General features: G+C 41.1%; 3 protein-coding genes and 1 long non-coding RNA gene across 4 annotated transcripts in view; all 4 read right to left on the reverse strand.

The window, feature by feature from the left end:
- The window catches only part of cryba2b (crystallin, beta A2b), a 2278-nt gene extending 767 nt beyond the window's left edge, over positions 1-1511 (reverse strand). Inside the window, exons 1-3 of the mRNA XM_041057206.1 lie at positions 1339-1511; positions 437-578; positions 1-120 (exon numbers count right to left, since the gene is read on the reverse strand). The exon at positions 1-120 is cut by the window's left edge and continues 23 nt beyond it. Of these exons, the coding sequence (XP_040913140.1) occupies positions 1-120; positions 437-578; positions 1339-1496 (420 nt within the window). The 5' untranslated portion in view covers positions 1497-1511. The remainder of the gene's footprint in view (positions 121-436; positions 579-1338) is intronic.
- Positions 1512-5743: 4232 nt separating this feature from the next.
- LOC121194357 lies at positions 5744-9775 on the reverse strand. Its single transcript, XR_005895373.1, has 3 exons — positions 9708-9775; positions 9428-9594; positions 5744-6061 (listed from the first exon to the last, which is right to left on the reverse strand). It is a non-coding gene; the product is annotated as an uncharacterized LOC121194357 (long non-coding RNA).
- A 1790-nt stretch (positions 9776-11565) lies between these two features.
- Positions 11566-16661, reverse strand: umps (uridine monophosphate synthetase). The gene is made up of 10 exons (XM_041056396.1): positions 16436-16661; positions 15736-15889; positions 15119-15243; positions 14824-15011; positions 14591-14688; positions 14319-14479; positions 14118-14235; positions 13801-13976; positions 13584-13698; positions 11566-13073 (listed from the first exon to the last, which is right to left on the reverse strand). The coding sequence occupies exons 1-10, from the start codon at positions 16583-16585 to the stop codon at positions 12895-12897; spliced, it is 1464 nt and encodes a 487-aa protein (XP_040912330.1). The 5' UTR covers positions 16586-16661; the 3' UTR covers positions 11566-12894.
- Positions 16662-17337: 676 nt separating this feature from the next.
- LOC121193960 (fibronectin-like) lies at positions 17338-48304 on the reverse strand. The gene is made up of 49 exons (XM_041056395.1): positions 48016-48304; positions 46811-46936; positions 46564-46701; positions 46121-46252; positions 45828-45965; positions 44918-45076; positions 44031-44228; positions 43703-43885; positions 43297-43473; positions 39509-39664; positions 39046-39174; positions 38586-38729; positions 35106-35227; positions 34787-34955; positions 34204-34389; positions 33881-34009; positions 33603-33692; positions 33288-33482; positions 31632-31910; positions 31138-31401; positions 30940-31034; positions 30390-30558; positions 30167-30253; positions 29824-30015; positions 28876-29148; positions 28024-28138; positions 27794-27870; positions 27615-27704; positions 27233-27499; positions 27006-27122; positions 26701-26865; positions 26416-26571; positions 26129-26242; positions 25724-25993; positions 25291-25502; positions 24708-24795; positions 24256-24441; positions 24034-24123; positions 23729-23920; positions 23526-23615; positions 22501-22609; positions 22090-22309; positions 21631-21801; positions 21406-21544; positions 20972-21139; positions 19699-19824; positions 19335-19441; positions 18995-19114; positions 17338-18629 (listed from the first exon to the last, which is right to left on the reverse strand). Exons 1-49 carry the CDS (start codon positions 48143-48145, stop codon positions 18561-18563), a joined length of 7518 nt encoding a protein of 2505 aa, XP_040912329.1. The 5' UTR covers positions 48146-48304; the 3' UTR covers positions 17338-18560.
- Positions 48305-52442: the final 4138 nt, after the last annotated feature.

Below are 52442 nucleotides of genomic sequence, written 5' to 3' on the forward strand. Positions count from 1 at the left end.
GGGCACCTCCTTGCTGCACCAGCCCATGGCCTGTAGGGAGGGGTAGTCATCGCACATCTCAAACTTACGGCCCTGGAAGTCCTCACACTCGTACAGGGTCACCTTGCTGTCACTGTGGTTCTGCAGAGAAAGAGGCAGAGACATAGCAAAGGTGTGATGGTGTGGCTACAGTCAGACAAGGTGCTGGTGTTTTAACCGAAATCAATATTTAGATTTAATTAAATAGAGATTTTGGATGACGAGGGACTTGTACTTTAAATGTCAATATACCTTAATATGCCTTTATACTGAAGACACATTAATGTTTTGGTTCAGATAGTGTGGCTGGTTTCATGTGAAGGAGGGTGGGGCAGGGAAGTAAGCCCTTACTTTGCGGCAGTTGACAGAGACTGACTGGTCAAAAGCAAAGGATTAACAGGAGGATGAGGGAACTTACAGCGCACTTGATGGGTCTGAAGGAAAGCATGTGCTCGGTTCTGTAGCTGCTGTTTCCACTCCAGGCCTCGTAGCGAGGGTAGTCTCCCTTCTCCAGGATAAACTGCTGTCCCTGGAACTCTGGGTACTCATAACCCACCCAACTGGAGGATAGAGACGAGGATAGAAATGTTGAGGTTAAGTGTGCCAAGATTAAGTAAAATAATTAAGAAAAGAAAGAAATTTAAACCAAAGCAAGAGAAACTCTGAAGATACAGACACATATACTCATAATGAACCATTATATGAAAACTAGTTTTAGTTGGAAACTGTCATTTTCATTAAACAATAGAGCCCAACGCCCACAGAATGGCCTCAAGTGAAAACAGCATGCAGCTTCTTTTGTCACTGGGAGCACAAAGCAAACATTAGATACTGCTGCTCCTGCTTCCACTGCTGCTGCTGCTGCTGTTGCTGCTGCACCCACGGCTTTTTATCTGATCGCCAGTCAGTCAGACACTGGCTCACAGCCAGCAGCTGCTCACAGCCAGCTCGTATCACAACAGGGTCACACATGGATGCATGCACATACACATGCCAACGATACATGCCAACCAGCAATGTAATAATACTGCATGCTGCAAATTTACTGTTTGTGCTGTTTTGTTTTTTCTACTTCCTTTTACTCAAGCAGATAAATTAAGGATTGAAAAATATGTAAATGATGTGATTTTATTAGATGTTGCTGCATGGCTCTTAGTTATCCACTGATCATCATCCACAGAGAGGACAAAAAAAAAAAAAAAAAAAATCCTGAAGAGCTCAAGGTCAAGAGAGAGAAAAATGCAGCCCTAGATAGAGAGAGACAAGGCCAGAAAAAAAAGCAGCAGGAGATCCAGAAGAACACCACCAATGTCAACTTACGGTCCATTCTCAACCTTGATGGAGCGGATCTTGTTGAAGCCCCTCTCCATGATGTTCTGGCACTCCAGCATGAACTCACAGCGCTTTCCCTGGAAGTTCTCCTCCTCCCAGACTGTGATCTTGAACTGGCCCATCTGCTCCATCTGTTGAGTGTTCATGGCTGCTGCTTCTCCCTTGGGGGTTACTCTCTGAAGAATGTTAAATGGATGGAAAATCAGAATAACAATAAGTCCTGCATGTCTGGAGATACAAACATCCTGAGTGCTGTCATTTGTAGAGTCATTTTGTGTTTTAGCTTCGCTTGAAGAAAAAGTAGTTGTTAATAGGATAAAAGAAAATGTGCTGCGTTAATGCATTTCTGTTACGTGTATATTATTGTGCCTTTGCTCTGGAAAGAAATTTCCGTTGGGGTCTCTCTCTGAAGGTGTCACTGGAAGTGAAAAATTCCACTCATTCATCATTTTTCCATTCCTCCACAGTGCAGATTTGTCTCTGTTTCAGGCGAGGAGATTCTATCAAGAACAACCTGCCCATAAATTGTACCCTGAAACTGAACTGAAGCAAACATCACAACAGCAAGCCACATATCTGTAGGTGGTAGCTTAAAAGCATAATGCTTTCTCCAGTAAATTCTGCAGTCACTTACTGCGAGAATTAAAAAAAAACGTTTGTTTGATGTTTACAGGCCAAACACAAGCCGACCAATGAGGCATCATCTTGCCAGCTTTCCCTGTAAAAGTGGCTGCTGAGGTACAAACAAAAGTATGAAGCCAAAGTATGAAGTAGCTTCTATGTTTTTTTACTCTTAGCAAATCAAGCTTCATTTGAAGTGCATCCATAGCTGCCTATCTATCAAATACACAGTTTTGAGTAGCATCTTGGTGGCTGTCGGGCTCCACCCCAGTACACTGAGCTGTCCCCTGATTGCAGTTTCTGTCTGAGGCAGTGTGTTGATATACTTACAGACGGTACTGAGGTGGGACAGATCCAGTATAATCAATGTCGGGGAAGAGACCCTCGCCTGCGTTTTTATAGGGCCAGGCCCCCTGGACCTACGCCACTCCATTTGCCCATCAGCCTTGCACACTCAGCAGCTGAACGGGCCTGCTGAAAGGGGAGCATTAGCCTCGCGCTTTGTGGAGGCTCCAGAGCACCATTGTCCTCAGAGCCCCAAACTGACTTAGTCATCAATATGGCAGCCATGCTCGGTGGCAACCTGACCCAGGACTATACAATAGTAACGCACTGACACAACAGTTTGATTGGTGTGGCAGGATAATAGACACATTCTGGGAGCTGATCCCCTCTCTCTCCCTCTCTCTCTCTCTGCTGTAGGTAAACTGGATCCTAAACTGGAGGTGGGAAAAGGGCCCAAGGCATCCCACACAGTGAGTATTAGGACATGTGGCCATTTCATCTAGAGGGCATCCTTATATCCTTCTTTTCCAATGGTTGATCTGGAAAGAGTCAGGAGGATGAAGCGTTATAGTAAAAAGATACAGTGATAGTAGTGCTTTCTGAGTGGGAACAATTGGGAAACCTGGCTCCTACTCCTTTGTGTCTCCACATCTCTGGCTTTCACACACATGGTTATAGAAAGGAGGAGCATCATCCCACAAATAAATGTTTTGTACACAATGTCGTAGGACTCATTTAGGTGGGAGTATTTTACAGTACATGCTCCAGAGAAAGGCACTGATGTGCTCTGTAGTTTTGTAATAAAGTCAAATATTTCCTTGTAAGAAAGAGGAAATAATAGGCTCTCAATAATTATAATCATGATATTTAAATATGAGGACCGAGTGGAAGAAAACATGTAGTCTCTTGGAGTAGTTTCCTCAGCTTCTTCAGCTTAATACTAATTTTTTAATGTCTAGTGCGATTTTCTTAACATTTAAATCATAGGTCCACTATTTCTAAATTAATGTATTTACAAATACATCAGTTCTACATTTGATTATTGACTTGCTTTTCTTGGGGTTTTTTTGTTTTTGTTTTTTTTAGCAAACAATGCCTGAGCAAGAGCAAACTGACATGATTTATATCATGAATGAAACTCCTCTCACAGACATTTATGATGTTTGTTTTTGTGTGCTTATTCACTTCCTTTTATTAATGTTTTGTTTGTTTTCTTTGTATGAAGACAAACACCTGCTAATACAAATGCTGATGCATGTTTTATTTTCTAAAATAAAAATATATGTAGTTCCATTCAGGAGACAGAAAAATATACTCATACATATGTTGTTAAGTGAGCACTGATAAAATACTGTATCTCCACAGCTAACTGAACTGACCTGTCTGGTCTTTCTCTTATTTTGTCTCACACATTTTGTGATTCTTCAATTTCCTTCATCATTGGTGACATCTAGTGGTGAACATATTTATTACACTGGCAGAGGCTTGCAAAAAGGGTCTGCTCTATTTATCATGTTAACATATAAGTGATTTGACATTAAGTCATCAACCTGTTACTTTGACTTGCAGCACAGCAAAGATGAAGATAACATTTGGATGGAAGTGTCTAATGGCAGAAATATCCATGACTGTGATAAACGTTAGAGAGAAATTATATTTAGGTAATGTAGGCTTATTTGGTTCTGACTGTATGTATGTATGTGGTGTGAGAGTGTGTGTATGTGTGTGCATGTTGGTGGGTTCCACCTGCGGGCATGTGTGGAGCTGTTTACTTGTATGAACAGCTTTCTCATTGTCTTTTGTTAACCCATTCATTGTCCTTCTCTTTACATATGTGTGTGTGTTACCCTGCTGGCCCCCTGAGCAGGTGATGGGCAGGTGAAACAAGAGGCTTATATAGACACAGATGTTGTGGGTGTGTGTATTTGTGTGTGTACATGCTTCACGCATGTATACATACAATATGTACAAAGGTGTGTGTGTATGTGTGTGTCTTTGTGGGTGGTTGTTCATTTTTATTCAGCATGTCTGATAATAAGCTGTAGATCTTTACCCTCATGTACACACACACACACACACACCTACACACACACACACACACACATTCTGCACAACTTATTTCCCTGTTAAATACAGCCAGGGGGGATTTGCATGTGTCAGGGATAGTGTAGTCCAGTACAAAGCTGGTCCAGTTCTACTTTGAATCCTTATCTGGCTTTATAAAAAAAATCCATTCATTTCTTCTCGCTGGTCACCTGACACCTCTGCTTGTTTTCTGTCTTCAAATACAGTACATATGGCCATCAAGTCCTGCTCTTAACATTAAGCACTAGAGGCAACAGCAATGTAACCTTCTTCTTCGTCTCTAATATTAGTCAGTCAGTAGTCATTAGTTTGTCACAGTTAGAAACCAACTGTTGCTGTGATACCTGTGACTGATAATTCAATAATGGTGGACTATAATTACTATCACTTTACTGTCTTCACATGGGCAACTTGATACACCACCTGGGTGTATCAAGGAAAGTGTAAAACTCAGATGCTGGTGAAAGATAGACGTGTAAATATCGTAAAATAACTGTCTGTGTGTGTGTGTGTGTGGAGTATCAGCTAACATGAGGATAGAGTTTGTAAAACACACTAAACAAAGCTAGTACATGATCAGGAGTTAGAGGAAAGGAAAGTTTTGTCTTCATCTTTTATTGTTGACTTTCAAGTCATGATCCACCTTTTTTACCTTTTCCTGCTCCCAGATTAGTTTATGTTTATGTTCAGGTCAGTAGTTTGCAGTTTTAAGTTATTATTATCGTTATCATTATAATTTCCATCTCTCAAGCTTTTCCATTTTGTTCCAACATTCAATAATTTTTGTTAGTTGAGGCTCACACACTTTCCACTTTTTTATTGTTTACTCCTATTAAAGTCTAATATATAATAATTTAATATAATCATAATGAGATGCAGTGTGCCTGTTCCTTCATACACTAACATCCATATTTTTAAAAACCTATGTACTGGCACACACACAGTCACATATGAAGTCTTTAATTTTTCAGATGTGTTGTGCTGGGATATTACTGAGAGCATTAATTATACACTGCTGCCCATAAAGTTGGAATAAAATATATTTTACCTCTTCTCATGAAATGATTGTGACAATGTGATTTTTTTCTTGATAGATAAAGTGCATATTTTCTCAAAACTTTATTGATCAATCTCTTACAATGTGATTACTATGTGTATCAATAGGAATAAAAAGAGCAATGTGTCAGAAAACAAAATTATTCCAACATTATGGGCAACAGTGTATAAAGGAGTTTATTTAAAATGCAGAAAAAAGACAAAAATAACCCTTATTATTTATTATGCAACTAAAGGATGAAGAAAGATAAACGATGTGAGGAAGTTATATATTAATAGTTTATACTTGAATGTAAAGTTTATACTTGTATAATAGTTTATACATGAATTGGCTGCAGTGCAGGAAGTGTGTTAACACTCCTGAGAGAGATCTTGTTTTCTGGGTCAGTGTGAGTCTGAACTATTTGAATAGTCAGTGAATGCACCTACACACACACACATTTGCAAGCAAGCAAGCAAGCACACACACACACACCACTGACTGTTTGTGTATGTGCATGCTAACATACATACACATACACTGACGCACAGATTGTACTGAATAAATGCCCTCCTTCAGGTGGAAGGTTTCCACGGTGACTAATCCAGGTAAGGATGATGCGAGCGGGACATCTGCTCTTCCACCTCCATTTGCCCCCACTGACACACAAGCAGCTGGATTTACCTTCAGAAAACAAAGAGAGAGAGAAAAAAATGTAGATTATGATATTTTCTGTTCTAATACACTGCATTGTGATGACAGACAAACACGCACACACTGCAGTTGGCAGGGAATCTTCTAAATAGCAAGGTATTAACCAAAAGGCAGAGATCTTATATGTTATCATCACCTTCATCCAGTAACATTCACTCCACCATCAGACAGTCAGAGAGCGGAGGGAAAGAGTGGCTAACCAGGGGTGGGAGCAGGCCTCGGGCATTTGCATGACTCTTCATTATCAGTAACTGTCAGAGGAAACAGCACACAGCCTTCAGGCAGCATAGACACAGACACACACACCCTCTGGGAAACACTTGCTCCACCATTTACCAGCAAACAGCCTGACAGGCACCACAAATGTAATCATATCTCTGCTGTACAGATACAAACAGTGGTCATAATGATGCTGATGTCGTGTGGCCCTGGGTCATGGGTCACAGTACTCTTGAAACAGGTGAAGGCAATCGTTGGGATTTCCTGGTGGTCAAGTCAACTTGATTTTATTTATATAGCACACAATCATTGATTTGTATTAGAAGGCTTTTTGTTTAATACATTGGTGTCTTGGACACACAACATCACCTGTCTAGCAACAGAGGAAGGATATAGCAGTAGAATTCTATGGTGAAACAGAATGACCATATTGAGTAAATACAATATATATACATAAAGAGTTTCAGTGTGCTGGTGCATGTTATGTGCTAAAAATGTTATGTTATGTGCTTGCTCTGTTCATATCAAGCTGATCAGTACTTCAAACAGGCAAAAAATGCCTTGTGTTTGCAATGGGGAGTCAGTTTCCAGGCAAGTTAATATAAAACTCGTTTAAACAAATGAGGTATATTTTAGATACTGTTATGTGTGTTTAGTTTGCAAGTTTCATGGATTCAGCCTGTTTTTGTCCCATCCAGTTGTCTGCCCTTTAGTTTGTTATTAGATAATGAGAGTAACAACGCATTAAAATGCTTAGTTTCTGCAGTGAACGACTAAACCTGTCATTTAAATGAAAAGGACTGAATGAGGTGGTTGAGCCTCCACACCGAATCCTAAACAAATTACTTGTGAGCTAATCCTGCTCCTGGAGCTCGTAGGAAGGGTGTAGCTGCAGCAGGACCAGTTGGGACAGTCAGTTTAAATCGGCAAGGTAACCAGGATACTGAGGAGTGTGAGTTTCCCTTCGTATGGCTTTAAACAAATATTGACTAGAGCTTCGAGCAGAGGCAAATAGGCTCTCAGGTAGAAAAAAAAGGCATGTAGGACTGGCTTTGTCAATAAGTCTCTTGTAAGGTGATGATACCTACATAAGATGTTTTTTGGGGGGGTTTTTTGACATCATGACAGGTAGTGTGAAGAGAATAATCTGCACACAGGGTCATAAGTAAAGAAAGATATGCACAGCTTGAGCATCAGTCATCTCACTGTACTAAGGTAGACTGTGTGGACCACATATTCATTACTGAAGTTTTCATCAGGGTGACAAAGCGATCCAAATGCCACAGAGCCACTCAAAATTACTTCTAATTGTAAAACATAATGAGTTTGACTTTCAGTCAAAATCAACGTAAAATCAGTCGTTTTCAACCACAGAATATTGAGCACTGTCATGTCACCCATCATGTCACTGTCATGTTTTATTCTTGTGTCACTGCTGGTTTATACGTAGATCAAATATGAGGCAACATTTCAACTTTCAAGGACTTTAAAGGGAGGGAGTTTGAACCTATGGTGAAGATTTCTTTCTTTTTCATTGAAATTGATTGAACAGAGAAAGTAATACTGTTAAAATGTGTGATGAATTTACCTTGTTTTGGCACTTTGATTGTTAGGGTGGAGCGTGCCATGTTTCCACCATTTTACGGGTATAGCTTCAACTTTTTGGTTAAAGTAAAATGATTTAGTTGAAAATTAGAAATTCAGACAGGTATTTTTTTTTAGTAAGGTGGAATAGTATTCTTGCACTGTGATGATCAATTTATTGTTAAAACATTCAAACACACTTACTTTTCAAAGAGCTGAAAAAAAAACACTGAACAATTAAACTCTAAAACGCTATGTAATCTTTAACATAAGAAGATAAAAATAATGAATGGTAAAAGTGCGATGGCTGAATACTACATGATAGCACCCAAATGACAGATGGCCCATATCAGATGTCTGCTGTGTGTGTGTGTGGTTAATGTTTAGTTAATGATTAACATAACCTCCCATTAAGCCCATCTCTCTGCTCCCTGCAGCTTCAGTCCATGACGTAGGAGATGGGCAGTAATGAATAGGCCCCCAGTGGAAAATACATGCTGTCATCATGAATGTGCCAACGGCAAAATGATTATCAAAAAAAGCTCCACGGGGAGATACAGAGATTATCATCCCCGCCATTGTAAATGTCAGCCTTTTCAGTACATACGAAGTGATATCATCCAGGGGCAATTCAAATAGGCGCATAAAGATGATTACAACCACTGACTAAAAACTAGGCAGTGACAGACCATCACTTGGACACTTTCCAATGTCAGTTACAGGTTTATCAGTAGTGATAGTATCACTACTGACCTGAACGGACATTTGTGTATGTTTAAACCCAACAAGTTTTACATGGACATTTGTATGGATGTGAGTCTGGTATTCATAGTTTTATATTTACATATTTTACCTTTTCAGTAAAAACAATATATTTCAGGTTGGATTTAAGCTGGAACTTCCTGCCCTTGATAACATCACTGATTCAGTTGAATTAACCTTCTGTAACTCTCTCTGCTTGACTTACTTTGATCAACACACACATTTAACAAGAGTCTGCTCTAATGTGTCAAGAAATTACTTCTCCATGAAGTTTTGAATTTTTCAGTTTACCTTTGGCTAAATGACTGAGACTCCACAAGTCAGGCAACATGTTGGTCCAAGGCTGCCATTGCTTTCTATAGAGCCTTGTCTGTTGCCACCTGTATGCAAATAAGGTAACCTATTCAGTGAAATATTTTCATGCACCTGGTGCTTCAGTTGCTGAATCTATGTTGCTGGATGGAGTCCTCTTAGATAGAGCAATGGTCCTGACTTCACTGCTCATTTCAGGAGATTTTGGTTAATCTTTGATTTTTTTTTTTAATTACAGGAATTTGTCTCACGTGCTGATGGCATCAACATCTGGCCTTACCTATCTGGTGCACTTGATTAAAAGACACTGAAAACTAGAGGGCAAAAAGCCCTTCAAAACAAATTTCCATCATTTGTTTGAATTAAGGATTGGCAGTGCTAACAAGAGTGATCTTCTTCCGTACCAAAAAAACAAACAAACAAACAAACTTTGTGTCTTTTCCAGTTGCCAACCCGTACCTGCATAACGCGAGCCGAACGAACAAAACTTCATCTTCAGGTATTGTACGTGAGGCTCAACGTGAAGCAAATACGGACATGAAAAAGTCACAAAAACGGTGGCCATCGTCACTCCAGAGAAAGACGCGCTGAGCGCGGAACAGCTGGCTTCTCCGCTGTCAGGCGACCTTTTGAGGGAAGATTTGGAAAAGTTAGAACACCAAGCAAAAGTAAAACCTTGTAAGAACGGGTACTCTAAATGAAATTTAAAAGAAAAATCGGTGAAAAGCCTTTAGCCTACCTTCAGAAGAAGCAAAGAAATAAAGGTCAACATGCGCAACCTTCACCAGGTTTGGCTCACCTTTTGCGCGCACTGAATGTGTGCTGTTTGTGACAGGTATACACCTTTTATACCCATTACCTCTCTCTCTCTCTCTCTCTCTCTCTCTCTCTCTCTCTCTCTCTCTCTCTCTCTCCACCCCTCCTAGATGAAAACGGGAGAGAGGATCCTCAGGGTGCGCACAGACACCTGTCGCACGGTGAGTTGCTCTGATCCAATATTGACTTAAAGGGGGAAGGGTACGTGTGTGTTGGGAAGGCGGTCTGTCTCCCTCCCTCCCTCTCTCTCTCTCTCTCTCTCTCTCTCACACACACACACACACAGTTTGAATTATTCTTACAAACCCCTTACCTCCATCCAAAGCGTCCTCCCTCCCTCCCACCCCGTCTGTGCCAGGCAACGTAAATGACCTTTGTGCCTGTAAAAAGGCTCATTGTAACGTAGCTACCAGTCGATTTGCTCACTTTGTCCTATTCAGCGCCTGCTCATGCATCATTTCCATATCATATACCTTGCAAATGACTTTCTGCTGCTGCTGGGTGGCTCCCCTGCCCAGGCAACTTTGGGGGGAAAAAAACTAGATGTGGAATCTCCCTCGATGTTTTGGATGGAAAATGTTTGGGGTTCAAATTGGATCTGTTGCTGAAGGGAAAATCCACACTGAGACACGCGAAGAAACATTGATATAGTGTATTTAGGCCTAAATGCGGACATGTTTCCCCAAACAGGAAATCAGAGGATAAAGACTTGAATTAATGACGTTATCAGGTGACAGGTTTTGCAGTTTCTGGTGTTGGGCCAAGAACATTAGCACTTTTTTGTTTGTTTGTTTATTTGTTTGTTTATTGTGGCTATTAGATTATTATCTATTATCTGATGTTGTTGTGGCAAATCTAGATATGCTTTAAATGTTTAAATAATCTGTCAAGTCATGCATGGATTTAAATTTACAGAAAACACTTGTTGAAAATAAATGAGGTCTACTTACCCATCTGACAACAGAGGCTGATCTATACAACATCCACAGTAACAGTAGGCCAGGCAGAGATCTTGTTACTGCTCTGTGGGTGGGACCTCATTGTCTGCAAACTTACCACGTCTTTAAATTAAAGGGTCAGTTTAGCAGTCATGGTTAATCCTACTCAGCTTGTGAAAACAGTTGTGCAGTGACTTTTGTGACTATGGAGGAACTTTGTCAAGTCTGGAAACATGACTCTGATGATGCTATTTTAAATGAGACTGACAGATGCAGTATGGGAAGTGTAGTTTTGTTTACATTTCATTGCATTGAACATCATGACAAACTACAAAAATGTATGGCTCTGTGAGCCTCAAGCCTCTAGCTGACAGGATTTGGACACTTATTCAATATTTTAAGTGACTGCTTCCAACTGGAATTTTGTTCTGGCCAAGTCTCTTTCAAGTAGAAATCATAAATAGATTTTTTATAGTCATAATTCACAGCTCAGTTGACTTGTCTCTAATATTCCCTCAGTATGATCTCTTATCAACTTACATGACGTTATATAAGTCAATAATCAGTACTCTCAACTTACACTTAGGATTATTATTTCACGATGCCTCGAGAAAGTGGTTCATTATTTACAGACTTACTGGTATAAATATCTGATGATAAAAATTGTTTTAATGTATAAATTTAAATATACACTGTATCTAGACTACAACACTTACGAGTTTATTTTTAGCATTTAAATATCACTATCAAATCTGAGTGTTTAAAACAATAAATAATTTATAGTAGAACTACATTAACACAGAAGAGAAATATTCAGAATTGAACATGAAATAATGTCTTTTCAACATATAAGATTTATTGAAGTATTACTTTACAAAAAATACACTGCATTTCTTCTTTTCGTTATAAAAGGAAACTACAGTGCAGGGAAAACCCAAGCAAAAAAACCCAAGAAACTTCACATTTATCCATGAGAGCATGGAGGAGGATACCACAAAGCCTTTTCACTGCATGTGGGTTTAGTAGTAACTGCATAACTGTTACAGCTCCAGGACGCTGTTTACAAAATTCCATCTGTCTATTTTGACAGGTGTCAGACTGAAGGCAGTTCTCTCCTGTTAAACAAAAGTTGTTTATCAGCTCTCTTTTTGGATTGAGGGAGTAGATAAGCAATGGGTAACAACATCTAGACTTGTTCTGTGAGCTCACTGATCAATATCACAATATCAGTTAATTTATATCTCTTTGCAAGCATTATTACCTTCGACTCATTTTTTGTTAAGCAATAAGGATGGCACTGGACTTAATCATGACAGGATGATTTTGTAATTCACAGTAATCAGAAGAGCTACAATGATCACACAGCTGATGATTACAGTTGTCAAAAAAGGTTGAAATCGTGTCAGTGAGGCTGTTTTGTAATCAATCCATCATATATCCTATAAATCCCTAACACGTGTTACCCTTTTCAATAAAAACAGTCAAGGTCACAGTTTTGTAGCTGCACCCACTCTTATATGTTCTAGAAATCTTGGTCAAGTATTTAAGCAATTATAGAAAAGCCTACACAGGAATGGTGGGTTTGTGACACAGAAAAGCTTCACCTTGACTTGAAGTCTTTATTGAGGGAATGACACCTTGTTTGGTATTCGATCGATGTTTTAATAGATACTTTAGCAGACCTGGGCAAAATGCATGATTAAAAACTAATTTAAAAAAAAAAAAAAAAAACCTATTCTAGGTGACCCACAGTTTACCCTCAAATTGAAATATTTTCCCAAATCTGGTTTAAACCTGGTCAGAGGTATCCCAGCAGATCATATGTAAGGACTATTTGTGCAGCTTAGCAATAGGAGGGAATCAGAGGAATGCATTTAAAGGACTGAATCAAAATAACACATACAGTGTCTGATTCACAGCTGCCAAGTATGCCTTGCAAATGTTAATACATTTTGTGCTTATGTAGGAACAGGTGTGCCTACACTGCCTAATATGGCAGTGTAGGAACACAGATGTACATTTATATATGTTTCTATGTATACAGTTATGTGCACACTGCTGTTCCTGGACAATGTAAAAAAAATACTTCCAGGTCATCTGCAGAGGTCATTATTTGAGTCGTGGTTGAAATTTGAATTTAGACGTTACAATGCAGATGCTGCTGCTGAGCTCTTATTGGCCACTGCAGCCCAGTCTCTTTTTGTAAGCATCCCAGCCCGACTTTCTGTATGACTCAGCAGCTTTCAGCCTATCAGGGGCCTCCAAAACACCCCGTCCCACAATGATGACATCAGAGCCTTTGTTGTGGATAACTTCCTCCGGCATGGTGTACTGCTGGCCCAACATGTCACCTGTAAAGGGAGAGAGACGCACAGAGCGGAGGATGTTGGGGACTGTCAGCCTAACTGAGAGTAGAGACAGATGTTGTTTCTTGTACCACAGCACCACCCTGTGTTAAAGATGAGTCACAACACCAAAGGAAAGCAAGGAGTGTTTTGGAAGCACTCAGAGCCCGAGACCCTATCACTGCAGTTAAACAAGGAAAATGAAGGAAAACAGAATAGGAGCATAAATATGAAGTGGATTTCACTGCATGTGGTTCAGCTTTGTTGTACTGTAGTATTTCTTCTAGTTGGACACAGTAGGTACACCAATAAGAAGTATAAGTACAAAGTCAAGAGACTCCTGAACATCTACAAATAATAATATAAACGGTTGAGCACGTATGTGTATAAATGTGTTATGGTGTAATGTTCCTGTAAAAATACATTATTTCATTGCTTCCTTTCTAATACTTAGAAGGAAATTTACATGAAATTAAACCAACGTTTGAAAGCTTGATCAAAAAGGATGCTGTTTACCTCCAGCCTGCATTTGCACCCCAGGAGTCATGTGAATGAACTCTGGCCTCTTGCTAATCTTAGAGCCACAGATAAAGCCGATCACAAAGTCTGACTGCTCCTCTGCCATCTTCAGCTTTAAGGACAGATAACAGAGAAAAACAGCTGTGAAGCAATATATGATGGAAAATGCATTTAAGCAAACTTAGAAAAAAGGCCTAAGGAAGGACATGCGTACCACAGCCTTTGTGTATTCACCAGTGGCCAGTGACCCCTGGGAGCTCATCTGTGCAATGAGCAAACAGCCTCGGCCCAGAGGTTTTCCTACAGAGCTCAGACCCTTGACCACCCCGGGCCCCGGCACAGCATGAGCATTCACTATGTGGGACCAAGATGAGATCTGGTACAAACCGCCTGGAGAACAGATACATGAGCACACTGTTAGGTTTTTCAAAAGTCATTTTGAGCACAGATGTAGTTTATATACACGCTGTGTAGAAAATTTGGAATAAACATGTAAAAGAAAAACAACTATAATGAATTAAATCTTCTCACCTTCGTACTGATGTTTGACTGTGTTCCCAATGTCAGCAAACTTGCGATCTTCAAAGATGAGGAAGTTGTGTTTCTCAGCCAAAGCCTGTAGTTTCTGGCTGAAGGCCACTGTGTATTCCTGTTAGCAGACAGGACAATGACTTCAGTTTATTTGTTTTGACAGATTTCTCCTTGTAACAAATGGACTGGTTCCACTGCTACCTTGAGGATGTCTACATGTGTCTTCAGCATGCAGATCTTGGGACCTAGGGAGTCCGCCAGCTGGAGGAGCTCCTCGGTGCTGGTCACATCAGCGGACACACACAGGTTAGACTGCTTCTCCTCCATGATGTTCAGCAGCTTTGATGACAGAGGGTGAACATCTGCAGACAGTAAAATTTTCAATTTGGACATAGCCTTGCAAAGATATATTGTCAATGTTCTTTAGCTTGCCATACAAGTAGGGCATTTGACAAAGTTGCAAGACTACATACTTGGAAGTTTGGCTCTGTCGGCATAGCTCAGCTCCAGGTTCTGCTCCAGACATGGCTTCTTGGTGGCAGGAACTTTATCGCCATTCTCCTCTTTGGGGCTGAAAGAGGCAATTTGCACGTGTTACTATGAAGCTGGCACATGGAAAGTACTCATTAAAAACACACACACACTAACACTCTAATTCCACTTGCCTTCATATTCACTAGAAAGGGGAAAAGCTACACTACTGCACCTGAAAGTGTTATTATCCAGGATGAATTTGCGGACGCTCTGGGCAGTTTGGGCGTCAATGCGTTCAGCTGCCAGCAACACATTGAGCAGCTTGAACATGGAGATGATGGGGTGAAGCCTGATTCCCTGAGAAGCCAACATCTCCATGCCGCCTTGCTCTCTGTCCATTAGTACAATGGCATCTGTCACCTTTACAAAATAAGCAAATATTTCATGAGTTAATTCCACCTATGCTGCTAATCCTGGTAACATCATCACTGTAACATTATCATAACCACTGTAATTTGACACTGAACCTTCAGTCCCTCTTTGTAGAGGACTTCAGCAGTCTCCAGGATACTGCTGCCACTGGTCACTGTGTCCTCAATGATCAGACATGTGTCCCCCTCGTGAAACGACCCCTCCACCAGACGCTTGGTTCCTAGCAGGGTTACATGAGGAAGCTTATCAGTCCCCATTCTAAACAAACTTAGAGTGACTTTGTCTCTTATTGATGGCTTTGGCAAACTATTTTTCTTTTAGTTTCAATCATATGTGTTTAGCCAGATTGTCTTAGTGGAGAGTAAGAACCTCCACATTTATGATTTGAGCAAATTTATAAAACTGTCAACCTTGTAGGGACCTAGGAATGTTTGTGGTTCACAAAGAGCTTTACCTTAAAATAACTGTTTTTAAAGGAACATTGACCTTAGTCACAACCATTAAAGACTTTTTTTTAAAAGTTAAATCAGCTGTTCCTACCCTGACTTTTAATATTTCAACTTTCAAATCCTGCTGCCCCTCCTCTATCAGAGATATCAAAACAGATGTTTGTCTTTGACAGATGAGATAGAGGTGTGGCCATCACTGTGCCATTAGTGAACATCCAGACTGGACAAAATGTGCCTGATTACTCTTCCCTCTCAGCACCCACCATAGTCCTTGGCTTCCTTTCGCCTGATGAGCATGGGCAGTTCATGTCTAGAGCAGATAATTGTGGCCAAAGGCAGGGCTGTGTATGGAACCCCACACACTGAGTCAAACTGAAGCCCCTCTTCTTGCACTCGCTGGTAGATGAGACTTGACACCTGAAAATAAAACAAGAAAAAAAAAAGTTTGAGGTTGCAAACGGGTCAAAGATTTTTATAGCAGGAGACGTGAACATCCAACGTATCTACACATGTAGTGCAAGAATCTTATGAGGGCCAACATACCTCACAGGGGTAAAAACAGTGTAATACCTATATTTTTACATTCAGAATCTGATTTAACTATCTCATTCATTTCAGGGCACCAGCCTTGTAATACGTTCTTTATTCATAAAGATGATAATGCTCAGTGGTGTTTACACTGTGTCATAGAGATGTTGATTCAACAATAGCATCATTGTTGAGGCCCTGAACAGGTTCACTGAAAATCCATCAGTGTGACTGTTGTACTTTAAATACTGATATACACCCACGTGTTAATATCACTATCCAGTACGGAAGAACTGACATTTTAATACGAATATAAGAATATTTCGCTTTCGGACAGTGTAGCTACAGGACGCTTCATAGTCTATCCCACATTAAGTAAAGTTATTCTGAAGTCAGTCACGGTGTGAGGAGGACAAGACAGCAGCACGTGTTTACCTGGTTCATGAGCGCAGGGTAGGACACGAGAACTCTGAGGTCGATATAAATGGGTGTCAGCATGCCGCTCTTCAGCTTGTATTCTCCAAACTTCACCGCGTTCACATCGTGGAGCTTCAGGATTAAGCTGTCAATGCAAACGTTTTCCATCTTCTCGTATATGCGATAGATTTAAACGCAGTTCTCTCTAACTTGTGTCCCACTTTGTGATCCCTTAGCGGCAGCGATATCAACTACACTTCCGCTGCGATTTCTTCAGAATAAAAGCGCTGTGATTTTGAGAGCATGTCGACATACTCTCTGTTTTGTGCAGGGCCTGATCACCAGTGGGGCAACCCCCACAGAGCCCTGGGTTTTCTATGTATCATTCAGGTCCACATAATTTGATTTGATAATCTCCGAGAGGGAAACGGAGTTACAGCACCACATGAAGAAAACCACAGAGGTAAACAGGGACATATTTATACATCTGACGCTAAGCTTAATCTAAGCCTTACTGCACGGTTAAATACCAAATGTGTTCGTCAACGACGATTTTCCGTAATTTTATTCTGGAAAAGGAAAGAAGCTGTAAGCACAGTAAGAAGGGAAGAAACCTCCACCGGAAATCCTACCAGCAGACCCAATGGCAATTTACATTCCACGTCTCCGCACGGGAGAATGACTTCCGGTATAGAATTTATTTCGTCTTTTCAGAATAAAACTGGACCTCCAACATTCCTACAGTATGTCGTATACACGAAATATATATCTGGTTTATTGGTTATTTGAGATTATATAATAAGCAGGCTACAAGTTATTACATTTTCTTCTGTCAAAGAAAACCTTAAGCTGCAGTCCTCTGGCTCCTTGAGTCATGGTACAAAATTTAGAAAAAAGAAAAAGAAAGGAACTCAGTTGACTGGGATTTTTTTCAGTTTATTAAAAAGATTCAGTCCACAGTAGTTCAGTTTGGCACCAACAATATAAAAAATCAAAAATAAAGTGTACACCCCAAAATAGCATTGAACAAATGCCTGAATAAAAAGGGATAAATAAAAGAAAAGAACTTAAAAAAAAACATTTATGTAATTAAAATGCATTTCACTTGGAAACAATGGTGAATTTCCCCAATTCATTTAAGAAATAAAGGTTTAACTTTTGGTCAGTCAGCTTTGGCTTTATAGACTTTAGAGGTGCTGTACCTTATGTACCTCTAAAACACCAACATTACAGATCACAGAATCACATCTACATGATGACTTCAACGGCCTATACTGTAATAATAGCAAGGCAGTTAATACAAACTTAAAAGTAACAGTGCTTATCTTTTAAGGAAAGTTTGTAGTTTAGAATTTCTTGCAATTCAAAGAGAAATCTTAGTGATCAGTTGTTCTGTTCATCAAAATCGAAGGACACTGACAGGACACTATTTGAACTGTATTTACCACTGTAATCCTCTTCATTAAAAAGAATGCTGAGTCAGGTAAAAAAAAAACTGTCTAATCAATTTGATTTAAAATCTGACTGACTGCCATGTCTGTCTAAGTCAGTTGTTTTAGGAAACAAGGCAATTGTAAGAAATGTATGGCTTTGGAATTACTTCGCAAAACAGCTCCCCCTCTCTCTCTCCTAATTTGGAAATGTCTAAAGACCCACAGAATGCATTGTATCATTACCTCAACGTCTTCTGAATAGATATTAGCCACAGTGAGCAATTTTAACTTGTTTAATGGAAGAGAATTGTAATGGAATGTTCTGAAATCAGAAAAATTGAAAAAAAAAGGTCCCAACGCAAAAGTAAAAGTACACAACAATACTGCATCTGGTTGGTGTGTGTGTATGTTTGGGGTAGGCAGGTTTGAGGTGATAAAGCAGCAGAATTCATTTAGTGATTAAGAAATCCTTGTTTCTGTTGAAGAAGAGAGGATCACAACCAACGTGGCAACAACCAAGTTGGACAGATCTTTGAATAGGCACAGAGGTTGGTGTAGAAAAGTCTTTCTTAAGGCACTAAAATTTGGTGTGGTGAAAACCTTTAAGGCACAAATCTAAAGGAAAGTTCTTCTTTTCATGAAAGCAGGAGTAGGCCTCCTTCTTGTAAGGGGTCTCACTTCTTCCTTCTTTACTCACATACCCCTCTTCTCTACTCTGAGGGGCTGTGAGCATCTGCAAGCAGCTCCGGCCTCAAACATTCAATCGGACACTGGATGTTCTGGACAGTAGGAAGAGCAGGGCAAGAAGAGAGGGGAAGATAGAATTAGTTTTGATTTGATTTATAGCAACAATTACAATTGAATTGAATATCCTGCATATTTAAATCCATATTACAACATTTCCTACAATTCAAAAATTATGTTTAATCCAACAAACTAAATGGAATTCAATTAATATCCCTGTTAATGGTCATTTGGGTGTATCCTTATGTAGTGTATAGATTGTGCTGTAATCTCACTAAATAGCAATATAATTTATTGTTTCTTTTTTCTTAATTTGCCATTTTTGTAGGTGATTAAAATGCAATGAAATGGAAAGAGCAGAGTGGAATATAAGCGGTAAAACTTATAGTAAGACACTGACCAGTTTGCGTAAAGCGTTTTCTCTGTACCGGTCGAAGACATCTGAGCTAACAGGTCGCAGGAGGTCAGCGTCCACATCGGTCTGTCCTCCCGGCTTTCTGCAGTTCTCACAACGCCAGCCCTAAAGAAGGAGAGGGAAAGATAAATTGTACAGACAGAAACATTCGGTCCACAAGATTTCTATTATGCAGTTGACACATGAAAGCACATAAACAGACGTACAAAACAGAGACACACACACAGAGAGCTTCTGCTTGTACTTTCAACATTATGCCTAAAGCCACAGGGAACAGGTTTGTGCACTCAGAAAAACAAACACATATACACAGACTGATACTCACCTGTTGTCCTCCATAGCAGGTACAGGTACAGATGGCACCCAGATATTCTTTCTGCCACTGGTTTCCCACCTGGTACATTTTCCCATCGTCGTAACATGTCGACTCATCTGGAGGATCACAGTTACACACTGAAGATCAACAGTCCTTGAGTATAATGATTAACTTAATCATGTTTAAAACCCCTGTTGAAGATCTAATGCTCTATGTGATGTTGAAAATGAAGTCTAAGAGTAAAGCAAGTTAATGTAAACCATAGTGTATGTTCAGACCATGTGTGAACGAGGAATAAGTCAATGTGCAAGGAAATATTTTTAGAAAATATTTGTATACATCGTTCATGTTTGTGTGCCATGTATGCACTTACGGGGTTCACATTTGAATTCTCCTTTGCCATTTCCCAGGCAGGTGCAGCTCATCATGTGACCATTTTCAGCATGGCGATCCCACTTTTCACCGATGCGATAGTTGTTGCCATTGTCGTGACACCACTCTGGAGGAGGAGAAGCAGACAGAGGGAAAGAAAGAGGTGGGATGAAGGGAGGGAGAAGCAAGAGAATGACAACAGAAATTCATGAGGGAGAGATGTAGAAAAGAGGAGATAGGTTGCATTGAAACAGAGATGAAGAAGACAGCAAAAGGTGAACAGAATGAAGGTTGAATTGTGATTCACAGCATTCACATAAACTGATTTCCACACAGTATAAATTCAAGTGTCTATAAAACACATAGGCATTCATCTTCACTTCACTGTGCAAAATACATTTGCAGTTCAAAAAAACATATAATGACAACCTTAAAAACAGTTGAATATACACATCGTTCCTGTCAGGAGACAAACAGAGATGTACAGACAGTGTGATGACCTAAACTCTGTGCTGATGGATGATGATCTCAGTTTCTGGTATTGTCATATTAGCTATATAGACAATACAAAACAACTGAGAGTGACGCTGAGTTGTTAGCTTAGCATAGCTTTCTGCCCTCTTATTGTAAAGTTTTCACAGTTTACAGAGACAGAGCAGAGAGGTCAGCATGGGCAACCTACAGGCAGAACTGACTCAGTAAACATGAAGGAATTGAACTCTTTGTAACATGTAATGCATTGTACAGAATGAATTATCTTCACAATCTATGTATGTAGAAAATAGTTAACAGTAAGTTTTGAAAAGGCTGCCCATGCTGGGATCTTATTACTGATTTATGCGGCACATAGAACATGAACTGTAAAATTCTATGGCTTTTGAACAGCAGTAGCTATGGAATTTATAAAATGTATAGGCTAATGTACAATGTATTAAATAAAATGCCCTAGTTTAAAATAGCTTACATAAAGCTATTCTGATATGAAGCCAATTTGGCTGTTCAGGTCCATCTTATAACATTATGCACATGCTGTGCCTCTGACATATCAAAAGCAGGAGGCAGATACTGAAATGTTTAGGTGTCACTGTTTTTTGTTGTGTTCCACACAACTCCACCAACTCTGTTGAGTTTGCAATGTGATATGTTCACTTTATAAATTCTCCCCTTATAAATTCCTGTTGAGTAAATCACATAGAATTATTTGATGTCTAATTCCATGGCGTGTTGTTGGGATTTTGCAAAGCATGCTGGGATGGGGTTATTAAGGCACTCACTGGATGAATCACACCTAAAATGGCCACTGCCTAGGCCAAGGCAGCGGCACCACAGCTTGAAGCCCGTTTCAGACATACGCTCCCACTCAGCGCCCACCTCATGATAGGTGTGTGTGAATGTGTCATAACACACATCCCGGTTGGTGGTAATGGGGATGTCACCTGGAACTAAGGGATGGAAGAAACAATAAGTTTAGAATAGGACCAGAAGACTTTATCATTTAACTGAGATGTTATATCTAATTATTGACAGTAAAACATTGTTAATAACATTTATTATTCAAGGTGTGTGTATGTGATTCCTATTCATGGCAAGATTCTTATACAATTAACTTATCTTGTGTATTTATGCATATATGTGCTACATATCAATATATATTAAACTCAAGCTCATTGTAATGTATGAAAAATGCTCCTAGAGCGGAATCCTGTACCAGCATTGCCAACAGTTACGACATCCTCCAGAACTTTCTCTTTAGCCCCGTCCTTCATGGCCTCCACTACAACATTATAGGACGCTCCAGATGTCAGTCCAATCAGTGTGGCACTGTTTGACGTGCCAGGAAGACGCATCTATATGTAGGAACATAAAGTTATTAAGAGATCTTTACATCTGTAGCAGTAAATAGGTATGTGAGTGATTGTGTGTGTGTGTATACCTGGAAGCCCCTTTCCTCCAGGTGTGTAATTGGATTACAGGACACCTCATACTCTGTGGTCTGAGGAATGGGTGTCCAGGAGATGGTTGTGATTGTCTGTGCTTCTTGGGGCAGCTCTGTCTCATTGTCAGGGAAACCAAATGCGAGACCTGGCAGAGGCCCATCGCTCACCTACAAGATTAAACACACAGTGTGCAAACAGAGTGAGATCATAAGATCCCTGAGTAAAAGTCAGAGACATAGTAAAATACTCACAGAAAAACATTTATGTTCATCATTAAAGGATCAACTGGAACAGCTAATGTATTAGGAACCACATTCAAATTTCGAGATAATAGACAGTTTTACAGATACAGATTTTCATCAGTCAGGGCAAATTTAAATGATATTGGGCAAATAAAATTATTTCATTAATCAAATCTGATAAGATTTCAAACAGATAATTTCAGCCTTACACACCTTGACCAATGGCACTCTGTTTCCATCAGGGCCTGCTACAGGAATATAGACCAGGGGTTCTCTGAGAGTGGGTCTCTGGCCCTCTTTGGGTCCACTGAAGGGGCCATGAAGTCCATTATTAGGGCCTAGGCTCTGGTACTCTGTGTAGATGTGCTGACCCTGCTGGCCTGGTTGGTTCTGGCCACTAGTACCAGCCAAGTGCACATGGTTGGAGTTGAAGCTAGACACACAAAAACAGAAAGATGAAGCAAGACGAATGAGACATCTAAACAGGGGAGAAACCATGATAAGAAGCCATTTTTAGGCTGAATGTATTGTTAAGCTGCACTGAAATTTTGAGGTGTTTTTGATTATGCATTCTTAAGTCTAGTTAAGAATTTCAGATATCAGAATGATTATACAAGTTCTTACATCTTGTCATTGAAGGACTCTGGAACATCCAGTATGTCAGTGGTGGGTCGGTGAGGAACAGGAAGCAGAGGCAGCTCAGGGACCAGAAGCTGATGATCTGTAGCTGGTTCTGATTGGGCAACAGATATATGTATGTTAGCTGTTAGAAGCAAGGCAAAGCAAAGCAAATGCCCATAGACACAGACTGATTTTATCCCAGTAAACATTATAGTTTGCGTAGCTTGAAAACAGATATATTGCCAGGCGAATTTTGATGCTTTGTGCTTAATAATCTGAAAGGTGTTACCCGTCTATGATAACACGCTAATGACACATATGACCCATTTTGGGGCACTGACCCTTTGCCAGAGAATCTAAGCACAAGTGTCAATCTTTCCAGGAGAGCCAACATCAGTGTATGTATGTACCATTAAAGAGCACAAATGACTGTCAGTCAATGTCAAAGGCAGAATTCTGTCATTCTACCTTTGTAGATAGAATATATATACTAATGTAGTATGCAATGTAATGTATAATGCCAGCAGGGGACAGCACAGCATAGCTGACAAACTGCAGGAGGTGTAGCAATCGTTATAACTTGTTACTCTTGGTATGTTGTTGCTAACGAAAATAATCATTGTTGTTTTATTTTGATGATGTATTTGTGCACGTAAAGCCCAAAGAATGTGCTAAGTCTGTAACAGAAAACATTCATTAGAACAAGTAGGACAAATAAATAAAATCAAATCCATTGGATGAGATAACTTCACCTAATTGACTACAAAGTTGAATGTCCTGGCACAATTTCTAAAAGAGGGTAATATAAAACAGCCTGTTGTGTTGTATTTAATGGTTTTATGAACAGTGTTAATAGCAGGATGTCTTGTTTTTCCACAGCATCAGAAACATGTAATACCTTCAGACTGTCATAAGTTGGGCTGAAAGGGTGATTAGTCTTTGCAAGACTATGTTCAGAGTAGAAACTGCTTTTTGACTCGAAAGTTTGGACGCTCCATTAATGCTAACAGGTGGATAATGGTACTTACGTGTTCTGGCTTTGCCCACTAGAGGTGTGCTTCTCAAAGTATTCTGTAGTGCAACAATCTTAATGACATACTCTGTTCCTGATTTCAGACCTATAACCAAACCACAAATACAAATCAAAAGATGTGTTTGTTATTGGTCACAGGTGTATTTTCATGCATGTCCAACACATTTGCGTAATGTAAATCCCATGCTCCGCACTCACCATTGATAACAGCGTAGCTCTGGCCTGCGTGGGGTCTGGGGGTTAGCTCTCGAGGCAAACCCCCAGCCTCCTCAAATGTGACATAATACCCAGTGACCCCTGGGCTGCGCGATGGCTCCCAGGTGAAAGAGATGCTGTCAGGGTTCAGGGAAGTGAAGCGGATATTGGTGGGCGGGATGACCACCGGTTTAGCTGGAAGAGATAGACATGAAGAGAACTTTTATATTTAAAAATAATAGTGTATGTGAAACATGTCACATTCAATGTACTATTCTTGACTGAAACTACAGGAGTTCAGTGGTTACCTGTGGTAGCGATGAGTGTGAAAGGTGCACTGCGTCCATTCCCTTTGAGTGTATAGACGTTGATCTTGTAATTAGTGCCAGGCTCCAGACCTGAAGTGAAGACAGAGACAACTTCCTGAGGGACTGTGTGTAGTAACTCTGTACTATATGATATGCAATTCTCAACAACTCTTGACAGCAGCTGGTTTATATTTTTGTATCTATATTCTCATATGTGTGTACCTGCAATCACGTATGAGCGGGAGTCAGGGCCGATGGTCCTTTGAATGGGTGTGTAGCCTGTTGAGGAAGAGGTGGGTGTGGCCTCGACCAGGAAGCCGGAGATGGTCTCCATCTTGGTGCGCCAGGTCAGAGTGATGGACGAGTCGTTAACGTCAGAGATCCGCACACGACGAGGTGGGCTGATATCTTGAGGTAGATGAGGAGAAAGAGAATGAGAGAGTGTGTATATGGTTTTAATAATGGGGTTTGTGTGCAGTGCAGGAACTTAATGGAACAAAGTTAGTGTAAGAACACACACACAACAATATATTTATATATAAAAACACACACATATATATGTGTGTGTGTGGGTGGGTGTGTGTGTTGGGTGGGTGGGTGTGTGTGTTGGGTGGGTGGGTGGGTGTGTGTGTTGGGTGGGTGGGTGGGTGTGCTTGTCAGTGTGTATGACTCACTTTCCAAAGTTGTGACCTCTGCTTGCACTGACCTACTGGTCAGAGAGTTTTTCAAGGCATAAACATGGACCTCATATGTAGTTGCAACCTAAAGGTGGAGAAAAAGACAGAATAAGACAACAGCCTGTCACAGTGTTGCACAATCTCCACAGCATGGAGTTTAAGTATCCTGGTTGCCTCTATGATTATAACTGTTTGTGCATGTTTATGCATGATCAGTAAATTTGCATGTCTCTGCATGTGTGCGTCTGTTGCTGGAGTGGCTGGAACTTTCCAGAAAGTTAAAAATGTTTTGTTTTTCTATTGATTTCCTGTGTTCTGGGCAGAAATTTCCCCTTGTTATTTAACTACAGCATAAACTCAATGTGTGAATACCTGAAATTTATCCCAATATAATCAATCAGTGCAGTTAACATGGCACATTTTTTCTTAGTTTTGCTAAGGTTGTAAGAGATGTCCAAGAAGGGACAACATTCACAGCAATGGACGTCTCTTTCATCATCCATAGATCAAAGTCCATAGTGACACTGCACTGACCCTCACTTTTATAGAACAAGGGTCCTTCAATCTGACCCACACTCACCATGAGTCCAGAGATGTGTGCCTGACTGGCGTCTGGGGCCAGGTTGATCTCTTTGGTCGGTCCACTCTTGTCCTTAGGGTTTACCACCACACGGTAGCCTGTGAGACCTGTGAGGCCATTTAGTCGGTTTTCCTGACCCGGCACAGCCCAGTGCATTGTGAAAGAGGTAGGGCCAACCTGGGAGAACTGGAGGTTGGTGGGGGGTGAGATGGCTGGAGGGGAGAAGAGAAAAGAAAAGAAAAAGAGGGTTAGATGGAGACAGTATCAACAGAGGGACATGTTTGATGGAAATTGTCAGGATTTTAAGGATTTTACATGTTTATACAATGCCGCCTAAAATAAAATTTCTATTTGGTTTCTGAATTTTATTTCTTCTGTGCACCATGTTATTTACCTCAAATCTAAAACATCTACAACTAGTTTTCTCCCATACCTGTAGCTTGTGTCCCAACCAGTGGTGTGCTGGCTGTGTCATCATGCAGGGCGATGACCTTCACAGTGTATTCAGTGCCAGGTTGCAGGCCATAGATGATAGTGGACTCGGCATCACCTCGGGGAGCAGGACGCAGCTCTCTTTCGCCCTCCTCCGAACTTGAATACAGGACACGGTAAGACGTAACAATTCCCTCAGGGCTGTCCCACGTGATCCGAAGGGAGGTGGAGTCAATGTCTGAGAAGGTCAGGTCTTTGGGACGGTCTACATCTAAAGGTGAGGAAAACGGAGAAAAGGGTGGCAAGGCAGATGGGTTGGAGGAGTAGGGTGAGAAGTTGAAAGGTTTTCCTATTTGTTAAAGTTTGGCAAACAATAACCCTTAAATGAGAAAGTGTAAACCCTCACTTGTTACAGCATTCACCACCATCGGAGTGCTCTCGCCATCTTGTCCAAGAGTGTACACACTCAAAGTGTACTCCACTGTAGGCATTAGGCCTGAGAAAGTAACCTCTGTCTGGTCTGTGCAAAAGAAGACATAAGAAGCATAAGAAAAAGTGGTTTAAAAAAAGACAACACAGATTTGAGTTTCCTAAACTGAGAAGCCAGATACAAGGTAAAAGTGTTTTAGCTAATCAAGCTTTAAAATATTGGCAAAAACTCCACACACTGGGAATTTGGGTCAAGGAACATACCTGGAGCCACCACCTCAGTAAAAGATTGCCCCTGTCCATTTCTGGGGACCCCAGTCACCCTGTATCCCTTGATTGGGCCCTGAGCAGGGCTCCACCTCACTGTGACACTGTTGTCATTAACATTTGCCACTTCCATTTCAGAGGGAGAGTCAACACCTAACAGAGGACAATGAGGAGATGAAGAGGAGACAGCTATGAGCGGAAACACAGGGAAGCAGGATAATCTCTGGAAATGGGTGAAATGTGTTTTGCATCTGAAAGAGTAAGTTGTATGTTTGTGTGTACCTGTTTTGCGTGTGATGTAGATTGGCGTGCTGGATGCGGGGCTGTCTCCTCTGCCAGTCACAGCATAGACAGTGATAGTGTAGTTGGTACCAGGCTTCAGGTTGGAGATTGTGGCAGTGGACTGAGAGCCAGGCACTGTGAACTCCTTGGGATTACTGTGACCTCCTGAATAAAGATTAGAAATGTGGTATATGTTAAAGAAAACAATATTGTGTTTTGAAAATCTATATACTGAGAAACAGGTAAAGTGACAGGTAAAGTTTTCCTCTTCCAAAAGCAAAAAACTGTGGCAAAAACTAGCTCACCTGTTTCTCCATGAGTGATCCTATAGTAGCGCACAGTGACAGGTGGGGCGTCCCAGCGGACGGTGATACTGGTGGGGGTGGAGTCTAGCACTGTCAGGTCCGTGGGAGCATCAGAGACTGGAGAGAGAGTGAAAAGTCAAGGGTCAAAAAAAGTACATAAGCAACATAATGATGATAGAAGTGGTGAGTAACTGGCCTAAGTCAAGTATTAAATGAGGATTTCATACTCGTCTTCTGTTTCCCGCTGAGTGGCAGGCTCTCCTGGTTCCCGCTCACTGCGTAGATGTTGACCAGGTACTCTGTGTCTGGAGTGAGTCCTGTAAGGGTGAAGTGGTTCCTGGAGGGGGGCAGCCTTTCGTCCTTAGCCCTCCCGCCGGTGACCATCTGGTAACGGATACGGTAACCGGTGATTTTGCTCTGGGGAGGAAGCCAGTGGATGGTGAAGGAGTTGGTGAAGATCTCAGAGAAACGCAGTTCAACTGGTGAATCCAGAGCTGGGGAAAATTGGGAGATACATAAAAAGATGTATGAAGGTCAGGGGGAAAAGGATCTCATTTGCTTTCAGATACCAGCACCTATTTCTGGACTAATATTCTCCAGTTGACTCACCTGTTTTCTGGGTGCCAACGACGGGCGAGCTCTCTCTCTGCTCATAAACACACACCACACTGACCAGATACTCTGTGTTAGGCAGTAAGTCTGTGGGCAGTGGAGAAGACATAAACACGAATGTAGCCATTTGTGTGACTGTTAATTGTTGTCACTTCTCTGTTCGTGCTGTAACTTACTCCGTAGCACCACGCTGTTAGTCCTGCCTCCTGTACTGGTTTCTGTAATCTCATCTTCATCATCAATGGGGTGATACCTGATTAATTAGGAAGCAAAAAAAGAGCTGATGCTGTTATTTCTGTTGTATTATGGGTTATTTATGCTTTACAGCTTTTCTTTTTTGTATTCTGCAAAACAAAAAAAAAAGCTGTATACATTCAAGATGACACCTGAATCAGAAATGTCATACCTGATAAGGAAGTTGCTGATTTCAGCATTGTTTTGGACGTGGGGAGAAACCCAGTTGACTTCCATACTGTCTGTCCCAACCTGGCCAAAACTCAGATCAGTGGGGGCTGGTACAGCTGTTGAAAAGAGAGAGCCGCATGATTCAGACTGTGAAATCCAGATTATGATTGATTGATCAGATTTACTTTCGCTCAACTAGCAACTATGAAAGAGTGAGGATATAAGAAAAATGCAAATACAGTAAGAGGAGAAAATACGTTTGATGAAAGGGAAACAAGAAAATAATGAAATGACTAAAAGAGAAAAGTGCTCATCTTTGAAAAGGAAAGTGTTTTATGTGTGTCTGTGTGTGTGTGTCAGTGTAAAATCATGTCTGAGGTTTTATGATGTCTTAAAAGTGAAATAACAAGCAGTGTTTGCATTGGGGGGCAAAATTAGCCTCAGTATGATAAATCCCCTCAACTAAAACCAGATGGTCCACACATACATATAGACACACACACACACACACACACACACACACACACACACACACACACACACACACAGAAGATTATTAAACTGACAACACAGCATGCAGAGCAATTACATCAGCAACTTAAAAGGTTTGCTTTGAAGAGCCATGTCTTGGGGTTAACAAGAACTGTATTACATTATGTAATCTCAGCACACAGTGTGATTTATGACACTCTCACAGACAACACAAGTCACAGAACCTAAAAGTCACCACTTCTGACAGCTTGGTACTGTTATTCATAACTTAATGACTTCCACTAAAAAAAAAAAAAAAAATACATGTACTGTTGATGATATTAGAAGTAGAGTAGAGAGTTAGTTTCAGTGAAAACCTTACAGGTTTGTTGAGTGAGTGTGGTGGGTTCACTCTCGCCATTCTCCGTCACAGTGATCACACTAATGTCATAGTCGATACCAGGTTCCAGTCCATAGACGGTGTAATGACCAGTGCTCGGTAGCACCATGTCTTCAAAGATGGGCACGCTCTCGCCTGCTGCCACCACTGTGATCCTGTAACCCGTGACAGTTGTTGTGTTGAACGGTGACCAGCGGAGACTGATGGTGGTGTCGCTCACGTCCTCGAAGCTGAGGTCCGTCAGCTGTGGGATTTCTGGATAGGTGGAGATAAGATTTGGGGGGACAGGGTGTAGGGGAGAGGGAAGAAAGAAAGACGACAGCAGAAATACCAAACCAGAGGCAAAGGTGGAAGGCGAGGGAAGATGGTAGGAGGCAAGTGCCAGAAAGTGGAAACCAAACAGACAAAAAGAAAGACAAAAAGACAGACAGACATGTAGAAGCAGCGGTTAAGACAAGAGCAACGGAAACTGTCCACTTCCAGTAGGTCGAGATATTCAATATATCACACCAATGGAAGAGCTAATGCTTTTAGCTGCTTTTCCTGGTGTATATATATATCTATCACTCGTTAATGAGGTTTTAGTTGCTATTCAATGAAGCTTCTCCATTGAAAATCTATTATATATACCCAGGAAATAAAGCAATAGTGTTACAAAACACTCCTAGGACTGTTTCACATAGTCCCTCAGGTGTTGGTGATAAGTTAGAGCAGCAACGCTAACAGAGTTATTATCTGTTGAAAGATGTTGCTTTCATAAATTACAGCTTGTTCTTGCATGTTCACACATACACTTCCCAAACAAAATGATGCAAACTCAACACACATACTCAAACTCAGCATTTTTCTGAGAACCTCTAAAATTACAGACCATTGTTTTCAGATGTTGGAAAAACCCATGCAAAACTTTGATTAACCCCTCAAAGTCACCTGGTGTAATGATAGTTGATATAGGGGTGCTCTCCATATCATCTTTGACAGTAACAACACTGACGTTGTACTCCACTCCTGGACTGAGGTTCTCCAAGGTGCAAGAGTTCTGTCCTGCCTCCACAAACTCCTCCACACTGTTTCCTTGTTGTCCATTGGTGGGGGTGCATGTCACTCTGTAGCCAGTGATGTCTGGAGGGGGGGGGGGGGGGGGGGGGGGCATTGGAGAAAGACACACAAGAGAAACATTGAGATGTTAGTTTGATTATTTGTAATATGTTGAGTGTGATGTTATCATTTGTTTTTATGCAGATCTTGGTATGCAGGTGTGCGCGTAGTCTACCTGGTGTGCTGGCTCCATTCCATTGCACAGTGAGCTCTCCGGTGCCAGGGTTGGACTCCAGGTTGAGATCAGTAGGAGGAGACAGAGCTGGAGAGGAAGAGCAGAAAGGTGAGTCAGAGGAGAGGAACAGAAGTGAAAAGACAGATTTACAAAAAAAAAAAAAACAGAACAAGAACAATAAAAGAACAAGATATTAATAAATGTTTAGTCAAAATTTATTTACGTGTGATAACACGGCGTGTGATTGGGGTTCCCTGCTCATGGCCGTTTATGACTGGCTGGACACTGTAGGTGTACTCCACTCCGGGTGTAAGACCGGATATGTAAATACTTCCTGAGTCAGATGTCACGTCTCTGGGGGCTTCTCCGCCCTGACTGGGACGTACTGTCAACTGAGAAGTGAATGAACACAGAGACAGAAAGATGTGGGTTGGGGGTACAGGGGGTAAAGGTCAGAGGTCAATGTTTTCCCAAGAACATGGAAGCCAGCAGAACATTCTCATGTCTGGTGTGACATATTTTGGCCAATCACATTTATCCTTGATGTCTATAGTTCCCATGTTAGCTAACTCCAAAGGGGCCCACACTGAACCAAGAATAACTGCTTTCAACAACAAATGGAAGGAAATAATTGGCCTAAAAGGACAATCACACAATCCAGTTGTTGATTTTAAGAGACAGGATAAGAAACATGGTCAGATTTATGAATGTGGGTGGAAGGATACTTGCACTTCCAAAAAAGCCTGTATGTTATGCAATAGCAGTGAATGTACCTTATATCCAATGTGGGGGACTGGAGTCCAAGATATTATAATGGAGGTGTCGGTCACATCAGTGCTGAAATGAGGAGCGTTGCCCATTGGCGGGCCTACAAACACACAGAAATCAGTTTCGTTGTAGTATTCCCCAGTATGTACACTTACATATGAGTGCATGCATATTCAGAAGATTGCTCCTATCTTTTCACTCACTAGTGGTAAACACCGCAGACTCTCCTTCACTCAGTGTGTTGTCTTGCTCTGCGTGTAGCGTAGCAGTGTACCCTGTGTCAGGCTTCAGGTTGAGGAGGGTGTACTGAGAGAGGCGAGCAGGCAGGCGCAGCTGCTTGGGGCTAGAGCCCTCAACGGTGAGGAAGAGACGGTAGCCGGTGATTTTGGCACGAGGGGCATACCACAGCATCACGGCACTGTCCTCAGTTATGTTGGTGAAATGGATATCAGTGGGAGCATCGGGCTCTAACAAGAGGGACATCAATAAACACCGTTAGATATGGAACATTTTGATTAAAAAAACACATTTACATATTTTACATCAATAAAATCATCAACCATTTTCCAAAGCTATATTGCTTTCCAACCTTCCACACAGATGATAGTTTCAATTAACTGTGGTGCAAAAACTTGCAGAAACATATTTTGGCGTGCGTATTCTCATTTTCCAGCTTGTGAGCATGTGTCATACTCACTGGTAGTTTGCTCCCCAATAAGTGGTAAACTTTCCTCTCCATTGTGAATGGCATAGACACTGAAGCGGTACAGGGTTCCAGGCTGTAGGTGTGACACTTCAATGTAGGAGTTTTGACTGACAGGAAGGGTCATCTCCCTCTGGGGTGAACCAGACTCATCAACAGGGACAACGGTGACACGGTAACCTGAGACGTCGCTGCCTGGGCCGGACCAGGTCAGAACAATTTTTTTATCTGACATCTCAAAGAACTGCAGGTCTGTAGGAGAAGCCACTTCATCTGTGGACAAGAAAAAACTTAGCCTTAAAAATGTTCTTCTTTAATCTCTGTTTAGATTACTCTCAGGCGTATAGTAATATGGTAAAGTCACGGCACAACTGTCCTACACTTGATGTCCTACACAACTAGAGCTGAAAACAAAAGGACTCAACTGGTCTCACTGAATAGCTGGAATAACTCTCCAACAGCTGTTAGAAATAAAGTTGGTGATTGTGTGGAGAATCATGTCATTTATGAGAGAAGGACTCATAATTCACAAAATGAAAGTTTAGATGCTGTAGCGACCAGCCTAAGTTGAAACTGATCCCAGCATTTATGTCCATTACTATGCAACAGAAAAGCTGATGCCTCTTACCACCATAAACAGACGATAAAACGGAGAACTCAGTGGGCTATATTTGAAATATTATCTACTAAACAAGGTCTCTGGAAATTTAATTAAATTCCATGACCTCATGGCAAAACATGGTTTAAAATAGGTCAACTGGATGACACAACACACACCAACATGTTTAATAGTAAACAGCAGTGAAGAGTTGGACAGAGGGCAAAGAGAGAGAGAAAGTACAAGATGATTAACTGGAGATGTTTGGAACAATTAGCCTTTTGTCACTTCAAACTCTGATACACTGAAGTGCAAACACAGAGATGCAGCAGTGAGTGCAGCTCAGACAGCTTGTGCATAGACAGGAGCATTAGGCCCTAATAGTATACATCTGCCACAGCGAGGGGGATTCACTTGTTGGTCCAAAGATGGCAGCACAAACTCTCAGCTAGGTTGTGTATATCTACACAGACTGTACAAACAAGCACACACACACACTTTTCCAGCATCTGTTTGCCTGACCCAACAGCATGTTCAACCTGGCAGACTGAAAAGTTTTACATAACTCCAGTTGAGCAGGATAAGAGCATGACAGCTGTGAACTCAGTGACTTTGCTTTCCATTGGAAAACTCTTTACTTCCAGTATTGAGAACTGAAACTTCTACATAAATCACTAAATAGGCCACAAGATGACTTGCAGGCTGATTCTGGAGGGTGAACTTATGACAAGATTAATAAGTAAAATTCATATGAAAGAAGAAGAAGAGCAGAGCAGGAGGGGCACAGGATGTGATGATGATATATATTTATGGATCAAAAATCACCAAATGGGCAGATTTTTGGTCATTGAAAACCAACTCCTGGTGCTAAGAGAAAAAGGGGACAGGTTTCTGATAGCCTATTAATGTGTATGTCTTTGAAAATAGCCACAACATAAGTGCCAGCACTTGCCTCCTAAGGGATGTATTTTAATCTCTCTTAATCTCTTTTATTAGTCAATACCACTTAGACCTTTGTAGGTATGGAGACATGGAAGAAAGTGTGGACTTACCTGGCAGAGGATCTCCAGCAGTGTTGACCTGGACAAAGATGGGCTCACTCTCCAGGCTGTCCTCCACGGCGTAGATACTGATGTTGTACAGCTTCCCAGGTCGGAGGTCACTCAGGGTCACAGACGTTGCTGTGTCAGGGAGAGTCAGCTCCGTGCTTTCACCTTCCACTGATGGCGTGTAGACGACACGATAGCCTGCATGGAGGAAGAGACCATACAATTCACTGTAGATGGCGGATGAATAGGCAGAGGTTCAGATTAGCTACAGGAAGGTGACAGACTTTGCCTGTGACTGACAATGGTGTCATAACCTACCGGTGATGGGAGCCAGTGGTTTTTCCCAGCTGATCATAATGGAAGTTTCTCCAACGTCCTCCACTTCATGCTCAGTGGGAGCATCGGGTGCTATGGAGCAAATAATAAGGAAAACTATAACCACTGCTTTGTTTTTTTTACTGGACCATCTAATGTGTAGTCCCTGGCACATGTTTATTAGATTGCTTGAAGATGCAAATCTATATTACAGTCTAGCAGCGGTATTTTTTGTTCATTAGAGGGATAGAGATAGAAAGTGTGTGTATGTGTCTACTGACCAGTGGTTTGTGAAGTAGTAAGAATGAGGTTGTCCTCTCCATTATCTGTAACCTCATAGACGTTGACAGTGTACTTCCTCCCAGGCAGAAGCTCATTAATGTTCACTGAGGTAGCTGTACGGGGAAGGTCTGACAGGAAGAAATACACATATTGTATTAACATACTGGTCTTCACACATCAGCAGCCAAATAAAGGCTAAATCTTTGACAAAGGGGACTGTGATGGTCAAATTTCCATTATTTTGAAATATTTTTGATGCTACTGCAACATAAAACCCAACTGTCGCAAATGCGTTGATGGGTGTGGATGTATCTGCAGTTACCTAGCACCATGGGTTGTCCAGTGTTCTGCCCCTGCTCACTGAGCTCATACTCTACTCTGAAACCAGAAACTGTGTCGGAGGCAGAAACCCAGGAAATGACAAAGCTGCTGGAGGTAATTTCAGTCACCGACTCTGAGATGTCAACCACAGGCGGGGGCTGGGTGGTCTCGCCTTGTGATGTAGCCACTACAGGAGAAAGACAGATGGAAAATAAGAGAATTGGCTACTTACTACCTCTGAGATCAGAACTGGCAACGCTGGCCAAGACAATCTGGCAAAAGAGTTTTGCAATTTCAATGAGGACTTCCTGGTTAAATAAAGGTGAAAGTTAAGGAACCAAACAGATTTTTTTTTTTAAGTGCAGAAAAGATTTGATCATGTTGCTAGCAGATTCCCAGATGCCTGTCTTTAACATCATCTTCAATATTTTGCAAACCAGTGACAGTGGATAGATTTAGACAAACATTTTGCAGAAGAAAAATACCCAGGCCTAAAAGGTGTACACCGAAAAAGTATCCAAATAAACTGGATATGGTTAATACAGCCGCACAGCGTGTTGCATCTGTAGACTCCCTCAACTCACGTGATCCATAATTGGTGGTGAAGTCAAAGCGGGTGACCTCACGGCGTCCATACCGCAGAATGCTGATCAGCTGACCCTCGTAGGTGATGCCCGGCTTCAGACCAGAGATGGTGTAGGAGTTAAGATGGCCAGGGATAATCACCTCCCTCCATGGGGTGTTTGTGTTTTTCTGTAAAATGGGATCAAGATTGTTAGAAAAAGAGATGTGAATGTGAAGCCAGAAGCTGTGTGTTAGACGCTGAAGTCAGGTCCAAGGGAAAGTTGGGTAACAGGAAAGGTCATGTCTTTGCTCACTGTGATGTTCAATCAGAAAACTCACCACTTTCCATTTGAGGATGTACTGGGTGATGTGGGCAGATGGTGGGGCATTCCACTGAATGGGGTGGGAGTTGGGTTGGTTTCCAGATTCTGTTATGATCACCTGGACAGGACGGTGACCACCTAAGAGAGAGAGAGACAACACAGACAGAGGGGTAAACAAACCAGTTTCACTGTCTTTTTTACAGTAAAGACATGATCATGGTGTAATATTAAGGATGGATGGAATGAATGATGCATTACCAGTGTTTAGTACCTTAGGTAAAATCATAACTGTGATAAGCACAAAAATTCAAAATTAAATATGATGGCAATTATTTATTCTTTTGCAGTCTGAGAAGTTTAAAAAACCTGTACTTTTCCATAATTGAGTCCGGGAGTTTTTCTGAATTGAGATACTGAGTGAGTATCACTGAATGTGCAGCAGTGTTTTCCTGAACCACACACAGAAAGAGTGAAAGGACAAACTAGCATGTCCCTGTGAGATTCCAGCACAGATTTCAACAGCTCTGCTCTCTCTGCTCCATAACCTTCTCTGTTCCATGTTTTCTAACCTTCCCTGTTCTCTTGGAAGTATTATTTTACTGCAGGAACATTGTGTGTTTAGTAGAGCAGCAGTTAGTGATCACTTCAGAAATACTAAGTATGAATTTAGTAGACTAATTACCCAGTAAAAATTAAATTATAAAGTAAGTTATCTTCAATAAAGGTTCCTCATATTACCCCATAACCTCTGTTGGGATTACTCTACTTTGGATAGTACTGCAAACATGGAACTCAACAGAGTTCATTGTCAGAACAGTTTAGTAGTCTTATCATAAAGAAACTTAGTTTCATTATTGGACTCTAACACGTAATCGTAAAAATGCTGGATTGAATATTGGGATAAATTGAATTGAATTTGCAATACAGTGTAATGTATTGTCAAATAAACCCAGAAACGTTATGGAAATACTTATGTGGCCTCATGTGATGAACATGGATAGGTCTGATAAAACAGAAACATCGTGCAAAAGAATATGACAGTTAGTAATTTAAAAATGATAAGCACCTAGGAAGTATGCTCAAACAAGAACTATGGAAAGAAATGACGTGTTAATAAAACCCTTTGTAAATACAATTCCGCAAAGCTTATAACAGAAAATCATGGAATTTTTTTTAACTGTTTTTGCTTCCAACAACGCAGGTTCGGTGCTTAATTAAGCTCCCCAATCCTCGTGGCAGGCTGCCAAACAACATTTAAGAGCTGTCTTTAACATTTGGGGGATGTCTGTTGGTGGGTTCTTTGGAAAACTTTGCAGTGGTGAGTTTAGTAGCAGACAGGAGCTGAAGTTTGTGTACTGTGTCATACTGCATCTAGATGCTTGTGCTGTTTGTCAATTTACCAGACAATGCTGACTAAATAAGTCTTAGCAGGTTAGTAAATAGAAAAAAAGAAAAATGATGTCAGCACTAGCTCACAATTGTAGTCTCTGTGAAATGAAAAAAAGGGTATCAAATAATCTTTAACACAAACAGAAGTCATGTGGCGAGCAGAATCCTGATATAAGCTGTGCTGATAGAAACTGGTAGCTTCTATAAAGAACTGAGGTTTTCTGACCACTTTTCCAAATAGCAGACCTGTAATCAAAGTTTCTGAGCAAGTGGCTCGGTTAACCAGAAGTTGCTAGCAGATACGCAAACCTCAAAAACAATCTGGGACCAATTACTGTCTATTACAGACCCACAGGCCACTGGTGAGGGTAAGGGTTACACAGAATCAGATGTGGGTTGTGCATGAAAACGGATGCATGTACACACACATACACACGTTCACCCTGTATAATATGCACATATACACACACACGTCCCCCCTTTACTTTGCTCACACAGACACAACATTCATTCTTGATACAGGCAGATGCACAGCAAGATGGTGATAAGGACCACAGTAAAGGGAAGTAATCTCAAGAGTCATCCTAACAATAAGAAATACCCCAAATGATTAAATGAAACCCCAGACAAGTAGGGGATAACACGGGCAGCAGAAAGGAAAACATTTTTTTGGGAGATCTTATCAGTGTAGGGCTAAATCTGAGACTTGTGAAAAGCTTTAAAAACTCCTTCACTTGGGTTTGCCATTTTTACCTTTTATGGTGTTTTACCCAGTAAGCCAACTGACTTGGAGTCGGGATCTGCTCCTCGCTGCTGTTAAATCTTAGCATGCTGCATTTTGTATGTCTGGCCATACACACACACACACACACACACACACACAGCAAGTTCACAGCTGGTTGCCATTATGGCCACTTACTGCAGAATAGCGCTCTACATTTTGTGTCTCCCGTCAACCTGCTTCACATACAGAGCAAACAAGTAACAGTTCAAATGTCCTTTTACATGAGACATGTCAAACGTGAAGCTCTGTTTTCACCACACAACATCACAGCCTCACTTGGAGCTATACCAACATATTTATGTACGCTGTTGGATATGCTAAAATGTTTTTTTCTCCTTAAAATTGAGTTTGAAAAAGTTTTTTTTGTTTTTTTACAAAGAATCAGGGAAAGGGTAGAGGGAATGGGAACTATATTACATGTTGTTTTACTCAGGGATGCCATCAAAACACAATACAACACAAGAGACCAAGGAAAACAAACTCTTAACAGGGGCAGTGTCTAACCCTAACCAAAGGAAAAGTGCAAAGGGAAAAAAAAGCCTGAAAATCCGAGCAAACTGCACAGTGGGTAATACAACATGGTCAGTCGTAATGCTGACAAGTAAATGACAAAGGTTGCGAAGGAACACAAACATATAAGGGAGGTAAATTAAAGTCGAGACAAACTTATGGGAAAGATTTTGTTGTAATAAATTCAGTGACACGATCAAGCCCAGCTTGGTTTCAAATCATTAGGTATGATGTAGCTTGACCATCAGGGCTACATAATGCTATACAATGAAGACATGACCCTGTTCTGAATTATACAGCTAAGGTCATAACCTTTAAGGCATTAGGTTGAATTTAAAGTGATTGCTAAAATCCACAAAATTGAAAGCTGTTGTTTAACGAGCATTAAATGGTAGTAGGTGTGTGTGTGTCGGCGTGAGGTACACACACATGTTCTTTGGTGCTTTGTGCAGCTGTGGCAACAGCAAAGGGTATGTACCCCATGCTAGCAAGAACAAAGGCTGAGAGTGGGGGGTGTATTTGTAAAAGAGGAAATCACACCCCCACCCATCTCTGTCAAGGGCCTCATTTTCGAGATAACTTGAGCAAACTTTTTTTTTTTTTTTTTACTGCAAGAAATAAAGCAGAATTTGTAACTCCGTTAACTCATTTCACCATCAGCAGTAAAAAATTTTGTCAGATCTTTATCCTGTAAAACACAAGAATTCATATAGTGGACACTGCTGGAACTGTGATTTTCCCTTGGGGGTGAATAAAGCATCTATATATCTATCTATTACAACTCCCACTGTTAATGTAGATTTAACTTCTTACCTGGGTATGTCTGCTGGGGTTCGCAGCTAAGCTCTCCAACACCATTGCCATAACAATAGCACTTGTACATGATTCCATGGATGACTTTATCCCAAGATTCTCCAATCTGATAGAAAGCTCTCGTCTCTGGCTCCTGGCACTGATCTGAGGACAGAGTCAAATGAAACCAGGTAATGCAATGGGGTCCACCGACAAGAGCTTTGGAGCTGGCACAACTTCTGCTATCCTAAGATCTCGCTCTCACACGCGTGGAGGTAAAAACAATCATAAATTATCAGTCCAATTAGCAATTGGGTCGCTTAGAGATATTAATCTATAAAAAACTTTTTTTATCTTCTACACATAAAGAAAAAGTAGATCAAAAAAAGTATTAGAAGTTTCATATTAGGAATTTAGACCTATAAATCAAATTGATGTTTTGCAGCTTTTAAGATGTAAACCTGTAACATGGAAAACCCACCAATGGCGTCACACTTCCAGCGGCCACGCCCATGTCCAAAGCAAGTGCAGTTCATCATGTATCCCTCATCATGCTGTTTGGTGAAGGTCTGGTTCACCTCGTAGGTCAGACCATCCACAATACACTGGTCTGCAACAGAAATACAAACACAGATAGTCAGACATGCAAAGACCTGGTGGAGCGTATGCAAAAAAGATACTTCTTTGTGTGTGTGTGTGTGTGTGGGTATGTATGCGTGCATTGCAGGTGCACCTGAAGCCCCATAAAGCGCAGGTGTGCAGGCTCACTTTTGACCTTTTGGCAGGTGATTGATTATATCACACATGACCTTTCACCTCTTCACTTAGAGAATTCTATTACTCTGTAATTATTATGCCACACATGGACAGAAACACTGTCACTCACTTATTCTTCCTCTAGGTAACCCACTCTGTCTCTTGCTGTTACAGGCACAGACACACACCTTTGAGCTGGGAGTAAGCAACACAGCTCCATTCTCCTCGCCCATTGCCGACACAGGTACAGCGCATCATGTGACCGAGAACGTCGTGCCGTTTGTCCCACTGGTCTCCCACGCGGTACATCACCCCCTCACTTGTAGTACACACCTCTTCATGGGCTAGAACACACAAGACAAAACCAGTTAGAAAAGATCATACTTATATGCCAGGTCAGTGACTCCAAGATCTCTCTTTCACTCTTGTTTAAGTTTTTAATGTTCTTGAAAAGCTAGATACAAATTTTCAGAAACATTTGGGCTTTTGATGAAATCTGGAACAAACACATACACAACTTTAGTTGAAAACACAAACCAAACAACAAACTAATCAGATGCACAGGCATAAATCCAGTACATCTGAACATATCATCTGGTTAGCAACACAAGCAGTGCACACCAGCATCAAAATAAAAACAGAGAAACACATTATAATGAATGATCGCCCTTGGAAATCACCGACTCTACCTTGTAATTACTACACAAGGCTACAGAGGACACCACTGTCACAGAACACCTGTGTCCATAGGAACGATGATACATGGAAACAGCTGTTTTGTCTCCTTATGTGTATGAATGACTGTGTGTGTGTGTGTGTGTTCACCATATGTTCTCTGCTAATTAAAAGAGTGAGTAGTTTTTTATCAGGAAAGATAGAAAGTTTTCAAACGTGGGTGGGACAAGCAGAGACCTGCCTATGTATTTGTATGAGTGTGTGTGTGTGTATGTATAATATTAGAGAGTTCTGAAGCAGAGCTTACAATGAAGTCTTTGAGTTTAAAGTGTGAGGAAAAATGAAATGGATCAGTCGCAGATGTAATGACTGACATTGCTTCATCCCTGCCGCAGTAGAGGAGGTAGAGCAGCAGACAAAACTGATATGCATGTGTGCCCATGAATGTATCTGTTAACTCTCCATGAAGGGAAGGGAGGTGGAGAAGAAGAAGATAGATAGCAGGTCTGCTGTCTTGGAGCCCAGCCAGGGATTTTCTATGCCAGAGAGAATCTGGAGCAGAGCCAGACATCTGGTTCCTGGAACTAAAGATCCTGTGGACTTGATCTGGTGGCTGTGCACTAGAGCTGAAGCTGGAGCAGAAATACAGGGGCTGGAGATGTTTAGGACATGATGTAGGACAGCTAAGTTCCTTGTCAGTGGTTTGAGATATGAAGTGGCCAAGTCCAGGGTTAAACCTAATTTACACATTTGAATGATCTTGAGTGACAAGCTGCTGAGCTACATGCGACAGGCTGCGTTTTTCATGTTAACTTTTTTCCACCTATATTTGTGAATATTTTTTCACAAAATTTTGGGCTGTGATTTCGCAGTGGATTTTCTTTTAATTAATGATTATACAATTGTGTAAGGTATAGCTTGTGTTTAACACTTGTGGCCTTTAACACTTGTGGTTAAATTATTGGAGGCTACTCTGTGTCTCGGTTTGCTTAAACCTCACTCTTTCCAGTTGTCTGTAGCTGGTGGACATACTGGTGCTTTTCACAGTTTGAAATCATCAGACTTGTTTTAATCTGTTCTAGTTACAAAAGGGTTATCAAGGATCTAAATGTATTTGGTGTAAGGACAACTTACAATCAATCTACATTTATTTCCTTAGAACCAATCAATTCTTTCAAAGGGCAATTTAACTCCTACTTTAATGACTCTGAAAAGTGGCCATTTAAAACTTTACGGGATGTTTGGGCATTGCAGCCAACAGCTGTGGGAGCTAAAGCAATTACCTCCAGGCAAGAAAATTTTATAGCTACCTGAGAGTATGTTCGGAAACTCTAAGTAAGATGGAGGAAAGAAAGCAAAAGGTCTGATGCTAACACACAGGCCTAAACTTCAGAAATTTTTTTTTCCTGTTTCAAAGCATTTACTCCACTCCTGGTGCCGAATAAGGACTGATATACAAGTAATTATGGTTTTTGAGTGTGTGAGGTAGAGAGAAAATAGTGGATCTAATCATGTAAATGGTGCAGTTTGCATAATGGAGGTGTACCCTTTTGAAGACCACTGCCCTAAAATCCCAAGAGCACACTGCAGACACCAAATTTATACCTCACCATTAACATCTCAACTACCGTGTTTGTTTTGACAATCCTCACGAAGTCATTAATGTCCATGTCAAAGGCCCCCTGCTGCTTTGACTGCTGGGCTGAGTTTACCACACACAACCTGCTCCGACATTGGCTAAAGGGCAAGAACACTGTTTTTTTCCTTGTTAAGTCTTGACAAGGTGTTTTTAACGACAGGGTGTTGGCTCAAAGTTGCATCCCAGGACTGAAGCAGACACATAATTCTGAAGACAGAGATAGCTTTGAAAAATAATGCTTATTTTTTGGCATTAAAAAAAATCACATGTGCATGTGTCAGCATTTGTACACTACAGGATCCAGGATGACTTCAGAGCAGAGTCAACAAGAGGACATCTGTCTTGCCACAGTGCAAAAAAAATCTTTAAAAAAATAAGCTCTCATGAGATGAAATAAATTCAGTACTCTATTTTTTTTTTCTTAGAATTCAAAGACTATCTCAGATCAGTCCTGTAGATGTTTCCACTGTGTACATCCACATTTTACAGCCTGCTGCCAAACAGACTATTCTATCTTCTATCTGCCACTTTTAAGTCTTGCCTTTGATGTAGCAGGCATGAGAGGGATTTTTTTAAAAGCAGAGTTACCCTTCCTTTCATTTGTGGATACCGTCTCATAGTGTCACAGGATCAAACTGCACTGCGACTGTGTACACACCATCCAGTAACTAAACTGAAGCAAAGCCTGGATAAACCTCAGTGTCGCTCTAGAATTATGGTTTAAGACCTTTGCGAGCTTGGATCTCCCACTGAAGACATTCACAGCAGTGCCAAAGACTGCAGCATTTGTTGTGACCACTCAGCCGTGCTTATATTAAGTGGCTTTGGCGTCTACTATAAACTGTAACTCACCGTAAACAGCCAACATAATTATGTGGTTTCTAAATTAGACTGTTAGGTTTATTTAGACATCAGCTTGCATTAGCTTCAGTATCTAAATAAGTCCTATAGATTTTCATAGTTTGTAGTCTTTCTACAGTATGATGGAATCATCATTACCATTCCATTACTCCTTCACAGACATTAGTGCAGTGTCAATTACCCCCTGGTGTTTCACTGGCTTCAGCCTCTTTTGTTACCCATGGAGACCTAATTAACACCTATACAACACAACAACACATTTCTTAGAAGGCAGCGGTGACTTCAGTGCGAATTTGGCTACGCTGAAAATAAAGGTGTAAGAACTGTAAATGAGATTGTGTCTGCGCCATCAGCTCTGACTCCTTTTTAACATCACTCTGATAATCGCTTTTATGCAAATTAAATAAATTCACCCATCAAATCTTTTCATTGTTTTTCAAGAAAAGGATACAAAGAATTCAAAGGCTGTGTTAACTCACTGATTCAGACAGGGTGGAGATACCTTTTACTCAAGACTGGGAGAGACATTGCAATTAGCTGAGATAATCACATTACTTACCCCATGGCTCGCAAACTGCTGAGCTGATCAGCAGTTGGTCATTTTGCACTGGGCCATGTCCACAGTAACGCAGACACACTTCAAAGCATGTTGATTTTGACATTTGAACTTTAAATTTGAATTTTAAATAGTGTGGACTAAAATTGTGCTTAATACCACACAACTTTACCCCTACAGCCCCAACATTTGGAGTCTGTCTCCCCCCATTCATCCCTCTCTATCCATTACACACACACACTTACCAGCCATGGGACAGAACCCAAAACGATGCTCTGCATCATAGTTCGTTGTGGTGCCACACCACTTCATGCCATCTCTACGTCCATCTGCAGTGCAGTCGGTGTAGTTTCGGCCATTGTAGAGGTAGGGGAACTGGCACAGAGCACCGTTAGAATTACCGCCTCTTGTTGCAACAATCACTGTTGAACAAAAAAAAACATGCTATCACTTTGACTTATTAATGTTCAAACCCCATTGAAACTCCATGACGATGTGCATAGTATTAATCAAAAAAGGCACAGTCTACTTTCAAATATCAAAAATAATGAATGTGAATGTTATGTTGTTCATCTCCTCTCAACTAACAATTTAAACTTCAAAATTCCTACACAATTCCTGCCTTCAATAATATTGAACATATCTGCTCACCATTCTTCTCTGTACAGAACGAATATTTCTGGTCTGTCTCAAAGTCGGAGGAGGTGGAACACCACAGCTGTCCATCACTGCGTCCATCAGAGGTGCAGGAGTGGTAGGTCTTCCCCTTGTAGACAAAAGGGAACACACAGGGCTCACCTCCGGAGTTGCCACCGTACACTGGAGCTGGTCCATCTGGGTGAAGACAGGAAAACATGCAACATACAGGTGTGACGAGGAGCTCATCACTTCAAATAGCTGCCACCCCCTATTGAGTTGTATGTTTATTGTTACTTCAGCCGAATCATACAGCTCCATGGGTAAGTTGAACATCACTTACCCCACTGTTCACAGCTGACTCCATTACCAAGACAGGTACAGATCATCTGCTTGGTTCCCTGGCTCTTAATCCAGCGCTGGCCAATGAAGTATGTCAGTCCTGTATCTGTCCGACAGGTCCCCTCCTGGGGAAGCTCAGGCACAGTGGCAGGCTGGTAGACTGCAGGCTGGATGTTAGTGATCACACGAGAGCCAGTGCCTAAAATGTGCAATGTAATGAAACAACACCATTGTTGGTTCCATTTAGATTTAGGTGATCTGATAGGGTGATGCCAAACTGCTGCAACGAAATGGCTAATTATGGCTATTATGACATTATGACATGTACCTAGAAAAGCTTAAGTTACCAGAATAAACACCTGTAATGGCAGTACAGCTCTATGCAAAACTTCAATCATCAAAAAAAACCAAAAAAAAAAACACATAACTTCCAAACGTTAGAAATGCATATTAAGACAGGTTGGTAAAAGTCAACTATAACCAATCAGTGAGTTCTACTGTATAACACGAACAATAAAATACAAAAAGAAGATGCCTTCCATTTGAGCTTTTTACTGTCCCTGAGTCACGACGAGCATATGTTTCCATCTCACACCCCGTAATCACTTCAAGCCACTTCAAGCGCATTTTTTTCCCCACAAACTTTCCTATGTTTCGTTCCTCCCTCTTCACTCCCCTATTCCCTCATGCCATTTCTGTCTCTCTTTTTTCATGAGGTCATGATCATGAGTTACAAGACTCCTCTTTCTCACTTCAGCACTTGGACTCTTGGCACTTCTAATCGCTCCCTCCTCTACAGCATCTGTCTCTGGTATATGTCCTTCACTTCACACAGGGTGTGAGAGAGGAGAGAAAAAAAAAAGAGACAGGGATGTTATCAGTTCTCACCCAGGCCTGTGGTGTGAAGTGAGGCATGTCGCTCACACTTCCACTCCCCTCTGCCGTTTCCTGTGCACAGACACTGGAGCAGGTGGCCTCGGGCATCTGTCTTGGTCCAGGTATCTCCAATGCGGTAAGAGGTCAGAGTATCCTGGTCGTTACAGCGATCTAAGAGGAGGAAAGAATGATTGGATTTAATTATAAAGACACACAAGCACAGAGACAGCACTGTGGCTTTTTTGGTAGAAATCTTCAGAGGGATGTAAACATTAGCAGTGATCCTATGGGGAACGATTCCTCCTGGCCACCAGCTGTTTTCATGTTTGTGCTTTGGTGACTTTGTTGATTACTTGTTGAACACATGCATGATAACAATTTATTGATGACCTCCACTAAAAAGCCTCCAAGGCCACCCTGAAATCTTGCATGCGACAACAAGCCAACAGGAAATAACGTTCATTACCATCTGCTGCATCAGCCAATATCATTAAGGATGTAAGTAATGGTTCGAATTAGTAACACAACTGGTAAACATTTCTTCCATGGCTTGCTGAAGTCCCCCAACAAATCACAAGCTCCACTTTGTGTTTAATCCTGCCAGTTAAGGCTAAAGAGTTTATCTATGTGACATTTAATGAGGATGACCCTGTATGTGTGTATGTGTGGACACATGTGACTCAAAAGCAGCAGTGATTAATTTAATTTTCTGCTTGTGTGACTCTCAGTGACCCAGTTTTCCCTGTCTGTTGTTGACAAGTAGGATTACATTTGTGTATATACACAAGATACACAAAGAGAGGAAACTTGAACATGAATGAAAGCAATGTGGCAGGAAAGGAAACTGTAAAAGACAGATACGAGTCATCAAAAATGGGGAGGTGATGATTTGATACAAAGAAAGAAAGACAGGATTTCTTACTTCTGGAGGTACATGTGATACGTCCACTTCCCTCTCCCAGACAGGTACAGTCCACCACCATCCACCCCTGGTATGGCTTCTCCCACGTCTCCCCAACAACATAGGATGTTCCCGCCGAGTTGTCGTAGCAACGCTCAGCTGCAGGAAATACACGCTCGTAAACTATTTAATCAATTAACAGCTGATTTAAATATTTTTTTTTATTACTAATCAACTAACAAAAGTAAAGCCAGTAAATCAACCACAGTATAAATGTAGTCATCTCTTAGTCAGTGACTGTCTGAATGACTCACCCACAGGTTTACATGTCCACTCTCCTTTTCCGTTACCCAGGCAGACACACTCCAGCATGTAGCCTCCTGTTTCATGGGGTCTCCTCCAGGTGTCACCTATCTTGTACGAAGCCCCACCCTCATGACAGCGATCTGGGAGGATAGAAAGAGAAAAGAGGATTTTAGAGAGAGTGAGAGAGAGATGACTGTTTATGTGCGTTTTCACAATGAGAAAAGGAAAGGAAACAAAACAAAGAAACACACACTCAGACATTTCTCCCATTATCTAACCACTCGGCTAACTGCAAACAGCTGCATGGTACCAGTTGTTAATCAGCTGTAGAGAATATGGAGGTTATCCAGTTTACTGGCATCAGTCTGGCAGACCAGGGTATACATGTGAAACACATGAGCTGGGGAGTGTGGTCTGGGCTAAGAGCAATTAATGGCGGAAAGAGACTTACTGGCAATGGTGCAGCTGATCTTGCCCCTTCCAGATCCAATACAGGTACAGTCCCAGATCATGCCATCCTTGGGTCTCTCATAGGTTTCTCCCACAGTGTAGTACTGGTGGTTGATTTTATCATAGCACCTTTCCTCAGCTACAAAAAAGAAAGCATGTGTGTTTTATTAAAGGAAGAGGGAAATGAGTACAAACTGATGTGGTAGATGATGCAAAAGACATGCTAAAAACACCAGAAACCAACTAACCTTCAGGTTTGCTTTTACACTTGATGCCAGCGACTCCATGGCAGGTACAGACCAGAGTGCTGCCCAAATATGGCCGTTCCCACTGGTCATTGATGCCATAGAAGTTGCCATTCTCTAAACAACCCTCTGACAGGAGAGACGGAGATGAAAATAAAAAATGCAGCTTCTGAGACTTTAGTATAAACTAGTTTCTGGCAGCAGGAGGTTTAATTAAAAAAAAAAGCACCCCCTGCTTTTGCTCTTACTCCAAAACACTTACAGTACAGGGAAAATGTGAGAGAGGAAAAAAAAACACACACTCCACCCGCACACACCCACAAACACTATACCTGCTTACAATGCCCTTTTTTTTTTTAAATGGAGACACAAACGCAGCCACTGGAAAATGTTCTAGCCATAACCACAACTCCAAAACACAGTGCTCAGTATTATGGGTTAAAAGACAAAGGAAGATGCTTAACAAAATAAACAAACCCCTGAACTGGAATACACGTTTTATTGTAAGGACAAGATTTCACTCATGTCTGTGAAACTGACTCTGGATGTGTTAACTTGACTTCAAAGGGCCCCCTGTGCTGAGTAATAAATCAGCTGCACAGGCTGGAGAATTATATCTACTTTTACTCTTTCTCTCCCCCACAAGACCAGTTCTTTGTTCACATCTCAAGACCTCACATGCCACAAACATCTCTTTTTTGTAACTTTTTTTCTTATTAAGCCAAGAGTTTTGTTTCTTTTCTCTCTCTCTCTCTCTCTCTCTCTCTCTCTCTCTCTGAAGCTTTGATCATTGCAGCCTTCACACACGGATGAAGTTAAGGAGATCAGAAAGGTTGTAGGGGATCAACAACTGATTATAGTATTTATAGCGTTTAGCAATCCAATACGCAAGGCATTAAGACAATTATTAGGTTCCCAATCGTTTTAATTGAAAGGAAGCACAAACTGATTCACATTACACCCGAGGGACTACAGGGACAAAAGATCAAAAGATGTGTCTTGTTTGTTTTCTATCTCAACAACCAATCATGTCAAACATGAAAATAACTATTCCAATTTTTTTTTTAAAAAATCTAATTTCCCCTCTACTCTAAGAAGTTCTCCAAGTGACCTCTGGTGGCCCCTGGACCCCGGTTTGGGAACCATTTACTGTTCCACGAAATCATTCTTGTGACTAATAACTTGGAGGAAAAAAAAAAAAAACTTACCCTGAGAGACTGAGGAGACATGATGCTGCTGCGCCTGTCTCCGATTCCTGTGCGTCCCTTTGGGCATGCAGTTCACCGCGCTCCCGATACAGAGCGCAACAAGCACCCTGGCTATGGTGCTGCCGGACATACTGTTAAAATGCGAGGCACTCGATTACTGCAGAAAGTGGTTACAGGTGCTCTCTATGCAATTATTTTTACTGTCTCAAGGGACGGAGAGAATTCGGTTCCAGTGCAACTCTTGCTCTAAGCCGCGCTCCTGCCTCCCCCCTTCAGTCCGCTCCTCTCCGGTCCGCGGCCACAGTGTGCAGGTTACCAGTCAGGGGGAGTGATTTATCTGGGCATGGCTTTCAGCCGGAGGTGGGAGGTCCAACAAAGGGCCCGGCTACTCACGCAGCACTCAGAAATGGGGAAGACAAACTTTTACGAATCGAAGATGTTTTATGCACATTTCGGGTCATTAACTCCTTTTTTATCACGATGAGGTAAGACGAATATGCTGTTCAAAAATGCAAGAGTTGGCTCCATGCGATACACAACACTGAAGCAAACAAACTTTAATAAATCCTAAACATGAGAATCTCGAGGCAATTAGCAGATTTTAATTCCCCCAGCCGCTGAAAGACGTAGACCCATGGCCGCAGCCCATCCGCTTAAATGTTTGGGATTTGGGACCATGGTGGCCACAGGGGAGCAGCCCTGCTCTCAGCTGCTCTCTCTTGAAGTTTCAGCCAGGGAGACAAATCAAACCATCAGTAAACAGCTCAAACCTCCTGTGATATTACTGTTGCCTCCCTGTCACACGTACAACCCTTTACCAAAACTGTACAGGGAGGGTTCCAGGTGCACTTGAAAGCTGATTTAAAAAAAAATAAAACTTGTGTTTATGTTGTGCTTGAAACCATGGATTTATCCACAACAGACCATGCAGAGCCAGACGTGTTTCTTGTTTTATCCTTTTAACAGGGCAGATGTCCCTGATATCCCATACATGACCATTCACTGTGTGTGAAAGACAGAGTTAAGGATGATGTTTTTTTATACTATAAATCAAGGCTTTCCTACCCTGCTGCTGTCAGTGATGTAGGGGCCTGTCTATTTATTGCTAAGTGATATTGACATCAGTTGCATTGTTACTGGTTCATGTTCATTTGAACAAAACAGCCTTGCTACAGGACATTGATGCTGTGCAGTATATTGGCCTATAGGTGTTACACAGTCCCAGCAGTGATTTGCAGGAATTGGGTCACATGGCGTCAGTGTCTGGAAAGTCTCCAGTTGCCTAAAGTTTCGATGTCTGGAAAGTGTTTGTATGATCAGGGGGTTTATTGAGATTACTCCTCTGTGATACAAGCTAACTTCTGTAATGTTCATGTCAAGCTGTCAATTTTTTCACTCTTCTTGTTGTCCAGTTTAAGTATTCAACAGCATGAGGAGAGCTTTCTGTCTATGAGCTTGCTTATTTCTCTGAGTGACAGCTTGTTCTGTGCTTCGTACCTTCACATAGTGGGTTAATACATTTTGTTTATTACTTGTTGAACACTGTCTCTTCGTCCTTTTACCTCGTTTGGTTGCATTCTCTGCTGTAAATATTGAAAATAGTGACCACTTTGTAAAGGGAAACCTTCATTAATGCTTCTGTTTTGCCAAATTACATGTTTCTTTCCGCTCTCCATGAGTTGTAACTTCCTCCCATGTCTTGACCACCTCCAGACAATTTCAGGGTTGAAACACTCAGGCATGACGAGTCCCTGAATTCCTTTTCAATAACAGAAACAGTGATCTTGCTTCCACCTTTAAATCAGTGGTTGCATCAGCAAAGTTTTAAAACAAATGTCCCCCATAACGATGCTGTTGACATTTCAGTAGACAAAAAAAAAAAAACCTGAAAACTGACAGTTTGAGAATAACTGCTGTTTACAAGACAAACTCTCTTGACGTGTAGCTCACATTCTAAACTGACTTTACAAAATGATCCAGCCCTGACAAAAATGAAAAAAATAAAAATTCCTCTGCAATGTCATGAGCTCATCTGCTACGGCAGTAAAACGGATTAATCGCCAGCCAGCTAAATCAAGTCAGTCAAACTGCGGTTAAATGTGAGGACAGGCTTTCTAACTAAGCACATGTGGACTATCTTATGTGTGTCAGGAAATCTGTGGCATGTAGGAACATTTTCGAGGTGTTGCAGAGATTTTATGTTGGCATCATTTGGCTCTACCATGATATCTGTCTGAACAGTTTATTTTATTGCACATTTGCTCCACACAGGCAGACAATGATCTTTTTTGATACGCCATAGCGTGAGGACCCATCTGTTACATTTTGTCCCATGCATGGGAAAATCAGTCGATGGTGCTGGATGTTTTCTTTTTTTTTTTTTTTTTTTAAACAGAGATACAGAAGTGAGATAAAACTCAGAGACTCAACAAGTACATTCCTGTTATATAGTATGGGTCACGTTATGTAAAAAGATGTATATGAAGCACGTCATTCACCTTCTGTTAGATTGTGTTTTACAAACAAGACCCAGCTCAGTAACTGAGGAAAGGCCACTTCTGAGCAGAGAAGCTCCACATATGTTTCTACTTACAGACCTACAGTGTAAATGCAATCTGCTTATCTATCTGTCTGCATGTACAGCAAATCTTTCTGTGATAGTTATTCTCACTTTGAGGCTTTTCTTTCATTCTTTCATTCTTTCTCTCTTTCTTACTTTCTTTCTTTCTTTCTTTCTTTCTCTCTCTCTTTCTTACTTTCTTTGTTTCCATTTATCTCCCTTTAAGCCTTCAGAGCACACTCATCTGTGTATGGACATTTGTTGAACGTCGATGTCACACAAAGGTGAAGAGGTGAAAAGGGCATCAGATATACTGCTGACAGCAATTTTACACCTTGAAAGAATTTGCCAGTATCCGTGGGGGGTTCTGACAAAATTCTGTTTTTGTGTTGAACTTGAACTTAGAGATCGTGACAACAGAAGACTGCAAAGTCTGTACAGCGGAGGGACGATCAACCTCAGGCCTTGTAGCAGAGGAGAGGAAAACAACATGCGTCATTGCATCATGCTGTTATAATGAGGTAATCATACATCTATCAATTTTGATGTTAAAATGCAGTTACCCACTGAACTGAAACTAACTGAAAGCGCTAAGCACCAGATTCAATACTTCCACTGGGTGGTGGCTTCTTTTAGTCCTCTTTGATTCTTTCATCTACAAGAATTTCATACTCTGTGATTCCAAGTTTGTCCAGAAACATGGTAAAGTTAATCATTCATGTACAACAGTCCTTCATCTTCTATACCCCCTCTTTACATTTGTACCCCAAACTCAAATCATTTCCCTGTGGTTACCATCTCTAAACCACTTCTGCTTCTGCAGTGACATGATGAGTGATGATGAAGCTGGAAATCCCAGTTTAAAGCCAGTGTCTAGTTATTGTGCAAGCTAACTGCCTGCTGTGGCTTCACATATAAATATACAAACAGTCTTATGGTTAAATTGACTGGTTTTATGTGGTAATGGATCATTGAAAGTCAATCACCCAGTGGGATCACAATGAGATTAGGGGCAGTTATTTCCAGTATGAAATTTGGGCACTGGATAGTGACAATAACACCCTGTGGCACAGGTAAAGATGATCATGGAATCAAAAGGCCTTGTAAAAGCTTGTTGTTGTACAGAACACACACTGTTTGTTGTATGAAATAAGGTATGAATTTGTTTTTGCCTTTTCCCTAAAACCATAAACTGAAAGTGGAAGGAAGAAGAAGAGCGAAGAGTGAAACTCTCTGCAGGAGGTTTTAGTCTGATCTCAAAGCTGGAGGAGGTATGAATAATCCCAACAGGCAGTGAGAAAAGTAAGTGAAAAGGGAGGAGAGATGACAAGAGTGAATGGAGAGTTGAGAAATTTGGGCAGTTGGTGTGGTTTTATGCTGATGTGTGGAAATCATATTGTACTTTTGTGATTGCATTACACAACACAATCAGAATGATCATGCCGCGAAAGAGGACAAGGGTGAGGAAAGAGGTCACAGCTGCAAAGTCTCTGTACAGCTGCTGCACATTTTCATCCAACTTTTTCTTTCTAGGTCCCTGTCCAAATCTTTTCAAACCATTACTTTCAATTTTGTTTGTCCTTCTCCACCTCTCTGCCTTTGTCTCCTCTGTCTCTCTCTTTCATGCTGTGGTTTAACATCATGTCTTGTCCTTGCCCTGAATAATTGGCCATTCCTCACAGATTACTGTAACATCCCAGAGGAGTCTCCTCTTGACTTGCTCTTCTCCTCTTACATTATTGTTTTCCTGACTTTCTTTTATACAGTATTTTCCATTTTTGTCCATGTCTCGCATTCCTCAGTCTGACCCTCTCACACATCTTTAATGTTCTGGTAATGTTTCTGTGTTTAATGAACTCTTTTCTGT

The sequence above is a fragment of the Toxotes jaculatrix genome, chromosome 15, assembly GCF_017976425.1.
Source record: "Toxotes jaculatrix isolate fToxJac2 chromosome 15, fToxJac2.pri, whole genome shotgun sequence".
NCBI lineage: Eukaryota > Metazoa > Chordata > Actinopteri > Toxotidae > Toxotes > Toxotes jaculatrix.

Bases quoted from the DNA above. Each gene is read 5' to 3' on its own strand.
- umps (XM_041056396.1), bottom strand. From the start codon at position 16,585: ATGGAAAACGTTTGCATTGACAGCTTAATCCTGAAGCTCCACGATGTG. The intron at 14,689-14,823 runs GTGCAGTAGTGT...TGCCTCTTTCAG, and splicing joins CTGGATAATAACACTTTCAG to CCCCAAAGAGGAGAATGGCG. The intron at 14,480-14,590 runs GTATGTAGTCTT...TACTGTCTGCAG, and splicing joins CGACAGAGCCAAACTTCCAA to ATGTTCACCCTCTGTCATCA.
- LOC121193960 (XM_041056395.1), bottom strand. From the start codon at position 48,145: ATGTCCGGCAGCACCATAGCCAGGGTGCTTGTTGCGCTCTGTATCGGG. The intron at 44,229-44,917 runs GTGAGAACTGAT...TGCACATTTTAG, and splicing joins ACTTCACACCACAGGCCTGG to GCACTGGCTCTCGTGTGATC. The intron at 27,123-27,232 runs GTATGAAATCCT...CTCTCTCTCCAG, and splicing joins CAGCGGGAAACAGAAGACGA to TCTCTGATGCTCCCACGGAC.